Source organism: Ovis aries, chromosome 21 (genome assembly GCF_016772045.2).
Source record: "Ovis aries strain OAR_USU_Benz2616 breed Rambouillet chromosome 21, ARS-UI_Ramb_v3.0, whole genome shotgun sequence".
In the NCBI taxonomy this organism is placed as follows: Eukaryota; Metazoa; Chordata; class Mammalia; order Artiodactyla; family Bovidae; genus Ovis; species Ovis aries.
The window spans coordinates 41042039-41111038 of NC_056074.1; the positions used below are offsets into that span (position 1 = coordinate 41042039).

Below are 69000 nucleotides of genomic sequence, written 5' to 3' on the forward strand. Positions count from 1 at the left end.
TTCTTTTTAAAAATTTTTTTCTGTGTGTCTGTTAGTTGTTCAGTTGTGTCTGACTCTTTGTGACCCCACGGACTGTAGCTCGCCAGGCTCCTCTGCCCATGGGATCCTCCAGGCAAAAATACTGGAGTGGGCTGCCATTTCCTTCTCCAGGGGATCTTCCCGATCCAGGAATCGAACCCGGGTCTCCCTCACTGCACACAGATTCTTTACTGTCTGTGCCACCAGGAAAGCCCCTCAAATCATAATTTAAACAAGTTACATGAAGTAACCTGTGGGGTGTCTTCCACTTCCTCGATAGAGTCCATGGATGCACAAGTTCTAAACTTTTATCTATCACTTACTAACTATACTATTCAGTAGGACTCTGCTGATGAATACTACAGAATAAAGCCCACTCTGGACCTGGCCCTCCCTCCCCCTCCAACCTCACTCCCTTCCAGGCTTTTTAAAGGCTGGTTAATGCCAAAGTGCTGTAGTTCTCCCACATACACTAAGCTCCTCTCCCATACTTCTGCTCATGCTGGGCTTAGAAAGTTCTCCTCTTCTCCTCTGCCACCTCATGCCTGATGACTCCCACTCAACCTTCTAGACTTTAGACTGCTTGAGTGCGGCATCCTCCAGGAAGCTCTCCCTGATCACCCTCCCCCTGCTTCCTCCTTTCCTGGGCTCTGTGGAATATTCCTTTTGTGGGCTCCCACTGTACCCTTCACATGCCATATCATTGAAATTATCTTCCTTAGTAAACCTTAAATTCCTCAGCAACAGGGACTGGTTCTCTTTGGTTTCCTCCGGCTCTGCCCTCCCCACACCACCCCCCATCCCACCCCCTAAACTGTGTCTGGCTCTTGGGAGGAGTTCAGTGAAAGTACTCTGGGCCTGGAAGAAGAATATGTGGCCTCAGAGTCACTGCTGGGAATCAAGTGGGTTGTGCCCAAGGCCTGATTTCCCCCAGGTACAAATGACGATGAAAGCCGAGAATGTGATCATATTCAGCTTCTTCCCAAGGGCCTCAACTGGGCAGACTTGTTTTTGGTTATTTGTGATGAGAAACAGTAAAATGCTTAAGAGCATGTACTTGGTGTCAGACGTCTGGGTCAGAATCGAGACTCTGAAATGTTCCTAGTGGTGTGACTCGAGCAGGTTACATAATTACTTGTGCCTCAGTTTCCTCATCTGGACCTCATTCTATGAGGACTAAATGAATTACTGCGTGAAAAGTGTTTAGAATGGAGCCTGGCACTTAATGATCACTATATAGTATTAGCTCTGAGAAGGCAATGGCACCCCTACTCCAGTACTCTTGCCTGGAAAATCCCATAGACAGAGCAGCCTGGTAGGCTGCAGTCCATGGCGTCGCTACTAGTTGGACACGACTGAGCAACTTCACCTTCACTTTTCACTTTCATGTATTGGAGAAGGAAATGGCAACCTATTCCAGTGTTCTTGCCTGGAGAATCCCAGAGACGGGGGAGCCTGGTGGGCTGCCATCCATGGGGTCGCACAGAGTCGGACATGACTGAAGTGACTCAGCAGCAGCATATACTATTAGCTAGTGTGATTAAAATGGCCTTTTAAAATAAGTTTTGAACGTGAGTCACTTTCAGGACTTCGCTGGCGGTCCAGTGGTTAAGACTCCACACTGCTACTGCAGGGGGCTCAGGTACAATCTCTGATGGGGAATTAAGACCCACCTGCCAGTTGGCTCAGCCAGAAGGAAAGTGAGTCAATATACTCACATAAGACGTAGACAACAGATTGTGGTTGTCAAGGGTGAAGGAGGGCGGGGGAGAGGAGGATTGGAAGTTTGGAATGTGCAGCTGCAAACTAGTGTATATAGGATGGATAAACAACAAAGTACTTGCAGCACACGGAACTATATTCAATATCATGGTGAACTCTAAAGGGGAAGAATCTGAATGTATACATGTATAACTGAGTCACTTTGCTGTACAGCAGAACTTAACATAACATTGTATATCAAAAATACTTCAATAAAAAATTTTTTTTACAGTGAGTCAATATAAAGAAAATTGTTTGGGGCCTTTCCTGACAGTCCAATGGCTAAGACTCCTTGCTCTGAATGCAGGGAGCATGGTTTCAATCCCTTGTCAAAAAACTAAGATCCTGCATACCCACAGTGTGGCCAAAAAAAAAAAATCATTTGGCAGACAACAGTACAAGGAAGAGGTGGACCAAACACAGAAACCCCAAGACCAAGAGGGGTGGGACTGTAGGCTTAGTGGAATCAGAAGTACATGGGCCCAAATCCAGCTTCCATCAGCACCTGTGAACCATCGGAACTTGGCTCCGGCCTGTGGGTCTCAGCTTCCCAGAGTGACCGGGTCGCCCCAAGCCTGTCAGCTTGTCCGGCAGCTGGATGACCAATGTGCAGAGCTGCGGACTGTTTTTAAGTTGCAGTTTTGCCTCTGGCTTTGCCCTTGACATTTTATAAGCAAACAAGCTGGTCAACCAACCCTTCCCCCATATTTACTGCCCTTGCCCAGCCCCTGCCCACCCCCCGACTCAAGTCTCGCTGTCTCTGCCTCCATCCCCACTGCTGTCTTTGCCCTCCCCACGTCCCTTCATGAAAAAAATACAAATAGGGCCCCCAGACCCTTTCTGGGGTTTTCGTGATGTCCAAACCAATTTTGGTAGTACTGCCAACATGTTATCTGCCTTTTCTCCCCCGTCTCCTGAGTAGTGTGTTTTCCACAGGCTGTGTGAAGTCCGGCATTGCAACAGATGCAGCAGAAACATAAATGAAAATCTGGCTGTCTCCTCTTAAGCCAGACACTCAGAAGATTTGCAAGACAGTAAAATAGACACCCTTCACTACTTAAAGTCATTTTTCATAAAATATATTATCTCTGTAAACGTATAATGGGATTCCTGTTTATTTATTTTTTAAAAAGTTTATTAATTTATCTGGCTGTGTCGGGTCTCAGCTGCGGCGCGCAGGCTTCTCTAGTTCCTTCGTTACCTTGTGGCATGTGGGATCTTAGTTCCCCAAGCAGGGATCGACCTGTGCCCCCTGCATTGGAAGGTGGATTCTTACTGACTGGATCACCAGGGAAGTCCCAGTGTTAATTTAGATAACAAATATATATAATAAATATATTATAAAATATATTATATATATATATATATATATATATATATATATAAACGTGCAAATGAATGATCCATCCCTTTAATGTAATAACAAATACAGAACATATCGGACTTTTATGGGTTTGGACCCTGGCCCTGCCTTGACAACAAAAGGGCTGCAGCAAATGATCACAGCCCAGATTTTAAAGTATTTTTCTGATGGCCTCTGGGATTAGGGCAGGCCCAAAACTAAAACTTCCACAAAAATCCTCAGTAATTTAGAGAATTAATTTTGTCCAATTACCCTAGAGTCCAGTTTCCCCAGAGGGAGGTATCACTGCCCTCTCTTTCTTTGCAAGGTTGCCGTGAGGATTAAATGAAATAATATCCTTAAAGCACTTCAGCGTAACTCGTTCTCAACATAGTTGAGTTTGCTGGCGTGGGACCTGGAAACTCCAGCTGCATGGAGGCCTGGCGCTGAGCAGGAGCCCCCATTGGCAACCAGACCCTCCAGGCAAAGGACTTATTCCAGATCTGGGTTTAAGTCACAATTCTACCAGTTCAGAGGCAAGTTACATTGGACTGATTCTCAGTAGAATGACTGTAAACAGCACTTTGTAATCACTAGAACAAGGATGAATATGAATTGTTATCATTATTATTATTCTATATGTAATACTCACATATATGTAATAATGGTAATGACTGACCAAATCTATAAATAGGATCAGCAGGGAGGGATCACTAAGTCATGGGTTTAGGCCCAGAACTTTGGGAAAGTCAGTCCTAGGCCTTCAGATTCCCACATCCAGGGACTAGGATGAAAGGGCAGGATCCGAGAGGCAGTGTTTTGAGGCAGCTCCAAGAGTCTCCAGGTCTCCTGTGGCTCCTTCTCAAGCCTATCCTGGGCTTCATGCTGTCCTTTCATGTCCCCTGAGGCCCAGATATCCCAACTGTACCTGTGTGATTAGGACTATACTCTCCCCATCTTATCTCTGTGTACTATTCCCATCCAGACGATCAGCAGTGATTTCCAAGGACTTATTCATGTGAGCTAATGTTTCCCAAAATTAACTTCCCAATGACCATAATGGCCATGAAGGAACAAAAGCATTCTTTGTATTTTTTGTAAGACCCATCCCAGCTCCCAATACACTCCTATGTACTGTGAAACTCTGAGGAACTGCAGGAATGCAGTATGTAATGTTCCCCAAGATTATCTGACCGTGGAACCCTTTTCCCAGGACTGTCACTCAGGACTAGTTTACTTGGCACACACTTTGGGAAATGCTGCACTAAGCCTCTTGACTTCCTCCTCCTGCGTGTTTACTTCTTAAAGGGGCTGATGCTGTAGCGCTTCAATTAGCAAACTACACCGTGAGGCAGCTGCCTGTTTTTGTAAATAAAGTTTTAATGGAGCACAGCCTGCTCATTTACTTATATTTTGTTATAATTGTTTCACACAACAAAATCAAAGTTGAGCCTTGGAACAGAAACCATATCGCTCACCAAGCCTCAAACAGTTGGTACTATCTGGCCCTTTAAAAAGCTTGTTCACCCCTGCTCGAGTGTTGCTCACCTGGGTTCTATGTAACCTCTAGAGAACACACCAGCAGACCAGGAGGGAAACCATACTACAAAGGCTGAATATAGCGTATCTGCCTGGATGGCCAGTTTCATTCAAAGATAATGTTAAGTACCAACTTTATATTAAAAAGAAAAAAACATGGGCAGGGAATTCCCTGGTGGTCCAGTGGTTACGATTCAGTGCTTTCTCTGCTGGGGCCAAGATTCCTGGTAGGGGAACTAAGATCCTGCAAGCCATAAGGTGTGGCCAAAAAAAAAAAAGGTACATATTATACACTAGAATGCAAATCTTGCATAGATTTCAAAAATAAAAACTTTCAATTTCTCAGGCCTCTCAGGGTAGCACTGCTTTACCCTCTGCTCATAGCCTCTACCCCAATCCCTCATACCTGACCAAGATGCTTCCTTCTGTTCCTCAATTCTAAGGGTTACTTGGGTGGAAAAGTTTGAGAAGTGCTGCTTTGTTAGGAAAACAAAGTAGAAGTGCATGCATCCATATCAGCAAAGAATGAAGAGAACTTCTGGACCAGGGGCTTTTACCTTACTTGTGCAGGCAGGTGAGGCAGGCTGAGTGCAAGAGCTTTCTTACCATAACTCTCAGAATCAGTGCACCAAGACAGACCTGGGTCAGACAGACCTGGGCTTGGAGCCTGGCTCTCCCAGTAACTATCTTTATGATCTTGGGTTGGTCACGTTATCTGAGTCTTCATTTTCTCAGTGGTAAATAGTGATTAAAATACATGCTTCATGAGAAGTCTAAGAGATGGTGCAGAGAGAGGGTTCTGCTCACTGAACTCAGTAAGTGCTAATTCACTACTAACATGTCAGCTAAATTTCCTGAATATGTAAAGAGCTCAGAAAAATCAAGAAAGCAAAATAGTCAAAAACAATAGAAAAGTAGGGAAAGGGCTTGAGTATTTTACAAAACAAACAAACAAACCAGGGCTTCTCTGGTGGTTCAGTGGTAAAAAATCTGCCAGCCAATGCAGGAGACATGGATTCGGTCCCCGGTGCAGGAAGATCCCACATGCAAGGAACAACGAAGCCCGTGTGCCACAACTACTGAGCTTGTGCTCCAGAGCCCAAGTGGCCCAACTGCTGAAGCCGAAGCACCCTAAAGCCTGTGCTCCACAAGAAGCCCCCACAGTGAGAAGCCTGCACTCCACGATCAGATTAGCCCCTGCTTGCTGAAACTAGAGAAACCCAGCACAGCCAAAAAATAAGCAAATTACTTAAAAGAGAAAAAGCGCCTTTAAACTTAAAAAAGACGCAACTTCACTCAGAGAGAGGTGAGAACACAACTCAAATAAGATACTATTTTTTCACTCATTACATGACAAAGATGAAACTTTTTGATAATACTTCTAGTGAGAGTGGAGAATTATTATTACTATTGTCAGGCAGTGTGGCTGATAATGCAAATGCTTACAGCCTTTGTGTGCAGCCTCAGTAATACCTATCAAAACTACAAATGCTGGGACTTTCCCGGCAGTCCAGTGGTTAAGACGCTGCATTTACAAAGCAGGGGATGAGGTTGGCTCCCTGGTGGGGGAACTAAGATCCCACATGCCGCATGGCATGGCCAAATAGAAATATATATATATATATATATATATATATATATATATAAACTTTAAACCATAGAAACAGCTGCACATAGTAAATAAAAGAACAAGGATTTTTTTTTAGAGTGTTCTGTGTGTGTGTGTACGTGTGTGTGTGTGTAAGATCTTAGTTCTCTGATCAGGGATAAAACCTGCGCCCCTTGCATTGGAAGCTCAGTCTCAATCACTGGACCACCAAAGAAGCCCATGTCTTTGTTTGTAATAAGGGGCTGATCAAGCAAAATAAAAATACACACAGTAGGATACTATATAGCAACCAAAACAAATAAAGCAGCTGTATGTGTATCGATGTGGAATGAGCTTGGGGCAAGTTAGAAAAATAGAAAGGGGCAAAACAGGAGACAATGCTACTGCTGGTGCCGCTGCAGACGCAAGTATGAACAATATATTCACGCGTGTTCACACACACGTCCGGCTCTCTCTGAAATAATTTTCACATAATCCAACCTGCCCCCATTCCTTGTCATGACCCTTCTGACTCGTGTCTCTCTCCTCCTCACTCTGCTCCACCAACATTGGCCATTTTGCCTTTCTGGAACACCCCAAGCATCCGCCTGCCTTAGCTGGCAGGAACACTGTTGTCCCGGATGTCCACAGGGCTCACTTCTTCCCCTCCTTCAAGCCTCTGCTCAAATCTCCCCTTCCCGGCGAGGACTGCGGGGACTACACCAGTAAAATCACACCCTTCACGCTTTGTTTCCTCTTGCCCTCCTCTTTTTTGTTTCCAGAGCACCTATCATCCTCCATCCTATTACCCAACGTGCTTCTGTACTGTGTTTATGGTCTAGTCTGTTTTCCCTCAGGAGAATGTAAACTTTACAAAGGGTAAGGGTCTTGGTTTTGTTCAGTGATAAAGACCCAGCATGAATACCTAGCTGGTGCTCAATAAATATCTGCTTTTGAATAAAGGAATGGAAAGATACACAAGCAACTGGCAACAGTTGTCACCACAAGAAGAAGAGTTACTGGAGGGAAGGATGGGAAAAAGCACTTTCAGTGCACACCCTTGCGTACTTTGTACCAGGTGCTTGTATGAATTGGTAAATAAATTTAATGGATGATTTTAGCTCTGCTAACAGTGCGCTAGAACTGGAAGAAGTGACAGCCAACCCCTTTATCTGACATAGGAAGGTCCAGACGCACAGCAGTTAGGTACTCTGCCCAAGGTTACACAGGCAGGACTTAAAGCCACATCTACGAACTCCAGAGCATTAGCTCTTAGTCATCATGCCATTGAGCCTCTTGGCGTGGTGTTCTAATCAGTCAATCTAATGGTTCGTGATAGAAACGCTGAGCTGAGGTGTTCCACAGGGGATGGTTTCTGTCTGTCTGACATTTCCCATTACAATGAACTCCAAGGGATGGTCCCAGTTCTTTTGATACATGAGACTTTGGCTGTAATGTGCATGGCTTGACAGAAATGGGACTACTGGGCTTGGGGCTTCTTTTATGAGAACTTTGTGGTCAAAATACAGTGTTAATGTCAGTCCCTTGGTAGCTGGAATGCAGATTTCCTGAACCCTGCCCTCCCAGATATTTCTTTCAAAGCAGTCAAGAGGTCTGGATGAGCTGCTGTGTGTATGGGGGTGACAGAGAGATCTGAGGGCGCTTGGTCCGGTCAAAAAGTAATGGGAGTATTCCCTGGGGCTATTAAAGGATGGCCGCTGAGCTTGGTGGACAGGACCGACTGATGGGAGGCCCTTTTGGCCCGGGTTAGGTGGCGGACCCGCCGCCGCTGCTGCAGCCAGTAGAGCATCTCCACTTTGTCGTGCTTCATCTTGTCCAGGTAGCGCCGCCCCTTGAAGGTCACCGGCTCACCAAAGACTAACTCGATCTCCTCCAGGAGGGGAACCAAAGGAGCCTCCACCATACGGAGCTTCCTTTGGAAATGGCTGCGGATCTGATTCTCCTCCAGGAAGCGACTCAGGCCCACATCAGTCTTTTGGAAGAAGCGGTTAGGGTCAGAGGCTTGCCGCTCAAACCACTCCAGTCTCCCCAGCAGTATCTCCCGCAGCTGGATGGGCTGCAAGGTCCTTTCCCAGGCACTCACCAGTGCCGGCAGCTGCCTCAGGCGGGCATTGGAGCTGTATTTGATGGCCATGTCCAGCCGGTCCTTCTCTGGAACGTCAAGCATGGACCAAACCCGCTCCAGACGCTTCTGCAGGCTCAGGATTTTGTGAGACTCTTCCAGGAGGCTGCTCTTAGTTTCTAGCCTGTGTTCCAGCACCGTGTCCCAGTCCCACTCTCCTGGCACAAAATCTGGCTCATCGTCTTCTAGCAAGGGGGGTGGGTGTTGGATTTTTATGGATTCTTTGATAGGGGCCACGGTCTCCACAGGACCCTCCTCTTCATACATTTGGAAGATGACATGGAGGAAATCTGTCTCCTGGGTGGTGAGGTACTTAAAATAGTCACCCACAGACAAAGTGCTTTTCCACCAGTTCAGCCATCTGGCCTTGTTTGACCACCTTTCCCAGCTTTTACTTGGTTGGAGTGATGTGAAGGAGGACATCTTATCTGCATTGGACTGTAAAGCACTTGCTTTCTGGGGATAAAGTTCAGCCAGCTTGGTGTTGATGATACGATGCTGTTTTTCTTGACGTAGGAAGGCTGAGGACAGGAAGGCTGACCAGTCTTTACTGGCTGCAGGCTCAACCAGGGGCCCCTGGTCAAAAGTGAAGTGGTTGTTAGAGACACGGCTCATCAGCTCCTTGTAGACTTCCCTGATGCTACTGCCAAAAGTGCGATCCATATCCATTTGCTCGATAAGTTTGGGTTCCAGTTCACCAGCAAGGTGGTTGTATAGCACACCGGCCCCCTCAATGTGGAAGGAATCCAAAAAGTTTCTTCCTGAGACCTGTACAGCAGCTATCTGGACCATCTGATTTCTTAGCTTCAAAGTAACAGTCACTGGCTGTGGTTCAAGCTGAGGGGGTTTAGGGGACTGGAGGCCCCGATGTTCCGAGGCCTCTTGCTCCTCAAGGCTGTTCAACATTCTCTGCAGCTCTTCTAGGTGATGGCTAGCAGCTGGGCGGTAGGTCAGGGCCCCCAGGAGTGGGGGCAGCCCTGAGTCCAGCGGTGAGTACTGAGACCACCCCAGCTGCATATTCTTCATCATCTGCTTCAGGTCCTCAGCCACCGTGTCCACTGCCAGCTCTGGTTTGCTCTCTGCCACCAGGACCAATGGAGTTAAGGGGCGAGGACTGAGTGGAGGAAGGCCCAGCTCATCTGCTAGCCTCCAACCCTCACGCAGAGAGGGCATGGACTGGCCCCTCTGGAGCTGGGAGTAGAGGGGCAAGTGTGAGGTGGGGGGAGCCCGTCTGCGGGGAGCCACAAAGGTCCCAGGCGGTGATGCAATCTGTGAACTGAAGGTGCTTTCTCTCCTCTTTTGCATGGAGGACAGCCAGCGCAGAGGCTTCTTCTTCTTCAGCTGGGGAATGGACTTCAATTCCTTCATTGGATCCTTTTCAGGCTCACTGACAAGGTCTCGCGGGCGGCTGAGTTGGATGAGGTAGTTCAGGCTGAGGTTGAAATGCGGCACTTGGGTGACGCCAGTGATGTGATGCCATGGGACCTGGAAGAGCCTGTAAGCCCCAAGGCCAGCGGCGCGCAGTCTGGGCGTGGAGACTTGGGCCTGCTCTTCTTTGAGCAGGGCAAGGAAGTCAGAGAGCAGGCTACGGTAGACGTCGGGGCCGGTGAGGAAAACTGTGCAGTCCCTGGCGAGGCTGGCGGCCAAGCGGGTAAGCGTTGCTGATTCAGTGAAGACGACTGCGGAGGTCGACATGAGCTTCTGGAGGTGCAGGTAGCGTACGAAGAGCTGCTCGCAGCTGAGCAGCACGTAGATCAGGAGCCGCTTCCGTAGCCTCTGATTGTTCAGGTGACTCATGCCAAGTTCGGGGGGGGGCTCCTGCCAGCTGCACTTTATCTCGTCCAGGATGACCTCGGTGAAACGGAGCCGTACCTTGTGAGGCGCCCGCGCCTCCAGCCCGCTTTTGGTCAGCCGCTCGGCTACCTGGCGGCAGACCAACACCGCCGTCAGCCGTGGAACCGGTAAAGGCAGTAGCATCGGGACCTCCTGCGAGAGGTGCTCCTGAGACGCTGTGCGTGTCGTCCTGCTGGGGAAGAGCGACAACGGACGCAGCAACCGGTGGTAGATCCGCTGGAATTCGGGGTCCGGCTTATACGGCTCCATCTTAAGACGAGGCGGCTCTAGCGGTTACTAAGGCAACGAGGGCCGGAGGGCCCAAGTGCGCCTGCGCAATCCCTGCCCACCGTCGCGTGGACGCGGGAAGGAGCAGATCCTCGAGAGCGCTCGCACCGGAAGGCGGGGCAAGGAGTGGCTTCCGGGGCTCCGCCTCCCGTTCGCTGCGGCGCGGCTCTGGGCTGGCGCTTCAGTTCGGGCCCTGGGGCTATAGCTGGATCCAGGATGGCTTCGGACTCGGAGAACCGTGGGACTGCCTGCACGGTGAGGGTCGAGGCCTCGTGTGGGAGCCTCGCAGGGCAGAGAACTTCGGCCCCTGGAGAGCGATCATTAACTTGAGAATGAGGGAAGGAGCGGACACCTGGGCTGGGGCCTGGAGCCAGGGCTGGACGGTGAGAGTAGCAGGACGCTTGGCGTTAATGTTACGGGGTGTTGCTCCTGGAATGATCGATCGTGAGCGACAGTAAAGAAGGCGCTTTGGGAGGGGTCACATGGCGCGTTACTCTAGGCCTTTGAGGGTGGTCCTAGGGGAGGTAGTGAAAGAGGGTCACGCAAGAAGGTTCCCCAGCTCCTATCAGCCCGTCCCTGCCACCCTTGCAGCTGGAGTTCGCGGTGCAGATGACCTGTCAGAGCTGCGTGGACGCGGTGCGCACGTCCCTGCAAGGGATCGCAGGTAAGAGCCAGATGAACTTTTGTGAGAGCAAACCGGAGACCTCGGGGAGGGGCTGGCAAATTTCAGGGCTACCCCGCTCCCGTTTACAGAAACAGAAATGAAAACCCGGAGAGAGGAAAGAATGTTCTCAGAGTCACACTGAGACCCAGAAATGGAGTCTAGTGTGCAGGTCTCAGGCCTGCTCTGCCAGATTTTTCTACTGGCCCTAACTGCCTGCCTTTCTGGTGTCTTAACCTCAGGTACCTGGAAAGTAAGGAGGTAGGCAGAGAATAGTCCCCCTACAGGGTGTTCCCTGGAAAATAGACAGTTCTTGCTTGAGAAGCAACATAATTGGACAAAGCAAACAGCAGCCCTGGCCATGTTCTATCCAGGTAGCCCTGGATTTTTATTTTTCCCCACACTGCTGGGTATGTGGAACTTCCCCAATCAGGGATCAAACCTGTGTCACCAGCAGCGGAAGTACAGAGTCTCAACCACTGGACCACGAGGAAGGTCCTTGACCTGGCATGATCAGCAAGCTCTGAGAAGGCAAGGCCACCAACATGGCCTGGGGAACTGCCTGTCTTTGAGTCTGTTCATTGTTTATTCAGTGATTTAGCAGGTATAGACCATACACTGGGAGCTATTTAGGGAGAAGGGTTCACAAGAGTTTCAGGCACAGCCCCTGCCCTCAGGTAAAATGAGCACTTGAGCATTGTGCTGGGAAGAGCCGTTCTTGAAGGAACTGCTTCTGAAGCTGAGAGACTGATGGCACTTGGCTCTGTATCAGGGAGTTGTGTGTCGCTGGGGTTAGGGGTATGTGTTCTAGAGTCAGACTGTTCAGATTCAGATGCCCTCTTTGCCACTTAATGGCACTAAGGCCTCATGCATGTTACTTTTTTTTTTCTTTTTTTCCAAAATGGAAGTCTTAGAACTTTATCTTTTTTTTTTTTTTTTTTTAATATTTAGTTATCTGACTGCCTCAGATCTTTGTTGCAGCATGCAGGATTTTTCGCTGTGGCTCATTGGCTTAGTTGCTTTATGGCATGTGGAATCTTAGTTCCCCGACCAGGGATTGAACCCATGTCCCTTGCACTGGAAGGGGGATTCTTAACCACTGGACCCCCAGGGAAGTCCCGCATGTTACTTTTTATGCCTGTTTCTTCAGCATTTAAATGTGCAAGATAATGGAAGCTACCCCAGAAAATAATCAAGAAGAGTAAATTAGTTAATATGTGTAGAAGCACTTTAGAAAAGGATTTTGGCTTGTAGTGAGAGCCCACTGAATCTTAGGACCTGTGAGAGGAAGGGCTTATAGAGGGTAAGCTGGTTGGGCAGAGGCATGAGGGGACACGTCATTTGTTTAAAGTTGTTCAAACTGGTTTACTTTGGGGTCCATTTTCACTCCTCAATATAGATTTTGTGTATTTCTCATAGGCTTCTTCACTCATTAGTTCATCTAGTTCTGAAGGGTTACTGAATGTCATCTTGATCAGCCAACCATCTTCATAACAGCATCTGTTGACAAGTCCTGGATTTTCTGCAGGAGCTTCATTCATTTCAGTTACCTCTCCTGATGGAGGAGAACTAGCAGCTTTCACACTTTACACAGCACCAGACTCCTCATTTGTTCAATTTTGTCCCCAGTCCAGGCAAACTACAGGAAATGACGTCTCCCAAAGCTTCCTGTGCAAATATGCTGATTCTCACTGTTCCAGCACCGTTTCCTATTGTTAGTCATGCGTGTTTGCCTGGGAATTTACACGTGGAGAACAGAGTGCCTGGGCTCTGCCTGCCCTCAGCCCCCAGAGTGCTCCATTTCACCTGAGGGCAGGGACTGTGCCTGAAACTCTTGTGAACCCTTCTCCCTAAACAGCTCCCAGTGTATGGTCTATACCTGCTAAATCACTGAATAAACAATGAACAGACTCAAAGACAGGCAGTTCCCCAGGCCATGTTGGTGGCCTTGCCTTCTCAGAGCTTGCTGATCGTGCCAGGTCAAGGACCTTCCTCGTGGTCCAGTGGTTGAGACTCTGTACTTCCGCTGCTGGTGACACAGGTTTGATCCCTGACTGGGGAAGTTCCACATTCCGGGCAGTGTGGGGAAAAATAAAAATCCAGGGCTACCTGGATAGAACATGGCCAGGGCTGCTGTTTGCTTTGTCAAGATTATGTTGCTTCTCAAGCAAGAACTGTCTATTTTCCAGGGAACACCCTGTAGGGGGACTATTCTCTGCCTACCTCCTTACTTTCCAGGCACCTGAGGTTAAGACACCAGAAAGGCTCCCAGCGCCACTTTCACAGAGGGTAGAGATCCTAAAGCTGCATTTGCTTAGACTGTGTGTTTGAGGGTGGTGGGTGAGGGTCCAAGAAAACGGAGCCATTCCACTGTGAGTAGAGTGTTCTGACCACAGCTTTCCAAGGCTGTTAGCCTCTCTACCTGCTGTAAAACATTCTTGCTGAGAAAGCAGGCAGCTGGACTTCTGCTGAACGTAGGGCAGTTTCTAACCGTTAGCAGATTTCTCAGTGACCAGATAAAGACTTCTGGTGACTCTCTGTTTCCTAGCCTGGGTAACTGGCATCAGCTTGGGTTTCTCATGGGCTGGCTTCCCAGAATGCAGAGGAGAGAGAGAGATGAGTTGGTTGATTTGTTCTCTCCAGGAGGCCTGAGCTTTGGAGACAAAGGCTCTGCTTTCCTCCTAGGGGTAAGTGGGAGGCCCTCCCAGCCCAAGGCTCACTCCCTTGAATCCTTATCATCACTACCCTAGAGCCCTCATGGCCTTGTTTTTTCTCCCTCTCTGAGCTAAACAGATGGGGGCCTGGCCACACTCCACACCAGCCAGACTGAACTGCTACTCTGCTAGGGAGCCAGCCCTCCTGGTTCAGACCCAGGTCAAGAGTTCAGGAAATGTATAGTCACAGGGAGCTTCTCACCAGGGGCCTTCCCTTCCAGTGCAGAAAAGTACCTCTTAAGAGATGTTGTCACTGCTCTGCTTAAAATCCTCAAACAGTAATAACATTAAGAGCTTCCCATAGGCCAGGCACTTTTCTAAGTGCTCTATGTGAGATAACTCATTTAGGCCTTCAGTAGCCCTCTGAAGTAGGTTGTATTATCATCTCCATTTGCAGATACAGAAACTGAGAAGAAAACTCAAACAGAAAGGTTGAGTAAGTTGTCTAAGGCCACACAGCTAGTACATGGCAGACTCAGGATTTCAACTCCAGAGCCCACACCCTCAACCGCTATACTCCGTGGCCTCTCCCAGTGGCCTCTCCTGCATTAAAATTAAATCCAGATTCTTTCCTGTTGTCTGCAGGGCTTTGTTTGATTGGTCTCCTCTTGTACCTTCACATCTTAGTCTTCTCTTTACTCTAGCTGCAGCCACTCTGACCTTTCTCAGACACATAGATGTTGTTCCCGTCTCAGGGTCTTTGCCCAGACTGTGTCCTCTGCTGGAATGTTCTTCCCTGACTACATTCAGGCATTTGCTTCAAGGCTCAGAGAGACCTTCTGTCTCGCTGAATCTCACTGTGCGTGCTGTTCGCTGAACCCATGGTAGGCAAGGTGCGTGCGGGGAAGCTGGAAGAAAACTCAAGGAGCTGAAGGAACTGCAGACGCGTTTATTCTCTCCTGGCTGGTGCAGCGACTGTAGCTGCAGACATAACATAACATAGGCTAACATAACATAACCTCCCCACCAAAGACTTTCCAGGTGGAGCTTATGTATGCTTACAGAACAAAAGTAGCCCGTGGCCAAGCGAGTACCTTGTGACACGCATGCGCAGTGCTGTTAGTGAGCTCAGCTGTTACATAATCACTATTCACAAAATGTGCGGTGAGAGCGAGAGGGCATGGGGCAAGAGAGCCTGACCACGGCATCTTGGCTAGTTTGCTTTTTCCCTACACCTTCCTTGACCAGCCTGCCTAAGTGCTCATCCCGGAGTTGTTCCCTAAGACCTGCTTCATTGATCACACATTGCACTACCCGAATCTCCCTGAGTGTGTGTTTGATATGCAAGTTCCTGCCCTGGAATACATGCTGCTCTATGGGGCAGAGACATCACCTGACTTGTTCCCTGCTGCATCCCTGCCGCCCGGAACGGGGCACGTGATAGGTGCTTAGAGTATGTTTGTTAAATGACTTGAATAGGCATGTCAATCCCTTGCACTTCATGCTTCTTTGAGCCCTGGGAGCCTCAGACAGTCGGTCCTTTGGGGCCCAGTCCTACTTCCTGTGGGACGAAGGGACCAAACAATCAGCTTTAGGGTTGGACAGGCTGCCTTCTGAGCTTTGTGATCTCGAGCCAGCTGTGTAACCCCCCTGCCTCATTTCACTTGCCAGAGGAGGACAGTATCACCATCCTGATGAGTGTAAAGTGGAGCACACAGCTCGTGGCATTCCCCAGAGGCTCAGGCCCCAGGAGTTCCCTGCCATTCTCCCTACAGGCCCTTGGCACCCAGAAGCACCTCTGGGTGAACCCAGAGTGCCAAGGCTTCACACCAGGTGGCCCAGGATGAGATGTTGTGTGAAGTGATGGCAATTGGGTTCTTTGGAGAATTTTCTCCTGGCAGAATTGCCCTGTACTTGCTGGGGAGGATATAGGTGTGTCTGTTTACAAATTCGGCCCCTCCCCCAACCGATGCGGCTGGGACCTATGGATGCAAGCCCCTGGGACCTTTTGTCACACAGGCCAGATAGTCCTGCCTCTTGGATGCTGCCTCTTCCCAGTACCATTTCCGTGTTGCTTCGAGTTGGAAGGAATCTGAACGGCTGAGTTTCCTTGTCTGTGCCTCAGGGATGATTATACCCTCCCTGGTAGAGGGTGGGAGGAGGGAAACCAAAGATGGAGGGAACTTGGATGGCTTAGCCTTCAGTCCACAGAGTGCTGGCTCAGCAGAGGGAAGTGCCTCGTTTAACCTGCGTTTGCTGGGCTGCCCAGGGCTCCTGGCTCCGGTGGGCTTTACTCTCACCCAGAACAGCAAACACACTAAGATCAGAGTAGAATGTTTGTAAGCTCCACAGGTGAGATCAACTTTCAGAGTTCCCAACCATCACCTGTATTCTGGTTCAGAATTCAAATGTCCTCTTGAAAGGTTTGTGAGCCCTGAAGATCTGAATGGAAGAGAAGCCCTTTCTTGTCCTTCTCTTGGCCCGACAGCCCTCAAAGCCGAGTGTGTGTCAGAATCACCCTGCAGGCTGTGTGCACAGCAGGGTGACTCGGGGATTTGGAAGGCAGTTGAGAGCCACTGACTTTTGAACCTGATGCTGTGGACCACACAGAGGATTGCAGTCCACACAGCTTGAGTTATGTGGGGAAAGTGGGAGCTGCCGCAGGATGATGGGGGAGGGGGCCCCAAAGCTGGAGGCTGGAGCTGCTTCTCAGGGTGAGCAGTGTCCAGGCGAAGTGCTTGGAAGGTGGAGCTAGGCTTCCTGGGATGAGTTCGAGTCCCTCCATTTAGTACAGTGCAATGAGTTTGAGCAAGATCTGGGAGTTGGTGATGGACAGAGAAACCTGGTGTGCTGAAACATGGGGTCTCAAAGAGTTGGACACAACTGAGCGACTGAACTGAACTTGGAGCAAGTTCTTAACTTCTCTGTGGCTCAGTTTTCTCACCTGTAAAGTGGGGATAACAGTGCTCAACTCCTAAGGTTACTTGTGTTAATACAGGTACAGTATGAGAAAGCCCACAGTGCATGCTCAGTAAATGTTAGCTTTCATAATGATGGTGATAGCCCTGTCTTTTTTTTTATGTGTGCCCGCTTTATTGAGATATAATTCATGTATTATAAAATGCATCCATTAAAGTATACATTTCAGTGGTTTTTAGTATATTCACAGAGTTGTACAACCATTACTACTATCAATTTTTGTATTTCATCACCTCATGAAGAAATTGTACCCTTCAGGGGCTTTCCTGGTGGTCCAGTGGTTAAGAATCTGCCTGACAATGCAGGGGACACAGGTTCAGTCCCTGTGGGAAGATCTCACATGCCACATAGCAACTAAGCCCGTGAGCCACAACTATTGAGACCACATTCTGCAGTTACTAAAGCCCAGGTGCCTACAGCTCGCAGTTACCTGAAGCCCAGATACATAGAGCCTGCATTTCACAACAAGTGAAGCCACCACAATGCACCACGCCTGTGCGACACGACTAGAGAGTAGCCCTACTCACTACAACTAGAGAAAGCCCGAGCGCAGCACTGAAGACTCAGTACAGCCAAAAATAAAATAAAAATAAATCTTAAAAGAAATTATACCCTTGAACTATCACCCTCCTGTTCTCCTGCCCCCTCATCTCTTTCAGTCTATAGATTTAACCTATTCTGGATATTTCATCCACAGTGACATCATCCAATATGTAGTCTTGGTAACTGGCTTTCACTTAATGTTTTTAAGGTCCATCCACATCACAGCATGTATCGGTGCTTCATTCCTCTTTATGGCTGAATGTCTACCATCGTATGGCTGTACATTTTGTTTATTCACTCATCATTTGATGGGCTTTTGAGTTGTTTTCGCCTTTTGACTATCATGAATATTGTGACTATCGATAGCCCCCTTTTTTTTTAAGATGTATTTTTTGGCTGTGGTGGGTCTTTGTTGCTGCCTGCGGGCTTTCTCTAGTTGCAATGAGTGCAGGCTACTTTGTTGTGGTGCTTGGGCTTCTTATTGCAGAGGCTTCTCGTTGCAGAGCATAGGCTCTAGGTGCTCGGGCTTCAGCAGTTGGAGCATGTGGGCTCAATAGTCGTGGCACATAGGCTTTGTTGCTCTGCGGCATGTGGGATCCTCCCGGATCAGGGACCAGGCCAGTGTGCCTTGCATTGCAAGGCATATTCTTAACTGCTGGACCACCAGGGAAGCCTGATAGCCCACTTTTATGTAAACAGTTTTTCATCATTTATTTTTTCAAAATTGAAATATAGTTGATTTACGATATTGTGTTCAAATATTTTTTAAAGAACTATCTATGTTTCACAGGGCTACCCAGGTGGCTCAGTGGGTAAAGAATCCACCTGCAATGCAGGAGATAGAGAAGATGCCAGTGCGATCCCTTGGGTTGGGAAGATCTTCTAGAGGAGGGCATGGCAACCCACTCTGGTATTCTTGCCTGGAGAATCCCATGGACAGAGGAGCCCGATGGGCTACAGTCCATAGGGTTGCAAAGAGTTGGACACGAATGAAGTGACTGAGCATGCTCACATGCATCTATGCTTCAAACATAGATGAATAACTCTTGGCACAAAATAAGAACTCACAACAGTCCTGGGGGCAATGTGATGTTATCTTTACTTCCTAAAGAAACAAGCTCAGAGAGGTTAAGGGCCTGGACATCCCTGGGGGTCCAGTGGCTAAGATTTGAATCTTCCACTGCAGGAGCCAAGGGTTTGATCCCTGATTGGGCAGCTAAGACCCCACGTGCTGCTTGGCACAGCCGGAAAAAAAAAGAGAGAGGTTAAGTGCCTTACAGCTAGAAGGCGGCTTCGGAGCTTGCCTCTGGCCACAGAAAGGTGATGAAGCTGGGCGTGGTGAATCACCATCTTGTTTCTTTCTTCCCTGCTCCCAGCAGAGAGGTGCAAGCCCTCTGCTGCCCTCTGTCCCCTGTCTTCTAGGCATCCAAAGTGTGGAGGTGCAGTTGGAGAACCAGATGGTCCTGGTGCAGACTACCCTGCCCAGCCAGGAGGTACAGGCCCTTCTAGAAGGCACTGGGAGGCAGGCGGTCCTAAAGGGCATGGGCAGTGGCCTGTCGCGTGAGTAACCACTATGGCCTTGGACTCTCTGGGAGGGAGGTGGCCTGGGTGTGGTACAGCTCTAACCAGCCGTAAGATCTGGGGGCTTTGGGTTGGAGAGGCTTCGGGGAACATGTGAAGGTTACGTGGGGCTCTCTCCCTGCCCTTTCTAAGCTGATGAACGGGTGGGGCTGGGTGAGGTGGTGAGCCAGCCCTGGTGTCTGATACCTTACAGAGAATTTAGGGGCAGCCGTGGCCATTCTCGGGGGGCCTGGCCCTGTGCAGGGAGTGGTGCGCTTCCTGCAGCTGACCCCTGAGCACTGCCTAATCGAGGGGACCATTGATGGCCTGCAGCCTGGGCTGCATGGACTCCACGTCCATCAGTTCGGGGACCTCACGAGGAACTGCAACAGGTGAGTCCTCTGGAACTTCCCTGGAGCATCCTCATTGCCCTGGTTGTGCACCCACTGTGCGCAGGGGGCTGTACTCAGCTTTTTACACATACATTCACATATGGTCCTCACAAGTACCCTGGGAGGTGTATACACACAAGCCCAGTCTACAGATGAGAAAACTGAGGCTCAGAAAGGTTACATGACTTGTCAAAAGCCCTAGAGCATGTAAATGACAGAGTGGGAATTTGAACCAAAATCTGACCTTGACACTCCTGCTCCTGGCTCCCAGGTGGAAGGTGACTCCTGAACACGGGAGGGTCAGTTCTCTGTGAGTGTCATGGTGTTTATCATGCTGCAGTGTTTACTCATCCATGTTTACCCTGGAGGCCTGCTGAGGACAGGTCCCGTGACTGATTCTTCTTAGAGATCTCAACCCAGAGCTTGGTGCAGAGTGGGCCCGTTTGTTGAATGAGTGGATGAATGAAAGAGTGAGTGAATGAATGAAACAAAGGTAGTTAAAGTAAAAGGATGGATCACCTGGTCCGTGAGCTGTGGTTTCACTGCCTACCTGCTATCTTTTCTTCTTAGCTGTGGGGACCACTTTAACCCTGATGGAATGTCCCATGGGGGCCCCCAGGACTCTCAACGGGTAAGTGTTGGTCTTGGGCTGGGAGAGAACCCGAGATCTCAGAGGCAGGGCAGGCAGCTCTTGGAGCCTGAGAGTGTGATTCCATTTGGGGGGAGTCTTTCTCCCTCACTTTATTTTGTTCGGTTTAGAAACATTTACAGACACTTCCTGTGCTCAAGGCCTGACCCTGTCTCACAGCCTGGTGAGGGAGACACTCAGAACTCCGTGGTTGCAGCACAGCCAGAACATCTTTGCAGGAGCCTCCGGGAGGCCCTGGGAACCCAGAGCAAGCTCCAGATCCAGTCCGAAGGGCACAGGCAGTGGGAGAGAGCTTCCCAGAGAAGGTGATGGTGTGGAAGTTAAAGGTTTTACCTAAAGTAAGAAGGCTATTCCGGGACTTTCCTGGATGACCAAGGGCTAAGATTGAGAGCTCCCAATTCAGGGGGCTTGGGTTCAATCCCAGTCAGGGAACCAGATCTCACATGCTGCAACTAAAGATCCCCGTGCTGCAACTAAGACCTGGCACAGCCAAATAATAATTTTTTAAAAAGGCCGTTCCTGACTCTGCAGCTCCTGGCCCTGGACTTTCGTTTTACACCAGAGAATTGGCCCCCTCGGCTGTGAGCCACATGCCACCTTAATGATTTTTGCCTTATCTGAGTCCTACTTGTTCTGCTAGTTACTCAATGTTTTGATTTAAACTGGCTGATTTTTCCCCCCCTTAAGTAAATTTAATTTATTTTTAACATTTTAATCTATCACGGAACATGATTTCAAACATGTTCTGAAGTGGACAGACTAGGGTCCCAAACCCGCTAGGGAGCTGAGGAAGCCTTTCTATCGGGTCCGTTGCATAGCACCACGCTTGTGTTCCCTGCATCAGTTACCTATTGCTGAGAATCAAATTACTTTAAATGTAAGAGTTTTGTTTTTTTGTTAGTGGTGCGAGGCTTGCAGGATCTTAATTCCCCAACCAGGGATTAAACTGGGGCCCTTGGCAGTGAAAGCACCAAGTCCTAACCATTGGACCGCCAGGGAATTCCCAAACTTAGGGGTTTAAAGCAGCAAGCACTTGCCATCTCACAGTTTCTCTGAGGCAGGAATCTGGACACAGCTTAGTCGGAGCTTCTGGCTGAGTCTCTCAAGGCCTGATTTGGGGAAGACCCACTTCCACACTTGCGCGTGTTGCTATTGGCAGGCCTCGCTGGGTGTGGGCCAGAGACCTCAGTCCTGCGCCCCGTGAGCCTTTCCCTAGGGCAGCACTCAGCACTGCAGCTGCCTATCCTCAGAGCCAGAGGGAGAAGGCGTCCAAGACCCCGGCCACACTCCTTTTGAAACCTAAGCTTGGAGGTGATGCCTGGTCCAGCCCACACTCATCAGGTGTGAATTGGGGGCGCTCCCTCAAGGCCATCTTCCTCGTGAGCCTTGAAAGGTGCTGAGCAGGTGAAGCGGGGAGAGTGGGAGCGGAGGCTCAGCACGGGTGCCCCGCAGAGCGAGCCCTGGAGGCAGGAACCCTTGAGACTGGGTTCTGGGAGGAAATAGAGTTTCGAAGGGCAAGAGACTACCTTGCCTTGCTGCCTTGGCCTGGGCCTGCCAGGGGTGGGGCATCTGAAGGGTCTGGCACCAGCTGCTCCATTGTACCCAAGCCCTTGTGCAGATGGAGAAAAACTTGAGCAAGGGCTCCATGACCAAGCCACCTTTGGGATTTCAGCATCTGGTTTTGCCCAAACAGAAGTGAATTCAGTGAGGGGATTTATAGCCAAGCCTGGTTGTCCCTTTGCACATCTCCTAGCTGGTTTCCATGCTTCCTTCTGCCCTCCCCCTGCCCTGCTCCAGTCCCTCCCCTCCCCCTCCGCACGCTGCATTTGAGAAATTGCTCCAAAGCATGGGGTAACCATGTAACACCCCTCCTGAAACCCTTCTTGGCTCCCCAGTGCCTGCGGGTACAGATCCCACGTGGCTAAAATTCGGTGCCACCAAGCCCAGTTCCACCCACCCGTGTGCAGGGGAGAGACCTTCTGCTGCCCCATGACTCCTTTGAGCCACATACTGGGCGCTCACATCCTCCGCCCGGTCCTAGAAACTCCTCCCCATCCCTTACCTTCCCACCACAAAATGCCTCAACACCAGGTGCAACACAAAAGTGCCAGGTGTCAGCAACAGAGGTCCCCCAGGAAAACAAGATAAAGCAGAGGTGGCTCTTCTTGCTGCTTGCTCATCAGCCCCATCACGTGGCAACATCCTTTGTGGCCAGCCCAAGGCGAGGCCATGGGTACCAGTCCATGTTGGTAGGGATCCTTCTGCCCAAAGTGTCAGGTTGGGGACGGTTTATTTGCACAGATCCTATTGTGACTCGCCAGTAGGGTCTTGTCACAGGGAAACACACTCATTGTTGTAACCCTGTTTTGCAGCCACTAGTCTGTTCCATGTGTGCCCCACAGTGTTCCAAACCCCTTGAGGGCGATTGACCACGTACGCATCCCCAACCCCTAAACCCCACCTGGCAGAGGGTGTCTGACGTAGGAGGTGCTCAGTAGCTGTGTTGTTATTTTAGTCGCTAAGTCGAGACCAACTCTTTGTATGAACTGTAGCCCGCCAGGCTCCTCTGTCCATGGGATTTCCCAGGCAAGAATACTGGAATCAGTTGCCATTTCCTTCTCCAGGAGATCTTGCCAACCCAAGGATCGAACCCATTTCTCCTTCACTGGGAGGCGGATTCTTCACACTGAGCCACCAGGGAAGCCCCCAGTAGCTGTGTTAGCACATTTTTATACCTTCAAGAGGAAAGGTGGGCAGAAACAGTCTGGGGGGCAGGATATGCCCTCTGCTCCTGTGTTTCTTCTCTCTGTTCCTGGAGGCTGGACATCAGGGAAGGGATGCTGGCTGCCTCTGATGGTCAAGAAGCCAAGCTTGGCCAACTTAAGTGCAGGGGAACTGCAGGCTGCCAGGGGCTGACAGAATCATCGGGAGGCTGGAGAACTGGGCTTGCAAAGAAGCAGGAAGCGGGGTCAATTCTGAGGCTGGGATGCAAACTGGGCAGATACCTCTTAGGGGAAAGCAGTCTGGGGTAGTGGCGTGACTTCCTAGGAAGAGGGTCACTGTGGCCATGTCCAGTGTGCCATCATTCTACCCAGGATTTTAGTTCCAGGGAGAGAGAGTCCAGTTGCCTTCTGTGTGTCCTGGGCTGTCCCTTCATCCTACCAGACTGAACTTGTAGGAGGACACTGGTGCCCTGGGGACAGGAAATCAGACACTGGGAAGCCAGAAGTCAGCCGCCATGTCCCACGTGCCCTCTTCCCCCGGCTCTCACTGCAGCACCGCGGAGACCTGGGGAATGTCCGTGCCGATGAGAGTGGCCGAGCTATCTTCAGGATTGAGGATGAGCAGCTGAAGGTGAGGTGGAGGAGAAGGCAGGGACCTTTCCTAACAGATCCAATGCCTGAGGCTGTTGTCTCCCCTCAAAGGTGTGGGATGTGATTGGCCGAAGCCTGGTCGTTGATGAGGGAGAAGATGACCTGGGCCGGGGCGGGCATCCGTTGTCCAAGATCACAGGGAACTCGGGAGAGAGGTGAGCGCTCTGCCCACAGTGCACGCGGAGACCTGGAGGGGCCCAGCGGGTGCTCAGCTCGACCCCACCCTTTTCTGCAGGTTGGCCTGTGGCATCATCGCACGCTCCGCTGGCCTCTTCCAGAACCCCAAGCAGATCTGCTCCTGTGATGGCCTCACCATTTGGGAGGAACGGGGCCGGCCCATCGCTGGCCAGGGACGGAAGGAGCCCGCCCAGCCTCCTGCCCACCTCTGAGGGCGGCCTCTGCCTCCAGTCTGTCACCGTCCTCCCTGCTGAGCACCGTCCACTTCCAGAGGGAGGCCCTGCTCACCCAGTCCTGGGAGAACCAGTGTGCAGGCTATTTTTGATCTCAAAGGGTTGCTTGCTCTTCCCTTGGCAAATTAAAGTTTTATTTTCACATGGAACTTTGTGGTTTGTGTCCCCTCCTCCCTTAAGGGGCTTAAGGAAAAACAGCCCCTCTGCCTCTGTCCTCCCTGTCGAGGGCCACCTCTTGGCTTTGGAGGCAAAGAAAACTAGATTCAAATCCACACACTTCTGGGGCTACCCAGTGGTTAAGATTCCGTGCTTCCACTGCAGTGGGCATGGGTTTGATTCCTGGTCGGGGAAGTTTGCATGCCACATGGAATGGCCAAAAAGAAAAGAGAAAATCCACACAGTTCCTGAGGGCCACTTCCTTATCCTCAGGGTAACAGCGAAAGACCATAGCAGACATATTTCTGTTTGTGGCCTGACCCCCCTCCCTTCACTATGGCCAGTTGGAACCAAGTGGACACCTGACCCCTTCGGGGCCTTGCTTTCCTGAAGAAAGCAATGCAGATCCATCTTCAGTTTCTCCCTGAGCGTATGGGAGCTGTGGGTGGGCCTTTTCTCCCTGCCTTTGTCATTGTTCAGTCGCCAAGTCATGTCTGACTCTTTGCGACCCCATGGACTGTAGCATGCCAGGTCTCCCCTGTCCTTCACTGTCTCCTGGAGTTTGCTCAGATGTGTGTCCATTGAGTCGATGATGCTATCTAACCATCTCATGCTCTGCAGCCCTCTTCCCCTTTTGCTGTCAATCTCTCAGCATCAGGCTCTTTCCCAATGAATCGGCTCTTCGTATCAAGTGGCTAAAGTACTGGAGCTCAGTTCACTGATTTCCTAAGATGTTGATGTTCATGCTGGCCATCTGCTTGACCACATCCAATTCACCTTGATTCATGGACCTAACATTCCAGGTCCCTATGCAATATTGCTCTTTACAGCATTAGACTTTACTGTCACCACCAGTCACATCCACAACTGAGCATTGTTTCCGCTTTGGCCCAGTCGCTTCATTCTTTCTCCCTGCCTTAGGGACTGAATATCAGAAAACGCTGATTGATCTGCTGGGGAGGAGGAATAAAGCAGATTCACAGGAAGAACCTGAGTCACAGGAAAATGCCAGATGCTCCAGAGTCCCTAGTCTGGTCCTTCCCTGGGGCCAGCTACCTCCTGACCTAGAAGTCAAGAGATAGTTCTATATCCCTTCCAATGCATCACCACCCACTTTTTTTCTTTTTTAAATCTGGCTTGAGTTGATTTCTTTATTCACAATAAAAGACTCTTAATTGGTGGAATAAATAAAGTGCTTGGCATAGGGCGTAGCACACTGTAGGTTAAGGGAGCAGTGGTGGTGAATCAGGCTCCATGGGGTGCCTGGAGGCAGACTGAGCCAAGCTCCTGTCTCACATAGATGGCCAATATCCAAGGACCGGTGTATAAGGCCAGGAACTCGGGCTCCCCACTCATCTGTTCTGCCCCCCGTCCCCCTAGACTGTGTCTCTCTTGCTCATCCATGACAAAGCTGCTTTCATGCCCAGGTAGCTAGGCTGGCAAGGTGCAAACTTTGCCCCTTACACGGACTGCTTGGAGCTGCGTGGGTGGTTTCACAGTCTGTTGGCCTTGGCTTAGATGTGCCTGGCTCTGCTCCCATTCCCCGGGCCCTGCCTGTTTCCCCATCAAGGCTGCTGGCTCTGCCTCTGGCCCTGTTCTTTCTCACCAAATCTACATTGGTTGCTTTCCAGCTTTCCTTGGTTCCTGGGGAACCAAGTCCTTTTAAGCCTAGGGCCCAGGTTGTGTTTTTCCACCTCAGAATCATTGCAGAATCTCCTCCTGGACTCTGCCCATCGCCAACCTCCTCTGACCTTCATCTGGAATTCTAGCTAGTTTAACACATTTATGGCTAAGCTGCTCACCATCCCCTGCCACTCTCCTTCTACTCCTAAGGGATCAATATTCCCATTAGCTTTTCTCTCTTTGAAATTCTCAGCTGTGTGGTTTTCATTCGAACTTTGTTTTTAAATCACAGAATACTGTTCAAATACCTTGTAACCCCATCTGTAAAGCAGAAATGGAACTACAACCAAAGATGCTTAGCTGTGACTAAGCTCCCCCAAAGCCCTGGAGCTCTAGGGAGCACAGCTGGAAAGTGAAAGTGTTATTTGATAAGTCATGTCTGACTCTTTGCAACCCCATGGACTGGCCCTCCAGGCTCCTCTGTCCATGGGATTCTCCAGGCAAGAATACTGGAATGTGTTTCCATTTCCTTCTCCAGGGGATCTTCCCAAACCAGGGATTGAACCCAGGTCTCCTAGATTGCAGGCAGGTTCTTTACTGTCTGAGCCACCAGGGAGGCTTCCAACTTCCTGGTCCAGTTGGAAAATCTTTGCCAAGTTCAGGCATTTTTGTCTTATCTCCCAACTTCTGCTGTGTCCAGAAACCATCTGTTCTATCATTAACCAAATACTGTTCTTCAACTCACTTTTAAACTTATTTAAGAAGGAAAATTTACACCAGGTGAGTGATTCTAATTTTAAAAAGACTGTGGGGTTCAAGTTCAAGTGGGGTTAAAGTTTGACCTCTTACCTTCTGAGATGGCCTATACTCTGTGTGGAAAGTGTGTTTCTCTCTAAATAAATCCACTTCTTCCTCACAAAAAAGAAGAGAAAACTTAGTCATATTAGCTAATACCTATATAATGATGATGAAGTGCCAGGTTCTATTCTGAACATTTTACATGCAGTAATTCATTGAATCCTCATGACAAAGCTACAAGGTAGTTCTGTTATATATTTCTTTATTTTTCTTAGCCACAACTTGCAGCTTATGGGATCTTAGCAATGAAAGGGTGGAGTCCTAACCAGCGGACCGTCAGGGAATTCCCAGTAGGTTCTGTTATTATCCCAAATTACAGATGAGAAAAGAGAAACAAAGTGACTATACAACTTGCCCAAGATTACATCGCTAGTAACATGGCCAGATCCAGACTCAGACCCAGGTTCTCTGGCCCTAAGGCTGTATTGGTTCTCATTATAAAGTATGAAAAGCAAGAGTCACTTGTTATAAGTTTGCAGGGAATTCCTTGGAGGTCCGGTGGTTAGGTCTGCCTACCAATGCAGGAGAAGCAGGTTCAATCCCTGGGTCAGGAAGATCCCCTAGAGGAGGGAATGGCAACCCACTCCAGTGTTCTTGCCTGGAGAATCCCATGAACAGAGGAGCCTGGAGGGTTACAGTCCATGGGGTCGAAAAGAGTCAAACAGGACTGAGCACTTGAGCATGTACGCATCCGCACGTATAACGGGTTCACTTTGCTGCACAGCAGAAACTATTAATAACACAACATTATAAAGCAATTGAACTTCAATAAAAAAAATTTTTTAATGCCTTGTATGTGATTTTGAAGCACACTAAAGTTTGAGAACTACTAGTTGCAAGTCATAAAAACTGGTTAGCTCAGGATATTCCCTGGTGGTACAGTGATTAGGACTCGGCACTTTCACTGTCATGGCCCAGGTTCAATCCCTGGTTCAGGAACTAAGATCTTGCATGCCACAGGGCACACCCACCCCCCTAAAAAAAGAAAAAAGAAAAAAAAACTGGAATGATGTGCTGTAGTAGAGGTCAGAACCATCCTCTAGACCCCCAAATCTTCACCTTTAGTTTGTTTATTTATTGTAAAGAAATTTTCTAGTTACTGGAATTGCTACTGCTTTTAGCTTTTTATTTATTTATGTGGTTGCTGCACTGGATCTTAGCTGTGGCACTTGGGATCTTTAGCTGTGACATGTGGGATCTAGTTCCCTGACCAGGGATCAAACCCCAGCTCTTTGCCTTGTGAGCATGGTGTCTCAGCCACTGAACCATCAGGGAAGTCCCTTCCACTCTAATTTAAATACATATATGTCACCTATTTCCAAAAAGGACTTGAAGTGTCTTAGCCAGAGAGAAAGAGCAGATTATATCTAAAAACTCAGATGAGGGAAGCACCAATACCGAGAGAGGGCTCACCTTTAAGGCAAAGAAGAAAGTGCTCTGGGTTCCCTGGGTCTAACTGCTTAATAATACCACTAACAATTTCAGCAGGATAGAATCCTGTTACTGTGTCTATTATGCATTTTAGTGGCTTTAGTGGACATGAAGAGACTGTGATTATGCTTTTATTTTTGTCGAGTTACCGTGATTGGCTCATAATGGCCCTCCAGATTATCAGGTCTTAATCTCTGGATGCTATATTACCTTATTGGAGAAAAGGATCTTGGCAGATATGATTGAATTACAGATTTTGAGATGAGGTTATCCTGGATGACCTGGATAGGCCCTAAATGCAAGCACCTGCATTCTTACAAGAAGGCCAAGCAAGCTTTTTTTTTTTTTTTTTTGCCCCACTGCAAAGCATGTAGGATCTTAGTTACCTGAGAAGAGATCGAACTCTCACCCCCTGCATTGGAAGCATGGAGTCTTAACCATTAGACCACTAGGGAAGTCCTGAGAGAAATTTAATGATGTTGACTCTGGAGACTAAAGGGATTCCTAAGGATGCCAGCAGCCACCAGAAGCTACAACAGCTGGAAGAGGCAAGCAATGGTTTCTCTCTTAGTCTTAAAGGAACAAGGCCCTGCTGACACATTGATTTCAGCCCAGTGCTACTAATTTTGGACTTTCAGTTTGCAGAACTGTGAAAGAATAACTTTTTTTAACATGTAATTTATTTATTGGCTGCACTGGGTCTTCCTTGCCGACTAAACACTACAGTTTCAAAAGTTTTCCTATTTTTAAAATTTCATTTATTTTTAAATTTTGGCTGCACTGTGTCTTCCTTGCCGAGCCATGTGAAGGCTTTCTTTAGTTGTAGCCTTGGGGCTTAATAGTTTTGGCTGGAGCATGCTGGTTCTTAGCTCCCTAACCAGGAATTGAACCTGCACTCCCTGCATCAGAAGGTGAAGTCTTAATCACTGGACAACCAGGGAAATGCCACCACGATACCTTTTATTTATTTATTTTTAAATTTATTTATTTTAATTGGAGGCTAATTACTTTACAATATTGTGGTGGTTTTTGCCATACATTCACATGAATCAGCCATGGGTGTACATGTGTTCCCCATCCTGAACCTCCTTCCCACTTCCCTCCCCATCCCATTCCTCAGGGTCATCCCAGTCAGTGCACCAACCCTGAGCACCCTGTCTCATGCACATGATACCTTTTAAATGGCTATGTGCCCTGGGTGTCTAGAGGCCTGCTGATACCCTGCTCTGAGAATACTGCCAGCAGTTTGGATGTGTGAAGATATCAGAGTGGTATCAAAGTGATGCCCCTCTTTTCCTCCTTATAATGTACTTTTTTAAACTATAAAAGAATTAGATGCTCATTGCTGAAAGTCTAATGATATGGAAAAGTAAAAAAAAAACAAGCCTCATCTCATACCCTTAAGGTAATTCATATCATTTTTCTCTGCTGAAAAACATGTGTATTATATCAAGGTTTTTTTTTTTAACCTATAGCTTAGAAATAGGTAATATTATATAATCACATTTTTTTCCCTCTTAAATTATGGCCCTCCTTCCACATCATCCTTCCTCATCAATAAATTCTGACCTATTTTTATTTTTTAGAGTCTTAACCACTGGACTGACAGGGAAGTCCCTTGACCTATTTATTTAAATCGTTTATTTGCCTGCATCAGGTCTTAGCTGTGGCACGCAGGACTTTGTTGCATCATGTGGGATCTTTCATGCAACATATGGACTCTCTAATTGTGGTGAGCAGGTTCAATAGTTGCAACTCGCAGGGTTAGTTGCTCTGAGGCATGTGGGTCTTAGTTCCCACCAAAGGGTGCACGCAATCCCCTGCATTGCATGGAGACTTCTTCACTACTGGACCAGCAGGGAAGTACCCCCTGACATACTTTTAATAGCAACATGATATTCCATCCAATATTCCCTTATTTATGGACATTCAGGTTGCTTCCACTACTTTCTACTACAAACAATGCTACAATAAATAAATTTATATCAATATCCTTATTGATGAGTTTTCTGTAGGCTAGATTTCCAAAGCAGGATTACCACATTAAAGGCTCACTACATTTAAAGTTTTGATATTGCCAGAATACTTACCAGGAAGGATATAGAGATCACACTACATATGTAACTCATACATACAATCTGTAAGTGTAATTTCCTCACACCCATAAGACCAACAGATATAAATCTTTTTTTTTTTTTTTGCAAATATGAGGCATGAAAATGTTCTCATTTTCTCAAAAAATTGCATTGCCCTGACTAGCAATGACGTTTATTGTTTATTTATTATTTGTACTTCTTTTCCTATAAAATTACCAGTTAGCATCCTTGGCCTATTTATCTCGTCTTTTCCCCCTATCACTTTGTAGCAGTTCTTTGTACAGTACAGATATTCGCTCAGTCGTGTCTGATTCTTTGCGACCCGTGGACTATACAGTTCACGAAATTCTCCAGGCCAGATACTGGAGTGGGTAGCCTTTCCCTTCTCCAGTGGATCTTCCCAACTGACGGGCTGAGTCCAGGTCTCTCGCATGACAGGCAGATTCTTTACCAACTGAACTATCAGGGAAGTCCCACAGATATTAACTCTATAGATTCACAAATTTGCATCAATATCTTCAGTCCAGACTTCTCCCTGAACTCCAGACATATCTAATTGTCCATTGGTACCTCCATTTGATGACTTGCAGGCATCTCATACTTATCATGTCCAGGGAACTCCTTGGCAGTCCAGTGGTTAGGACTCTGTGCCCACTGCTGTGGGCCTGGGTTCCATCTATCCCTGATTGGGGAGGTAAGATCCTGCAAGTGGCAATGAACCGCCAAAAACAAACAAACAAGTAAACAAAACAAGCCCCCAAAGTTTTATGTCCAAAAATAAATTTCTGACCATCTACAATGTTCCCCTTGTCAATAAATGGCAACTTTGTGCTTCCCTTTTCCTGGTGTCATCTTTGACTTCTTTCTCTCACAGTTCACATCCTATCACATATTGTGTTGGCTCTACAGTCAAAGTACATCCAAATCTAAGCACTTCTGCTTAATTTTATTGCTGCTGCTGCTGCTAAGTCGCTTTAGTCGTGTCCAACTCTGTGCGACCCCATAGACGACAGCCCACCAGGCTCTCCCATCCCTGGGATTCTCCAGGCAAGAACACTGGAGTGGGTTGCCATTTCCTTCTCCAATGCATGAAAGTGAAAAGTGAAAGTGAAGTCGCTCAGTCATGTCCGACCCTCAGCAACCCCATGGACTGCAGCCTACGAGGCTCCTCCGTCCATGGGATTTTCCAGGCAAGAGTATTGGAGTAGGGTGCCATCACTACAGCCACCCTAATCCACTCTCACTTCTGGCTTGGATTTTTTTTTTTGACAGCGCCCTGCAGCAGAACAAAGATTAAACCCCTACCCTCTGCAGTGGAAGCACAGAATCCTAATCACTGGACTGCCAGGGAGGTCCCTTTCTCCTGGATTTTTGCTGCAGTGATAACTGTTCTGAGCAAATGTCTATCTTCTGTTTTTGCCCATTTCAATAGCCGCCAGAATGATACTTATAAAACTATGAAAGCTAAGTCCTATCAGGTGAACCCCTCTTCTCTCTCTAGACTTTCAGCCTCACTAAGAGTGAAAGCCAAAATTATTTAAATGGCCCACGAGGTGCTACATCTCCTCTCTGTCCTGATCTATTATTCACTCTGTTCCAATTCAGCCATACTAGCTCTTGTGATTCTTTGGACAGACACACTCCTGCCCCAGGACTTTCTGACACGTTCTTACAGGCTAAAATGATTCCCCCACAGCATGGCTCCCTCAGTTATTTCAAGTCTTTATCACTACCTAACAGGCTATTTGTTTACTATCTGTCTCTCTCCACAGTAATACAAGCTCCAAGGTAGGGACTTTTGTCATTTTGTTCACTGCTTTATTTTTGGTCTTGTCCCAACAGGGTGGGCGCTGAATAAAATCTGTAGAATGAACTTGCAAGTAAACATTTTCCTGAACTTGTCACATGTTCTTATATTTTTGACATCTTCTGCCATGCAAAATCTTTTTCTCTTTTTTAAAGGCTCAACTTTCATCCCCTCAAGGATTGTTCTTTTGACTCAATTTCCGATTTTGTTAAACTTTTTGTTGTGGAAAATTTCAAACATGTATCAAGATTGATATATCTCATTCCTTGTTTTTCAAGTCCATAAAGGCAGAGGTGGGGTCTGATTGGCTTTTCAGTGTCTCCAGCGTCTGCCTGGAACTCAGCAACCTCAAGGAATGTGTTTCCAAAGAAATTAATGGCACGAGGGTTTCTATGGGGCAGATGCCGCTCAGGGCCCCCTGACTGCCCAGCACAAGCGGCAGTCCTGGGAGCGAGTCCCGGGAGTCTTCTGCTGAAGGAAGGCGTTTGTCCTGGTTTCTCCCGCCAGGCCAGGACTTCCCGTGGACACTCTCGCTGCTACCCCTAGCTAGGCGCGGGTTTGGCCTAGGCGGCCAGAATGAGAGAGGCTCTGACTTACGACTCAACTAAGTTTTTCCTCGGGGCCTGCCGATCCCGCCCCACCCAGGCCAGAGGCCGCCTCGCTCACTAGGCCTCTCAGCTGCCCCGGCGCTCCCTGCGCGCGTAACCCCTTCCCCAGCCCTTCTTCCCCTCCCCCCGGCAGTGGCGGTTGGTCGCGCGCCGTCGTCCCTCTCCCACCCCCTCCGCTAACGAGCGGGCTCCAGACCCTCTGGGATTGGCTGCGTCTGAGTGCATTTTCTTTCAGGCCCTCTAATTGGCTGCATGACGCGCGGGATCCGGGCTCCGATTGGCTAGGTCAGGGCGCCTGCGCGGCGGGGTTCTCAGTCGCCAGCCATTCCTAGGGAGGACTGCCGGCGGTTCGGACGTCTCGCCTGTCGCTGGAGGAGAGGTCCCGGCTCTCCGGGAAGGCGGCTGCGGCGGCAAAATGAAGATATTTGTGGGAAACGTCGATGGGGCCGATACGACGCCGGAGGAGCTGGCAGCTCTCTTCGCGCCCTACGGCACGGTCATGAGCTGCGCCGTCATGAAACAGTTCGCCTTCGTGCACATGCGCGAGAACGCGGGCGCGGTGCGCGCCATCGAGGCCCTGCATGGCCACGAGCTGCGGCCGGGGCGCGCGCTCGTGGTGGAGATGTCGCGCCCACGGCCTCTTAACACTTGGAAGATATTCGTGGGCAATGTATCGGCAGCGTGCACGAGCCAGGAATTGCGCAGCCTCTTCGAGCGCCGCGGACGCGTCATCGAGTGTGACGTGGTAAAAGGTAACGTGCAGGCGGGGGCGCGCTCGGGGCACTCTGCTTGTTAGCCACGCCCCTTTCCCGGGGGCCGGTCACGGCGCGGTTGGTGGGGCGGGGGTGGGGCGAAGTCCGCGGGAGTGAGGCTGGAGGTGTTGGGGGCGCGTTGGGTAGAGCCACATTCCTCCCTTGCGGTCTAGGCACCGTTAACCCAATGGGAGGAACCGGCTCAGGGTGGGTGCGGCGGCCACTGTGAGCCGCGCTACGGGGCCGGGGACGCGCCTGAGAGATTTGGGAGTATACTGGGGGCGCGCCTTCTACTGGTCTCCTGGGCCTGGCACCGAGCGGAAATTGGGAAGTGACGGGCACAAGCCGGATCATGGAGCGGGGAAGATTTTGCCACTTCCCCACTTCCTCTCCAGACGTCTGTCAGAGCAAGGGAAAAGGTGGGGGCTGATCCCCCCGCCCCTCACCAAAAGCCACCCTCGTGTTCCCTCCGGGTGAATGCTCCCGAGCGGAAGGTAACGGGGCCCTTGGAAGTTTCGCGGGCTGGGATCTTTTAGTACTGTGTGGCGTGGGTCTACTCATGGGCATAGTTAACTCCTGGGTACGGGGTGGGAGGCGGGGGCTTCCGAACTACTTTGGCCTTTCAGTATTGTTAGGTGGGTTAGGCCTGGCAACTCTGCGCTTTCCAACTCCCTCAAACTTTTTTTCCCCCCACTTTGAGATCGATTTTATATCTGTAAACTGGAAGCCCCGACCTTTCACCTGTGGAAGAAGGCTTGTTTTATGAAAAGGCCTCTTCTGAGCCGCTAACTTTCAAGCCGGTGCCCCAGAGCAATGTCCTTGTTTTCTAAACATGGCGATTTTGCAAAGGGGCACACTCTGTGGCTGAGGGGGACATGGGGACTTAGTAGTCGTCTTTGCTTGAATAGTCTTCGTGATCAGGGTAGATCCTGAGAAGAATGTATCATCATAGTGTAGGCCTGACTTCCTTTTTTGGACCGCGGTGACTTCTTTTCATAGTCTGGGTTCTTACCCCTTAGGCTCTTTTAGTGTTTTGTTGACAAGATCTGGAATACAGTCCTTGCGTGTGTCCAGTCTGTGTTCCACTTGGAAACGGATCAGAGTTAACTTTGCCTTACTGTATTTTCAAGGATGCAACCTGGAAGTAAGTATCTGGTTCCTCCTGGCTGCTGGTTTTGGATTCATACCTGCTCATAACCTGTGTGAGAGTTGTGAGGATAGTAAATTAATTTGCGGGCAGGTGCTTTATTCATTTCCTCCAAGATACATCATTTGCTGTCCTTGAAAGGCACATCTTTGGGGTCATTCCTTATCCTTTCTGTAACTGGGGGAAGTGTAAAGGCTGGTAGTCACCATTAGGAGTAATTAGTTCTTCTGCATTAATACTGCATTCTATTTTCCTCAACTCAGGTTGTACAAGTTGATGACTATCCAAAATCAAGCTTTGCTACGGGGTGCTCTGATGAGGCAGGCTGTATGGTGCATGGATTTTTGCTTTTATTTAGAGTGAAAGAATGAAAAAGGCCTCAGGTTGGGCTCCTGGCCAGGAAATGGATAGGGGTATATGAGTTCTGTGTTTGACTTACTACATTTTTGTGTGTAGTTCTTTAAGCAGGCTGTCTACTAGATTGAGAGTTTTGAAACTTGCATCTGAGGGGACTGTCTATGGAACTCATTGGTCAAGGAGCCTTCTTTGGGGTGGTAGGGAAAACTGAAAATTTGTTTGAATTGCTTGGGACTGACACAGAGTGACAGAGGATGTGGGGATGGAGTATGGTGAACTGTGTAACTGGATCTGGTTCTTAGAAATTATGTTTCCTTGTGAAAGTTTTGTGCATTTTGTCCCTTTGTGAACATTTGATTTGCCAAGTGCTTTGACTTCTTCAGGGAGTGGTGGTTAGCTGTTATTTTTAGTTATGCTGATATGTAAGCTCATGATAATACTTTGGTACAAAGGGCTCTGAGAGAGGTTTGAGGATCGTATCCCCTCTGTGATGCCTTTCTATTTGGAGTGAAGGAAAATGAGGTTTTTAAGTTAGGAATGTAGTAGAGGAGACTGGCTTTGGCTCTATAAATAGCATACTTATTTCTTGGTCTGGGAAAGGACATTTGAGGTGTCTGAGGTTGATTGTCAGGTCTTTGAAAAGCACAAAAGCTTGGTATTGCACAGGACAGCCAGTTGTGTTTTATTTCACAGGGGGAAACTTAGTTGCTTGGTTCCAGGAGCTTAGATATGATTTGATGTGGAGAGAGTAAAAATCTCCATAGCAACAGCAGATTGTAACCACTCTCCACAGTTAAATTCTATTGGGTGTTAAAGGATGAAGTCTCAAGAGTTGCTGACAGCTTTAGGAACCAGTCAGATTTCAGAAGTCTGAAAGGCGGAAGAGGAAACTGTTTCCTATGTTGTGGGTGGCCATTCTTTTCCTTTTATGTATAACTCTGTAGTTTCACTTTAGAAGTTTTTACTCTTCTAAGAATACGAAAACTCCTGTTTCCACATTCTCTTAAGTTGGGTATTGGAGGAATTGTGATGCCAGATCATTAGGAGATCTCTGTAAATCATTGCCTGGTACTCCTTTTAAATGAGATGGAATTACCTCAGAGGTCAGTTTCCTTGAACTAATTCAATTCAGGCCAGTGAGTACCTGGAGTTTGCTAGTTCTTTGTTAGTTTTTTAAAATCATCCTAAGAATAGTTGGGTTCCTGGGTGTCTTTGACATGGCTAGGCCTGGTTTAGCTGCTTAGGGTTGGCTAGCCCCTCATGTGTTTGAGTCAGCCTGACAACCTGTTCACACTTCCCTCCAGTATCAGGCTTAGAAACTTTCTGATATAAATTGGTTATGATTGTATCTCATGGCTTTCTTTTTGTCAGTTATATAGTTCATCTGTGTGGTCAGTTGAGTTGTACCTATGAAATTTTTTCAAGTTTTACAAGTTGGTCTCTAAATAAAACCTAGCTAAGTAGGGAATAGACATTGTCTATTGCTCTTGTAAACCCATTGAAACATTTTTGTTGGGTGTTTTTTTCCCTAGCTTAATAAAGTCCTAGAAATTTGTGGATAGGTTAACCAAGAATATAGTATGAGTCTCTTGTAGTGCCTGGAGGCTTTTTTTTTTTTTGGTGGTTCCCTTTCATCTGCCTACAAACTTGCTTTCCCCTTACCCTTGCATTCCCCTTGTGGTAGGCTCAACTCAGTCTTGTCTTTTGAAGAGATCTGGGACCCACCAGCATTGATTTTTAGCTCACTCTACCCAGAGTGGAGGTGAGGGATCAGAGGACAGTTTTAGTGCCCTGTGGCTGGGTCTAAAAGAACACTTGCTTTTCACAATTGGTAGATGAATCAGGTTTGGGCCGTAAGAGAGTGAAGACAGTTGTGATAGTTCATTTTGTTTCTTTATTATATCTGGCAAGTTCCAAATTTGCGTTTACAGATGGCATTGTGTTTCTTGTGTTTTATTAGAAATGAAGGATCATATCCTGTAAGGAAATTAACCCTATGGTTATTCCTAGGCTTGAATAATTATTATGATTTTTACCATAGAGCTATTTATACTTTTAGCTGTTGTTGGTCAATCACTAAGTTGTGTCTGACTCTTTGCGACTCCTGTGGGTTGTGCCCCCAGGCTCTTCTGTCCGTGGGATTTCCCAGGAGAATACTGGAGTGGGTTGCCATTTCCTTCTCCATATTTATACTTTATAAGGCATTTTTATCATCTCATTTGAATAATTTGGGCTTGCCTGGTGGTTCAGATGGTAAAGAATCCACCTGTAATGCAAGAGACCTGGGTTTAATCCCTGGGTCAGGAAGATCCCCTGGAGAAGGAAATGGCAACCCACTCCAGTATTCTTGCCTGGAGAATTCCATGAACAGCGAGGATCCTGGCAGGCTACAGTCCATGGGGTTGCAGAGAGTTGGACATGAGTGAGTGCCTAAGCACATTTGTTGAATCTTGTAACTCTGAGGTGGGCAGGACAGATTGTCAGGAGGAGAAGTAAATTTTAAGTTCTGTAAGAACTTAATAAAGCAAGTCAGTGATCTGAATCTTCAACTGAGGCTAAATTTTAGCATCTAGTTCCAAAATTCTTTTGCCATACTACACTTCTGACTTCTACCTGTTGATTATATCTTTATTCTCATTTGTGTAAGACTCACTTCGGTTGCATTGCTTTACATCCAGGAAAATGACTCGCTTTATAGAAGTAGCTAGAGAGCCAGTCCCAGTGTGAAAGTTTCTGAAAATTAGGACCCTTGTTTAGAGGACATTTAAAAAGGATTTTTTAAAATCAAGAACGGAACCTTAGTAATTTCATGTAGGCAATTTTTCATTTCCTAAAGTGATATGAGAAAGATGGGGTTCTGATACTTTAACTTTAAAAGTAGCCTCAGGTTCAAGTGGTGGTAAGTACATAACCCGTGTTACCACGGGCATGATCTCATTGTTCTTCAGATTCTGCTTGCACTATTGTGATGTGTGAGATTGGATTTGGACAAGAATTTCTTCCTATTCCTTTCTTGAAGGTTTCCTCTTCTGTGTAGTAGATGAGTAGGACTTTGAGATCAACATCCTGACTTAGAGCCTGTCTTCCCACAGCTCATTCAGATCCTGATTGAGGGCCTGCGGGATAACCTCTTAGCAGAGCCTGGTAGTTGCAGGAATTGCAGCTTCTTGCCATGAAGCTGAGAAACTAAATCTTTTCTCTGAACAGAAGCCCAAGGGGTAAGGGATGTCTCTTGATACGAGTATCAGTGGAGAAGGTAATGTGGCCTAGGAGTTGGGGGTGGCTTGTGCCTGAATTGAGTAAGGCCTGGCTTAGACTGGGCGGCTCAGTTCCATTCCCATATTTCATTGGCTTACATGGGGTCCAGCGTCTCCCCTTCTCAGCTTAAGTGTCTAGTCTAAATACAATCCTGCCTTAAACATTGACTTCTTAGGGATAGACTGGTGTTGTGAGGAGGCATGGAGAGCTGGGATTCTGTTTCTGGATCTCACAAGTGGATTTGGGGCAAGCCATATAAATTCTCTTGAGTGTGTTTGCCCACCTGTAAAATGGGGATAGCGATCCTTTGCTCTGCCTGCCTTCAGGGATTGTTGTGAGGCCCAGATGGGATCTTGTGCCTGGGAATGCTTTGAGAATTGGGAATTACTGAGGGAAAGGGGGAGATCATATTGGAGGACTGTCGCAGGCTGTGTATTGCTGTGTAGCTCTTCTGCTTTAATTGGACCCTGGCCTGAGACATGGGTCATGTCCAGACATAAATGGTCATTTCCAGTGTTTGAGAGTTAAGCCTCAAAGGTGAACAGAATTGTTTGGTGGTCTTGGGTTAGAGAATATTGAATAATTGAGTGATCCAAGAATGCTTTCTGCATTTTTGTCGGTGGATTTGTACTTAATAGGAGATGAAGATTAGTGAAGATTTTTATTCTCTGTTGCAGTTCATCTTTGCTCTTTCTTTTCTGAGCAGGCAGTTGGGTGAGGTGGCAGGGGAAATGGGGAGAACAGGAAGAAAGCCATAGGCAAAGCTGACTATTTGGGACAGTCAGAAGCTTTGTTATATGGGAATCACGTTTCATGACCTACTCCTGGAGAGGAGGGTTTGGAGGCCTGGAGGTACTGGCAACAGCTGGGTGCTGTTGGTGTGTCCAGTTTGGGACCCATCAGGTAGCATGCCCTGCCCCCCTAATTGCTAACCCTCTGTCTGCTGCTTTATCAGACTACGCGTTTGTTCACATGGAGAAGGAAGCAGATGCCAAAGCCGCCATCGCGCAGCTCAACGGCAAAGAAGTGAAGGGCAAGCGCATCAACGTGGAACTCTCAACCAAGGGTCAGAAGAAGGGGCCTGGCCTGGCTATCCAGTCTGGGGACAAGACCAAGAAACCAGGGGCTGGGGATACAGCATTCCCTGGAACTGGTGGCTTCTCTGCCACCTTCGACTACCAGCAGGCTTTTGGCAACAGCACTGGTGGCTTTGATGGGCAAGCCCGTCAGCCCACACCACCCTTCTTTGGTCGCGACCGCAGCCCCCTGCGCCGTTCACCTCCCCGAGCCTCGTATGTGGCTCCTCTGACGGCCCAGCCAGCCACCTACCGGGCCCAGCCCTCAGTGTCACTGGGTGCTGCCTACAGGGCCCAGCCTTCTGCCTCTTTGGGTGTCGGCTATCGGACTCAGCCCATGACAGCCCAGGCAGCCTCTTACCGCGCTCAGCCCTCTGTTTCCCTTGGGGCCCCATACAGGGGCCAGCTGGCTAGCCCTAGCTCCCAGTCGGCTGCAGCTTCCTCGCTTGGCCCGTACGGTGGAGCCCAGCCCTCGGCCTCGGCCCTCTCCTCTTATGGGGGTCAGCCAGCTGCGGCTTCTTCGCTCAACTCCTATGGGGCTCAGGGCTCCTCCCTTGCCTCCTATGGTAACCAACCATCCTCTTATGGGGCACAGGCTGCTTCTTCCTATGGGGTTCGTGCAGCTGCCTCCTCCTACAATACCCAGGGAGCAGCTAACTCCCTAGGCTCCTACGGGGCCCAGGCAGCCTCCTATGGGGCCCAGTCTGCAGCCTCATCACTAGCTTATGGGGCCCAGGCAGCTTCTTACAATGCCCAGCCTTCAGCCTCTTATAATGCCCAGTCTGCCCCATATGCTGCACAGCAGGCTGCTTCCTATTCTTCCCAACCTGCTGCCTATGTGGCACAACCAGCTACAGCTGCTGCTTACGCCAGCCAGCCAGCTGCCTATGCCGCACAAGCCACCACCCCGATGGCTGGCTCCTATGGGGCCCAGCCAGTTGTTCAGACCCAGCTGAATAGTTATGGAGCCCAAGCATCGATGGGCCTGTCAGGCTCCTATGGGGCTCAGTCAGCTGCTGCGGCCACCGGCTCCTATGGCGCTGCAGCTGCCTATGGGGCCCAACCTTCTGCCACCCTGGCAGCTCCTTACCGCACTCAGTCGTCAGCCTCATTGGCTGCTTCCTATGCTGCACAGCAGCATCCTCAGGCTGCTGCCTCCTACCGTGGCCAGCCGGGCAATGCCTACGACGGGACAGGTCAGCCGTCTGCAGCCTACCTGTCCATGTCCCAGGGGGCCGTTGCCAACGCCAACAGCACCCCGCCGCCCTATGAGCGTACCCGCCTCTCCCCACCCCGGGCCAGCTACGACGATCCGTACAAAAAGGCTGTCGCCATGTCGAAAAGGTACTGTATGCCCCCCCGCCTCTGCCCCCAGCTGGGGCTCAGGGCAAGGGGCTGAGGTTGGCATGGGAGGGAAACTGGAGCCATCGGCCCCTCCCTTGGCCTTCTCCTGTGGGATGTCCAGAGGCCGAAGTGGGTGATGTCTGTGAACTTCTGGTCACCAGGGTTCAGGTGGAGCTTTGTGCTCAGCCTGGGGTGGTACCAGCTAGTCAGGCTGGGAGGTGTCACCTGTCTAGGCTAGCCCAAGTGCTATTGGAGCTATTGCCTGCAAGATCGTGGCCCATAGCCTCTCCCACTGTCTCAAGAATCCTTAAGCTTGTTACGTGGTTGTCCTGGCCTTTGGTGGGGGTGGGTTTGAAAGAGTAGTCCCTTTGGCACTCACTGGCTGAAGGCAGGGTGTATGTGGTGCGTCCACTCTTTGGGAAATTGGGGACCTTGCTTTCGTCCGCCGTTCTGTTGGTAAACAACCAAGGTCTTTTCTCTGCAGGGCCCAGGGGTGGGGATAATTTGTCTCTGGTTTGGGAATGTAGGCCAGCGTCCACCTTGGCCAGTTCAGAAGGGAGGGCTTCAGTGGTGGGCTTGGTTTCCCACAGTTGGACCAGGCTTGATTTCTTGCCCTGGATAAGGTGATGAGCCTTCTGAAAAATCTTGTTTGTTGGAGACCAGTCTGATTACGCCCTCCCTGCCCCCATTGGCATTTCCCCAGTGCCCACCTGGAGCCCTCCCCTCGATTGTCTCATTCACCAACTGTCTTCTTCTCTCGACTAGGTATGGTTCCGACCGGCGTTTAGCCGAGCTCTCTGATTACCGCCGTTTATCAGAGTCGCAGCTTTCGTTCCGCCGCTCGCCGACAAAGTCCTCGCTGGATTACCGTCGCCTGCCCGATGCCCATTCCGATTACGCACGCTATTCGGGCTCCTATAATGATTACCTGCGGGCAGCTCAGATGCACTCTGGCTACCAGCGCCGCATGTAGGGCCATCCTGGGATGGGGCACCACAGAGAGGGAAGGAGAGGAGAGATGGGGTGGTATGGCGCAGACCCAGGTTATAACCGCTGGCCCATACCTCTCCTGTTGGTGGTTTTTCATCCCCTCTGCCATGTGGGCCTTCCCCAGGAGACGATCCTTTGAGTGTTCGGCAGTAACCTACTTTGTTCCTTCGCCTCAGCAGCAAATCTTGCCACTGGCTCTAGATCTGCGGTTCCCCTCTCCCCTGCCCCATCTCCCTAGGATGGGAATCTCTTTTATGTTTTGATTTTTTTTCCTGGCTCCCTTTTATTTTTGTGCGCGATATTTAAGGTCGTCTGGATGGGGAAGCAACCTGCAGCTGAGGTCGGCGGCGCCTTTTTCTTTTTAGATGTGAGGGAGGCCAGGAAAGGGTTAGCTTAACCATTTCCTGTGCGCCAAGCTGTGCCAGGTGTCCAGGGGGCCCTGACTCTGTCCCTCTGTAGACTGTGTTGAGACTGAGCTCCTGCTGGGACAGTCGGTTGGAACATGTCCAGTCCCTACTGACTCCTGATGTTCTAGCTGATGCTGTGCGGCACAGTGCACTTCCCCATCTCCCCAAGTAGGTGGTGTTAGAAAACCTTAATTTTTTTTCCCTTTTGTATGGACTACAAATAAAACTTGGGGCGATTTGCAGTTTGGAAACCTGGTTGTCATTGTCTTGATTGCACTGTTTCAGAGAAGCCAGTTTGACATCCAGGAATACATGACAGCTAAAGGGAAGGTGGCCAGAGGACCCAGGGCAGATGAGGAAAGGGGTCTGAACCTGGGAATTAGAATGATTTCTCTGCTGCTGGAGGGATTTAACTCCTCCTTTCTCTGCTAGTCTGCCATCTTAAGGACTGGAGAGTCTGGACAAAGTTGCTTCAACTTGAGTTAATCACACCAAAATGCAGTAAATTTATTGCCCATTTTCCTCGCCCATGCTTGGCTGTTTTCCTTGACTTGTCTCCAGCTCAGAAACAACCTGGACTCCAGCAGGGTGGTTCTGAGGTTTGACTTCTCAAGTGAGAAGTGGGGAATGGGCTGCTTTGGTGCTTAGAAGACTAGCAGGGCCTTCAGGCAGTGGGCTCCACTGAGTACTGGGGCTGGGACCTGGAAAGGGGTCAGTTGGGTTTGGGGGGTCATGTTAACTGTGTGGCAGTGTCTTTGTGGCTGGGACCTTTGGAAGCCAGTATGGGGGGATTCTGGCCATAGACCTGGTATTTTGCCTGTTGAACATCATCCTGGAGCGTCCTGCCTGCGTCCTGCCAACCCCTGCCATCATAGTCACCGGCGACTGCAAATTCCTTCTCTACATCTGTTAGGGTTTCCAGATGTTTTCTGGCTGGGTTTATATTTGAAGGTGTTATGGTAGACCATGGGAAGGGGGCAAGGTGCAAGCATAACTAAGAAGGGTGCTGGGATAATAAGGAATTGATTCTTTCCATACTTTTACTCTGGGACTAGGGGCTCAGAGGACCTGGGCACAAAATAAGATGATTCTAGCCATGACAAGATGGAAGCTTGGGCTTCCTGATGGGTGAATGGGAGACTGGTTGGGTAGGGTGGTAACAGGAACCCTAACATTCCTTTGGGAAGAGGGCTTTAGAGATTTGATTTGGGAGTCTTTTTGGGCAGGGTGATTTGGGGGAGGTGTATTGTCAAGTGGAGTTCAGGTTGGTTCTCTTCTGCCTCCACTGGCTTCTTGTGAACTTGCTTGTGACCCAACAGTTTGCCCCAGGTGTTCTCTTCCCTCTGCCCAGTGGGCCAGAAGCACATGCTCTGTATTAAGTATGAACTACTTGTGGATGCAAACTGGAGTAATCTCAGGGGTGCTGAGGCCATGGCTCTCTTTTCTTTCTGCTCACTGCTTTGCTGCTGCTTTTCATTTCTTTTAAGGACTGGGAGGAGGGGGAATCTAATAGGTTTCTTGTCACTTTTCTGCAGTGAGAGTGGGGTTATGACAGGGCAACCTAACAGACTTAGCTCTGGTTATTTCCATGGAAAATCAAGGGTTGTTTAATTGTAGTGCTGTGATTGTGGCCTGTGTATTTGTAATTACTTCTTTGTCAGCGTGACTTTCTGCCATCTTTCTCTCCAGTGAGCGTTCAGCCACTGTCCCAGTCCCACAGTTCCTGTGAAAATAGCCTATTGTGCTCTCAGGGCCAGTGCTGATATTTCTTTATTACAGCTTAAATTCTTCAGAGCAACCTGGCCGAGATGATCACTCAACTTGTCATCTCTAGGTACTGATGCTCTTACTGCCTCTGCTGCCAGGCTTCTGGTTTGGCTCTAAAGCCAAATCACTTGTCATTTTCCTCTTCCTTGCAGATTGTTTTAAAATTCTCTTCCCCTTTTTATTTAAATTATGCTACCTGTGTTAATCCTATAGCCCGCTTCTCCTACTTTGCTTTTTGTGGATTTCTGATTTCCAGGGTCCTGTAACTTGAAGATGGTTGTGTTGAGTGAATGGGAGGATAGACATTTAATGTGTGTTTTGGGAAAAGGGGGTGGGAATATGGGCTCACAATATCCTTCAGGTCCTTGCACTTCTGATCTATCAGCTCTAACTTGACCTTCATTGGAGAAGTTTTAAATGATTTATTCCTGGAACAAGACTAAAGTCTTCTCACTTCATCAGTCTGTTCTCTGAGGTTTGGACCTTGTTTCAGATTGTCTGGGGTGGGCTTGGGGCTGCTACCCTTATACTGGCGGTAATGGGACTCACTGAGTGGTCAGCCTCTATAGTAGGGTGCCTTTCTAGTCACTGTCCATTAGTTAAGCTCTGCCAAAGTCTGTGCCCAGACAGTTGGTTCCAGTCATTTTGTCTTATTAAGCCAAGTAAGTTGACTATAATGTCATACTGAAAATAAATTTCCTAGATTTATGGACCAGTATGTAGTGTGTTTAATAGGAGGTTTGGGTAATAAAGATAAGATGGATAGGACAGGTGGAAGATACTTACCTTTCTTTCTTTAGGTGCCTTTAAAAGATCATTAAGGGTAGAATCTAGTTTTCCAGGAAAAAAAGTTCTTAAAATGATTTCAAGTCTGTAAATCATTAGAAATACGGTATGTCTGTAGTGCTGGAAATAGTGTTGAGGCAGCTGAGGTGAAATACAGTGATCACCCTTGGGCTGATCTTGGGGAATGTGTAGCCCAGGGAAGGTAGGACCTACCTTGATGAATTAGTTACATACAGTTAATAAGCAGTGCCCAGGCCTTCCCTGGCAGTCCAGTGGTTTTCACTGTGCTTCCGCTGCAGACCGGTGTGGGTTTGATCCCTAGTTGGGGAACTAAGATACCCGTATGTCCTGGGAGGCAAAAAAAAAAAAAAAAACCAAACTAATGCTAGGGAGGTTGTAGGTAAAGGAGGAGCAAAGATGGTGCAGTCCCGCTAGAGAAAACTGGAGCTAGAATTTGTTTGCTTTGAAACTGACTTGGCAGAGAGAATTACTGAGGGTGCTGGCTCTCAAATCAGACTTCCTGGGACTTCACTGGTGGTCCAGTAGTTAAGAGTCTGCCTTGAAAAGCAGGGGACCTGGGTTTGAATGATAGTTGGGAAAGTAAAATCCCACATGCTGTGGGACAACTCAGCCTGTGTGCCCCAACTAGAGAGCCCATGCAACTCGACACAGCCAAATAAATAAATACTAAAAAAAAAACAGACTTTCTGAGTTTGGATCTTGGTTCTGCCAGGTATCCATGTGGTCTTGGACATGTCGGGAATTCTACCTCAGTATTTTCATCTATAAAATGGGAATAGCTTACATCTACTGAACATAACTATTGCAACTCAAATAAATGTATTAGGTACTTACAAACCTTTGATTAATTGGGAAATTGAGGGTGTAGGTTAAGTAACTTCACAAGGCTGAAAAGTGGATGAAGGAGTTGAATCAGCCATTTTGAGCCATCCGGGATTTTGCTTGTAATACTACTGTTGGAAGGAGCAAATAGCATGTATCAGGTATAGGGCCTCATATATAGTCACTGTTAGCCATCTCAGAAATAAGGAGTTAAAACATTCTGGGGAGGTTGGGATGGCCTACTGGAAGCACACAGCTGAGGAAAGAACTTTGGATATGGGTGAGTGCAGTGTGTGAGTAACAGTGAAGGAAGGAAACTTCTGTAGTAAGTGGTACCTAAGTGTGATGTAGGCCACTGAACCGTACCAGTTTTGGTCACCTCTAGTTTCAGACAACACTGTTGTATCCTGGGGATCAGGTATGGAGAAGAAAGGTATGGGTTAGGGCAGAGGCTGCCAACCTCCAGGATCTAATGTCTGATGATCTGAAGTGGAGCTGATGTAATAATGATAGAAAAAAAAGTGCACAATGAGTGCACTTGAATCATCCTGAATCCAAATCCACCCTCAAGCCGTGGTCTGTGGAAAAACTGTCTTCCACGAAACTGGTCCCTGGTGCCAAAAAGGTTGGGAACCACGAAGATAGAGGACCTCCCCAGACATTAATGGGAGGCTAAGAGGGCATCACCGACTGAATGGACATGAGTTTGAGTGAACTCCAGGAGTTGGTGATGAACTGGGAGGTCTGGCGTGCTGCAGTTCATGGGGTCGCAAAGAGTCGGACGCGACTGAACTGAAACTAGAGGGTGTAGCTGGCAGTGGTGTGGCTCCCTCTGAACACCCCCAGAGAATAAGTTTCCCCCTTTTGAGCATCTGCTTGTTTTTAGTACTAAGTGTCCATGTTTTCAAGCTGGTGTTGACTAAAAATCCAAAGTTATTTCTTTCCTCTTGGTTATCAAGAATTTAACTCATGCATTCATTTATCCATTTGTTAACAAATACTTGAGTGCTTGCCATGTACCAGGTGCAGTGTTAACACAGGATAAATATATTAGGAAGGAGAAATAACCTGCATACCCATTCTCTTAAAATGCCTAGTGCAGAAGGGCACACATTGTTTATAAAATGCATTTTCCTTTGATGAGATTTAGGCTCAGATGGTAAAGAATCTGCCTGCAAAGCAGGAGACCTGGGTTCAATCCCTGGGTCAGGAAGATCCCCTGGAGAAGGGAATGACAGCCTTCTTAAGTAATCTTGCCTGGAAAATCCTATGGCTAGAGGAGCCTGGCAGGCTACCATGAGGTTGCAAAAGAGTCAGACATGACTTAGCAACTAAACAATAGTAGGCAATAAGAAAATGTCCTTGCCTTTGTAGAACAAGTATTTGCTGGGGGCAGGGGGTAGGTAGGAGGAAGTGAGAAAATGAATGAACAAATAGGATTTCAAGTGGTGGTAAGTATTTGGAAAAGTACCGTGGAGTTCATGGGGTAGAATTCCAAGGTGTATGTAGGGTTGGAGTGGGGAGATGTCTAGATGGGGTGACCAGCTTAGGACCTGGAGAGAAAGAACATTTCATTCAGCCTGAATGAGCCTGGGACATAGGCTACTGTACAGGAGTCTAGTTGGGGTGGGGTGTGGGGTATGTGTGGGGGTGGTAGGAGCACTGTTAAAAGAGATTGGAACAACCAGACTGGGTACTGTGAATTGAAGCTTTTCCAATTGCCATGGGTTTAAAACCCATGATGTAATGTATTTGATTAAGTGACTTAATGTGGTTTGCTCAGTTGGAGCAAAATCAAATACAACTCAATCTAGAGGGCTTTCAAAAGGTAAATCAGATTAGGGAGTGGGTGTGGTTGGTGGTCTGCAGCCTGGCCTGAACTGTGATCCTGAGATTTATATGCCCAGTTTTTCACCTTTGGACTTCGCAGAGAGATTGCTGGTAGAGTAAGCTGACCTCATATGCTTTGGTATTTTGAAAGGTTTATCTCCAAGGCCACTCGGCAAAAATTTTGGAAGATCGAACAAAGGAGCTTAAAGGATTTCTAGCCCGGGTGTGTTTCCCTGCCCAAATGGAGTTGTGACTGCCTCCAACTTGCAGCAGACTAACATGCAGTTGGTTTTTTTCCATCATTGATCCTTTACCCTTTACTCACAGCTGGAGTGTCAGCATCAGGATGCACAATGAAAATGGACCAAGATTAGTGATCACATTTGTAAATACAACATTTTCCCATTTTTCAGATTATCTTTTACCATCCTAGAGTAAGCCTGGTGTGCTGCAGTCCATATGGGGTCGCAAAGAGTAGGACATGACCGAACTGAACCCTAGCATAAATTCTTGACCACTATTTATTTCTGAGTCGTCAGGTTTTAAAAACGTTTCTACTTTGACTTCACTTTTCTCGCTATGATCCCCACCCCTTTTGGCCGGGGGTGGGGGTGGTGGGGTGGGGGTGGTGAGCTCCTTTGAACCGGTGCTGTGTTCTGTTTGTATTATCATCCCTTTCCTCAAACCACTGCTTTTATCATGTTTTTAAGTTCTTCCATTCTCCCCTTTAAACTTCCTCTTCAAGAACTGCCTTGCAAAAGGGTCATATTCATAATATGGGATTAATATGAAGAAACCAAAGGATGATTTTTAAAAAAGCCGAATGGACGCCCTGGAGGACGCTGTTGTGGATTGTATTTTTGCTTATTTAGCTGGTTGTGATTTATTAGCTTCTTTATTCCCTCTGAGGTCGGTTCTAGTTTAAACCTAACATCTCTGACTGATGGCGCCCAATAAAATAAAACAAAAAACTTCGCTGCTCTAGTTTTTTTCTCAGGGCAGGGTGGGGGTGTTTTCTCAACCTCCACAGAGAAACCTTTTCCTCATCTTGAATCCCAGGAGGCTGGTTTCTTGAGAGAACCCTCAACCGAGTCGACTTCGGGGACCTTTATAGCCTAATTGAAGCTGAGCCCATTAACCGTTTTGAGAGTCCTTTCACCACCTATGAAAGCAGTTTCAATTGGAGGGTAGCTCTGGGACTCCCAGGGCGCCACTGTGGACTCCGCCGAAGGAGAGGTTGGTTTCTTCAGATGGGACGCTTCGCTGTTTTTCTTACCTGGCTTCTGGGTCTGCGTAAGCGTCCGTCCGCAGCATCCGAGCTGCGAAGGGGTGGCGTTTGGGAATTTAGAGGGAGAAATTCGGAGTAGAAGGCAAAATGGAACGCACGTGGATTGGCGAGAAGTGGAAACTTAACGAAAGTTGGCGCCATGACGCTAAACACCGACCGCCACACCGGAGTCCTAACTCGCTCCGCCTAATGGCGGGCGGAACCCCGCCTGCGAAGCTTACGTTGGTAGGTCCGCCCTCATGCCGACCTCCTACCCAATCAATGACCTCGGTTTCTTGAGGGTGGTGTTCATTGGCTTTCGCATAAACGCTCCGGGGTTACTGACGTTTCCACCTCTTCCCGGCCTCAGGTAATTGGCGTTCGTGGTAACCAATCAGGAAGAGCATCTACAGGAACGCCTGCCTTTTATTTTGTTGAACGGCCAATCCAGTGGTAGGTTCACCTCCCCCTCTCTACCCAGAGTCACTACTGCGGCCGTCGCCATTTTAGCGTTTTGTCAGAAGCGTCCGCGCCGCGAGGAAGAGCATCTGCTGCTTTTCGTGCGGGTGAGAGACTCCGAGCCTTTTCACTGTTTCTTTTACCTTGTTAAATCTTGTTCCTTGGGCTTCAAGGGTATCCTTGTGGGGTAGTGGCCTCCACACCCGTCACTGAAAGCCGACCTCTGTGCTCGGCGTTGCGCGGTAAGCTTGAAGCAGCCCTTCCCCCACAACCTCCCCTGAGAATATCATACTTTCTCCCCACCCTGCCCTCTGCCCGACTAGGTTCGGCCTACAGCCTCGAGGTTTCCATCGAGTAACCGCGCTTCCGTTAGATTTAGGAATTAACCACGTTTTAAGGATCTCTCAGGTCCCGACACTTGGTTCTTAGGCCGATGAGGTTCAAGCCCCCTTTTCCAACCATGCATTTCTCCAATTCTCCAGGAATTCGTAGGACGGCACCCCAAGAGAGGCGTTCCCAGCTCTAACACTTACGTGCTCTTGGAACGCCTGGCTCTCCGGCCTAAGTCAGCGGTTCACTGCTTCTAAAGGAAATCCTAAAACCTAGTTTTAAGGTCCACCTTTCCGGAAATGGTGGCTGATTCTTCGGTTACTAAAGGAAGAGACAGTGCGTAGTTGCAGACAATCAATCCGGTTAGACTTTTGTTTTCTTAAAAAAATCATTTATATTTTGTCGGCTCTACCGCACGTCTTGCGAATCTTAGTTCCCGACCAGGGATTGAACCCGAGCTCTCTGCAGTTCAAGCGTGGAGTCCTAACCACTGGGCAGCCAAGGAAGTCTCCCTGACTGTCTTTATAGAAGTTAGAAAGTCTACTATCCTCTAGGCTACAATTTATGCTCTCACTTTCATTTCCATTACCGTTTAAAACTATTAAAGTCTTACCAAACTGTGTCTACCAAGGATTTTTATTACAGATGCTTTCTTGTATCTGTTGGTCCTCTAGCGGGCCTTCTTATTCCCGGTTCCCTTTGATTGTGTGGAAGTTTGCGTGTGGAACGTGAGAGAAAACTGGAAATATTTGCCAGACAGAAAGGAGATGGCGGTATTGGGTTTTTTTAAGCTGTTGTGAGCCTGAGATCCTTTGTTAGAAATTTTGTTTCTTTTCGCCCAGGCTGTGTCCGAGATGGTGAAGCTGTTCATCGGAAACCTGCCCCGGGAGGCCACAGAGCAGGAGATCCGCTCGCTCTTCGAGCAGTATGGGAAGGTGCTGGAATGTGACATCATTAAGAACTACGGCTTTGTGCACATAGAGGACAAGACGGCGGCCGAGGATGCCATCCGCAACCTGCACCACTACAAGCTGCACGGGGTGAACATCAACGTGGAAGCCAGCAAGAATAAGAGCAAAACCTCTACAAAGTTACATGTAGGCAATATCAGCCCTACTTGTACCAACAAAGAGCTCCGGGCCAAGTTTGAGGAGTACGGTCCAGTCATCGAATGTGACATCGTGAAAGATTATGCCTTTGTACACATGGAGCGGGCTGAGGATGCAGTGGAGGCCATCAGGGGCCTTGACAACACAGAGTTTCAAGGTGAACCATCCTCTTTGGGAAAGAGGGCTGAACACAAGGCTTTGTGTAGAGAATAGATTGGATAAGTAGAAGGGAGGGGTCATGGGTAGAGACAGCTGTTGGTTGGCTGATGGATGGTGAGGATTAAGAGTGGATGATGAACTTAAATGGAGAATGCATGGGATTTAGAGGCTTTACCTCAGGCAAATCAAGTCTGGGAGAAAAATCACTTGGCTTTAGATTGGAACCCCTAGGCGTTTTTGTCTATTAGTGCAGAAATCTTTCCACTGAAGATTTGTTTTTTGTTTTGTTTTTGGCAGTAGTAGCAGTAGTAATGGTAGTAGTAAAGCAGAGAATGGTATTTCACTCTGAAATTCATTGCCTCAGCACACCATGTTGCATATGAAGGACCTGGCAAAAGCTGGCTTAAGCCACCCGTTCAGGAGCAAAATACCAGTTAAGCTTCCCAACTTCATCCCAACTCATAGCTTCTTAGTAAATATAGTTCATTGTTAAGGCTTTAGAGAGCTAGTGTGTTTAAAGGGCTTTAGCTCTTACTGCTTTTTTATTATGCATGCACCAGAGGTTCTGTTTGGAGGATGAGGGCACTGTAGAATTAAAGGATAGGTTCAGGAGTGTCTGAGGAGGAGAAGGTATGGGGATTTGCAGGGGAGGGGGAGTCATCAGGTAGAGGGCGATAAAGTTGACGCCTTTTGCTGGTTTGAGGAGTGGGCTCTCACATCTTTGGTGAAAAGACCACTTAGATAGGTGATATCTTGGAGCCTTGATTAGAGTAATAGTGTGCTTGGAAGGCAGCATGCTATATGGATGACAGTTTATTTGGAATATATTTTGTTGGTTTATGATCTGAGCTTCTGTGGCAAGAGTGGCAGTCATGAAAGGGATGGTAACCATGGTGAGTTGCTAACCTTAGTCTTCTCCCATCTGCTTTGGGTTCCCAGTATGGAAGTGAGTAATGAGCCTTTCCCCTTTGGTGTAGCTACTTCTGAATTATAGGTTATTCCCATTACTCCTTGCTGTATTTTTAACCTGCATTCCAACTTTTTCAGCCAAACAAGGTAGTGGCTGAGCACTCCTCTTAATCATTTGGCTATCTTTGAGGTGTACATAAATTAAACTTTCTTAGACCTAGAAGTCTGATCATCATTCCCCCTAAGTTAATGGGTCCCTTGTGTCATGGGTATTGCTGTGCATTATTAAAGACAAATGTCACAGGTCTCTCAGGTCTCATTTTCCTTTTTTAATTGGTAAGTTGAGAATTACCTTGTGTCAACAGTGTAATTGGGCGCAAAGGCTGCTCTTGTGGAGGGTTTATGGTATCTAATTTTTTAATACTCTTCTACACTTTAACCAGGTTACAGAAGAGGTGGTGGTGTCTCCTTGCCACCACATGTAAGGGAAGGACAGTGTGAGCTAATACAGGATAAATCCTTGGACCGTGACTCTTGGCTTCTGAACTGTAGGCTTTTTGATGCTTAGTTACTTTTGCGGAATATTTTTTTTCCCCCTGGCACATCTTTAGATCAGGACATTTATTGGTGACATTCATGTCTTGAAGGTACATGATTGATTCCTTTATTGCCCTTGTTTTCTCTGGTTTTGTTAGGTGCCAAAGTGGCCACTTGGGCAAATGCAAAGAACGTGGGTTAGCACTTAAAAGTACTTAATTGCATATCCTATCTCTTAACTGGCAGCTTGTACCTACCAGAAAGTTTGTTTGAGCCAGAACTTTTTTTTCATAGTTTGATCCTTCCATCCCCTATCCCTTTTATAGTCTTTCAGAATTTACCTTGAATTTTATATCCCCCTTCTGTAATGTTAGGTGCATAGATGACCTGACCTCTCTGTTTATCCCCCTGATTAAGCATGGGGCCACTGTTCTTTGCCATCTGCATGTTTAGGGGCATGACAACCAATTGTATTGGAAAGGTGTTGCTGGAATTTTGCTTACTGTTAAAATGGTAGATCATGTTAGGTAGAAACTGCTTCTGTGAGAAGGTTTAAAACTTAAACTTGAAGAAATGTTTCTTTTGTTAGGTTTTCAAAAGTAATATTTTCCCATTTCCAGAATACAAATTCTAATTTTCAGCAAAAAAAAAAGTGTTAAGTACATGTTGTTAGAATCTTGGGTTTCTTGAGAAAAAGTACTTTAATCTTGCTGAAATGAACAGTTTGATCCACTAACATGAGTAGTCATTCTCCACTCTTTTCACCCTCCCCCCCTTTTTCCCACATTTTTCGTGATGCCCTTTTTGAAATTCAGCCATCCTGTGAACTGCCTGCCCTGTTTTCTTTGATCCCCTCCTCTAAGAGGTCACTGAAGATTTTAAAGAATTCTTGTTATAATGAATATCAGAAGTAGCAATTTAAAAGACCCAGTTAAGGATATAGCAGCCCTTCAACTTGTATTTTGCCCCTCTTCACGCATTTGTGAGTCCCCCACCCCAAAAAAAAAAAAAAAAAATCTTGAAACTTCCCTACAGCACTCAGCCATGGATCAAGTCTGGATCACTATCAGTGGTAACTTCAATGTCTTGCTCTATTCTCTTTGATTTTGGGGTGATGTGGAGGACTGACCTTTGCATTTTCCTGCTTAATGAATTCAAGAGTCTTAATAGTGAAGGTTGGAGGTGTCTGAATGTTGTAGAGCACTCTTAATTGTGTCTTCTGACATTGGGTCACTGTTCAGAGCAGTTTGTGTCCATAGTTACTTGGCAAAGAATGAAATGCCTGTTTTTGAATGAGAGTAGTTTTTCTTAAGTGTTAGACTGATGTTTGAGCGGAAACATTTCTTCATTTATCTTTGCCTGAAGTCAGGTCATCATACTGAATTTATATTGGACCTTTAAAAAAACATTTTAAAATGGCAGTGAGTCCTGCATTAGAGTTGTCTAGGTAAAGCCAGCTATGACCAGTGTCTGGGGTAGGGGCTGGGGCTTTGACCAAGAGTGATAGCAACCCTTCTTGCGTCTGTTTCTTCAAGGCAAAAGAATGCACGTGCAGTTGTCCACCAGCCGGCTTAGGACTGCGCCCGGGATGGGAGACCAGAGCGGCTGCTATCGGTGCGGGAAAGAGGGGCACTGGTCCAAAGAGTGTCCAGTAGATCGTTCGGGCCGCGTGGCAGACTTTACCGAGCAGTATAATGAGCAATACGGAGCAGTGCGTACACCTTACACCATGGGCTACGGGGATTCATTGTATTACAACAACGCGTACGGAGCGCTCGATGCCTACTACAAGCGCTGCCGTGCTGCCCGGTCCTATGAGGCGGTGGCTGCTGCAGCTGCCTCTGCGTATAATTACGCAGAGCAGACCTTGTCCCAGCTGCCACAAGTCCAGAACACAGCCATGGCCAGTCACCTCACCTCCACCTCTCTCGATCCCTACGATAGACACCTGTTGCCGACCTCGGGAGCTGCTGCTGCTGCTGCTGCAGCAGCTGCTGCTGCTGTTACTGCAGCTTCCTCTTCATATTACGGGCGGGATCGGAGCCCCCTGCGTCGCGCTACAGGCCCAGTCCCTACTGTTGGAGAGGGCTACGGTTACGGGCATGAGAGTGAGTTGTCCCAAGGTTCGTCGGCTGCGCGGAATTCCCTGTACGACATGGCCCGGTATGAGCGGGAGCAGTATGCGGATCGGGCGCGGTATTCAGCCTTTTAAAGCTTGAGGTGAGAGCGGTGGGGTGTCCCTGGTTCTGGTTTTGCTGTCCCTCCTGCAGCCTAAAGGCTCCAATTAGGCTGCCCTGCTTGCTTGCTTTTGCAGGGTTAGGGTAAGGTTGCTAATGGTTCAGGGGATAGGGAGAAGTCCTAATTATTTAATTTTTCTGAAATAGACAAACATCTTTAGCCGCCATGGCTGTTTTTCCAGGACTCCTAGTCCCAGGAGTCAACCTGATTCCATTTGTGTCTGGAAAAGCAAACAGTGTGACGTGATGAATCTCGGGTCACACCTGTGTGCTGTAATTGAACTGAACCTGGAACCCGGACATCAGACCCAGGTGTGTCGTTTCTCAGAGCCTTTGTTGGAATTCCTAGGTGTGTGACATTATTAATGTTTGCAGGGTTACTCTTCTGCTTCATGCTATGAGAAAGGTCTGCTAGGACCCGCACAGTTAAAATCTGTAATTGTAGTTAATTGGTCATCACTGCTCAAGTTCCAGTTACTATGAAGACTACCCCAATGGTATCATCTTAATCTTGAAGCAGTGTGTTTCTGACATTTCTGAAGTTACCCCTGTGAGCTTTAGAGAAAAAACTGACTTGATGGTAAGTTGGGGTAGAGAGGAGTAGAAAAAGATCTTTCAATTTATGAAGTTAATTTCAACACAGAGTCTGGGGCATAGACTCAAATTCAGCTTCTCTGCTCAGTGCACATTCATTCTCTGAGCTGAATAGGATGCCCACTCCATTGCTTTATCTTTGAATCTGTTCTGTGAGAGCCTGTTTCCTTTGTCTAGTTTTTTAAGTTTTTTTCCCCCCCACTGTCCCCACAGTGTTAGATTTGACATCCTCTCCACCTCTTTAAGGTGCATAATAATGTAAATAATGTATGCACCCCTGCCAGTTCTACTCTTCAGTGATATTGAAATCCAAGGTTGGGAGCTTTGCCTTAAGCGGATCTCTCCCTTCATCTTCCCACCAGGTTTGGGCAATTAACACTCTTGAACCACCGGCTGTACCTCGAGTCCTCTGGCTTTTTCCTATACAGTTTGAGCCTCATGATCCATTTGGCTCTACTTGACTGTATTCTCTTCTGGCGCTTGCCAGCTTTGGGCTCTAGGTGTATGAGATTGCTGTTGCATTTAGGGGTGTTTCACAACACCCTTTGTTTTGAGTAGCTCTCATTGTGGCCCAGACTTTACCATTGATCATGATCCTGAGGTAACAGGATGGCAGGTACTGCCACCTTTTTCCATTCGGGCAGAAGATATGTGACTCGCCCAGGGTTGGGGGATAGGAAATAACTAGTGGAAAAGAAACTTGAGAGACTTGATGTTCAGCTTACACATGCTCTCCAGTACATTCTTTTATTCCCTAGGCAGAGTTGGATGCCCTCAGGTTTTACAACTTATTCAGTTGATGTTACTTTTGCCTAGACTTTAAATGGTTTTTAACTTGTAGCCCAAGATTCAAACATTTTTTTTTTCCAGAGATCTAACTGGAACCTTTTCCTTTTTCCTGCCCTCCAGTGACAGTTTGTAAATGTGGAAATTACCTTCTTTGAGGAATGCTGGTATACTAACATCAAGAGAAATGCAGTGTCTTATCTACTGTCATGAAAGAAAATTTGCCAATTAATTGAGAGAAAAGAGCACAATCTGGGGTTACTTGACCTTCCCAGTTACTCTGGCCTTCAGGCTCTTTTTCACTTTGAGAGATGATTGTGATACTGTGGATGGATACAAGTAAATTTAAAAAGAGTGTCAAGTTACCATATAGATGTTCTTTGAAGGGTTAAGTGGAAACGCCCTTGTGAGCTTTGCTGTAAAGCCCCTGTATTTTGCTCTCTTTCAGGTGGGATGTGTGTGGGCTGAAATTCCGAGCTGCGGTTGTGCATGAGAATACACCCTTCGTGGTACCCATCTCCGGGACGGCTCTGTGCGTTCAGTCCCTCAGGAAACGTGGACCTTAAAATTTATCTTGCAAAGTTCAGACCCCCCTCTTCCTCTCTCCTGCCCGTCCCCATTTCTTTTCTGTCCTTCAGTACTCCTTAGCTCCCAGGATGCTCTCCTCCCAGCAGCCTCATTGTGTGCAGAAGCGGGTGGGGGGTGCTGTCGCCCACCTCCTGCTTCCCGTGGGTCTTGTGAGAGTGTCACCGCTCCTGAGTCTGTTTGACCCAAAGGCTTGTAGCAGGTGGACACATACAGAGTTGAATCACTTTTTTCTTTCCAGTGAAATAAATGGTTTTTCAACTTAGGAAATGTGTGCTTTGAGAGAATTCTTACTTAGACTTGTGTCTGGGTTCTTTATTTGTCCCTAGAAGAAAAGGGGAGTGGGTAGAGTCTGACATTCAGTTCTGGGTGAACATCACTGCCCTTACTTTCTTTATTATAGAGAGAATTTATAGGTGCGAAAGGAGAGAGGGGTTATGCGGAAGAACCCAGGCAGGCAGCCTTACTCCATTAAAGACTTCCTTCACTTGATCACACCTTTGTTATAAAACCACGTACCAACTAGCAGTTTTGAAGTGTGGGACTTCTCCATGCGTGGAAAACAATCCTCATCCACCCCTTAGTACTATCATTCAAACCGCCCAGTCACTACATCTAGCTTGACTTATTTTCCAAGGGATAGGTATAGGAAAAGGAAGGGTTTGAGGGACCAGGAGGTCAGCTTTCATTTCACGCCATGTGGAAAATTAAGTTGTGGCTCCAAAACCATTCTGCTTATTTTGTAGGTCAGCAAGTAAAGCTTTTTGATGCCTTTCACCATCTGTATGTGTGTGCTTAGTCACTCAGTTGCGTCTCTTTGTGACCCCATGGGCTGCTGTCCACCAGACTTCCCTGTCCATGAAATTCTCCAGGCAGGAATACCTAAGTGGGTAGCCATTCCCTTCTTCAGGGGATCTTCCCAATCCAGTAATTGAACCCAAATCGTCCTGCCTTGTGGATGGATTATTTATCATTTGAGTTTCCAGAGAAGCCCCAAAATGTATAGTTCTGCTGGAATCCAAATACCTCAGTGGTCCCACTAGTACCTCATTGTCTTTAGGATGATAGGCACAGAAGGACCCGGAAGTGAGCTTTAGATCACTTAACAAGGATAGGTAGAGGGGGCAGGGTACAAGGAAGAGCCACTGCCTCCCAGTTCTGTGCATCTATCAAAATAGACTCTCTTGAAGATGCTTTTTGTCTGTACCTTCTCGCTCCAGTTTCAGCATAAATACAGTGGGGGTAGAGTCTGCTTAGGGCATTTCCTAGCATCATTTGAAGGAGCGTGAGCACCTAACTGCCAAGCATTATGGGCTTCCCTGGTGGTTTAGTTGGTTAAGAATCTGCAATGTTGGAGACCCCAGTCAATCCCTAGATGGGGAAGATCCCCTGGAGAAGGGAATGGCTACCCATTCCAGTATAATTGCCCAGATCATTTCATGGACAGAGAAGCCTGGCAGGCTACAGTCCATGGGGGTCTCAGAGCTGGGCATGACTAAGTGACTAAATACTTCACTCTATGCCAATCATTATGGTTTTAGGAAAGGAATTGTGGTACTGGGAGGTAAGAAAAATTAGCTAATTTTTGGTAATCTCAGATTTTCCTACTAGTTTCTAATTCATAGAAGCCTGAGATGGAAATAACTATCAGTACAACTTGTAATTTATTGGAGATTTGCTCACTGAAATCCTGTGAGAGGTGTTCTATGTGTTTATCTCCCAGCCACCATTTTACTGAATATGGAAGTTGTCTCTGGTGAGAAAAAAAGACAGCAGTTCCAGGGAAACTTGATGGAGTTGAGATTAAAACTTAGCTCCTACAGATAAGTGATCAACAAAGAGGATTATTACATCTAGGCTAGGTCCTTTCCTGGCATCTGTCTTTATCTTCCCTGGCTGGGTTGGATTTCTGCCACTTGGAGGGTTTGCCTGCTTTGGTCTGTTTTTATCAAACATACCCCTTGGTTTGATGGGTGGGGTTGGCAAACTTCAAAAGATGGAAGCTAATTTTCTTGATTCAACAAATAAAACATTTTGAGTGATACTCTGAAAGGTACTTAGGTGTAGTTCTAGAGCTTGTGTTCTTCGAGTGTCAAGTTGAGAATTTTTATTTATGTGGGAATAGTCAGTGAAAATGGTGATGTCATACTGGAGTATGGGGGGTAGTATAGTTTTGCATTATAAAGCATGCTGTCTAGTTAAACTTGAAAAGGGAGTCTTTCTCCATTTGAGAGTACGGTCTCCCTACAACAAAGTAGTTTTTTGTGACTGAATCTGTGCTGGTTTACTGCCGTATTCCTACAGTGGGAAAAGACCCAAGTTCTGAAACCTCAAGTCTTTTGAAATGATTGAGTTTAACTTGCTGCTATTTCAGCCTTATATTGTTTGAAATTATTTTTGTGTAAACTTCCAATCAGGTGTATCTGAGTTGAGGCCACATAGTTTCTCTGTTCTGTGTAATTAAAGTTACACTGTCATCACTTAGCCTCAGTAGTTGTACAATAGTTTTTTTTTAAGTGAAGCTTTAATACACTGGCTTTCTGTAGCCTTTCACCTTTTTTTGTTTTTTGTTTTTTTGGCTGTGCCTTGTATCTTCTGGGATTTTTATTTCCTGCCCAGGGATTGAACCTGGGCTCTCAGGGGTGAGAGCACCAAGTCCTAACCACTGGACCCCTGGGGAGCTCCCATATAGCCTTCCACTTTTTATCCTGTTCAGTAAACTAGTTAGCATTCACCCGAGAGTTTGCTTTGTACTTCGTGATGAACTCACTGGTTGCCTACTATGTGTAAGTGCCATGTGGAGAATACAAAGATGAATGGGTGCCTGTCCTAATTGCCTTCACAGGCAACTTTCTGCCTTGGCAGTTTGGGTGTGCATATAGTGAAGTGAAGTTGCTCAGTCGTGTCTGACTCTTAGTGACCCCATGGACTGCAGCCTACCAGGCTCCTCCATCCATGGGATTTTCCAGGCAAAAGTACTGGAGTGGGTTGCCTTTCCCTTCTCCAGGAGATCTTCCTGACCCAGGGATTGAACCCAGGTCTCCCGCATTGTAGGCAGACGCTTTACCATCTCCACACATCTGACCCAGCCCTATTCTGGAGGTCAGAAGACTTAGGAATGCAGTTTTCAGGATATTGATTTGGTGTCAGACTTCTTAACTTTGACTTAAAAGTCTTCCAGACACCCTCAAAATTGGGGTTGAATTGGGTGAATGCTTGATTAAACTGGGTTCCTCATTCCAGAGTGATGTCAGCAATAAGTTAGATTCTAGGGGGATGGAATCATGAGAGGTAGGCCATTTGGACTGTGGTATTACATTCTGGTGCAAATTCCTAAAAGTTACTTAGTACTAGAATTCTCCATGTGGTCTTGTGCTAGGAATTCCCAGAAACAACGGCAATGGGAATTCCCAGCACTGCTTTTCTACTTGGGTTTGGAGAACAGTACTCTTGGTTGAAACAGGAGAAGGTTGAGTTCTAGAATGAAATGACTCAGACTGAGTTTAAAGCTTACTATATGAGGGACTTCCCTGGTGGTCCAGTGGCCCAGAATATGTAAGTTCTCTGGCTACAGGACATACCTTATACTTACCAAGTTATGGGGTCACTATGTTGGCCTCAGCAGAGATCTTCCCCCATGTTTTCTACTGGGAGGAAGACTTGCTAAACCCTTACCCAACTGGTTTTCTGTGATGGTTGTGTAGGTCAGCTATAGGTTTTCTTGTTTTTTGTTTTTTTTTTTAAACCCCTGATTTCACTATTTGACTTGGTATATGTAGACAGGCATTTCTACTGTTTGGTCCAGTTTTTCATCAGAGATTAACTCTTAGGTAGTTACTATAACTTCGGATTTTGAGTCTTGTTTAGAACTATACTGATTGGCTTTACCAAAGTAAAGCAAATAGTAATAATTAAATATAAATTGAACATAAAATATTAAATATTAGATATAAATTGAATATAAATAGTACCTGGGCATCCTCAAAAGCCAGTCATAGATCAGTCATAAAACAATTTCTTTAAGCAAATTTCTTTAGGTTTTAGTGTTGAATGTCTCTTAAGACAACATGGATAAGAAATCTGACTGGTACTGTTTTCACCAAGGGGGAATGGGTACCTCCATGGTGTACTAAAACACCAGTTGAAATGGAAGTGTTGGGGAGGGGGTTGGTTTTGGTTTGGCGACAGCCCTTCAAAAATGCCATCCTTTCCATCTTATGTAATTAATTTATTTCTTATTGTCAACTCGGCCATCGTCTGTCTTTCCAGATCGCTTTCTTTAGTATGCCAACCCTTTGACTTATTGGAACTTAACAATCTGTTGATTTTACTTCTCAGTGTCCTTCACTCTACTGTTTCACCTCCTTATCCAACTTGAAAACCATGCCAGTCACTCACTTCTTTGCTGCACCATTTTTCTTACAAGCCCCAAGGCTTTATTATACTTGGCAAAACTTCCCAGATTAAATACAATTCATCTATTCATTTATCTGACTGATGAGGCTGAAGGTTACTGGAGAAAAACAATCTCAGTGACTCATTTTAAATAAGTTATTACAAACCTTATCTTGTGTAGACCCATAATTCCAATTCTTGGAAAATAGGTCCTTGGTCCATTTGCCTTCCCATTCAGTTCCTCTCCTGTCTTGCTTATTCATCTAATGAATGACCTGCTTCATACCTTGCAGAAGAAACTGAAGCAGTCTGAAGAGAATTAATCAGCACACCTACCCACCTTCCAGCATCCCAGTTACCTGCATTTATCTAAGGTTGGTTGGTCTACGTATGCATGAGGGCCCATCCTCGTGCTTTTGCAGTTCTTTTCCTCTTAAGTCATCCATTTTTCCTTATTAAGTCAGTCCTATTTGCATTACAAACATTCTGTTATTCCTATTTTTAACATGTCTTCAATCCTCAGCACCTCTACAAAAAAAAAAAAATAAATACCTTTGTTTTCCCTGCTGGTTATCACCACTTTATTTCTTCACTTCCTTTTGTACAGAACTCAAAATGTTTTATATGGTTTCTGTCCCTATGTAATGATTGCTTTTCATTTCCTCTTAAACTTTTAATCAGGCATTCACCCCTACCATTCCATAGGAATGTTTCTATTGATTTCATGCTGAATCACAAAAGGATCTTTTTTTTTTTGACTGAATAAATTTATTTGCTACTTGTCCATTGTGGTTGTGTGCTGGTTTCTCCTCTGTTAATCTCATCTCATCACCCAAGCTAATGGAGGCTCCACCTTCTGGAACTTCCACTCCAGCCTGAGACAGTAAACATAGTAAATAAGCAAATAGTACATTAGGAAATAAGAGCTTTGCATTAAAAAGGGTAGGGTTGACTTAAGGATTGGGAGAGCTAGAGGACTGTGTATGTGTGCAGAATACTGACATTGAGATTTAAACAGTCTTGAATGAGGCGGAAGTTGGCCAGACAGTCCTCTAGTATTCAAGTAAAGAGAACAGCTTGAGCAAGGGCCTCAAGGTCAGATTGTAACAGTAAGGAGGCCAGAGTGGTGGGGGAGGGTGGGGGAGGTAGAAGAGGTGAGACAGTTAAATGATCACCTGAGGGGTCCTTTTGGCCTTTATTCTGAAAGATGTGGTCTTGCGTTGTCCTTAAGCAGAGGAATATCATGATGTGGTGCGCCTGGCGGAAATGGTGGGTGTCGTGTTGGTTCTGCCTGCATTCAGCCTATCAGTCTTGGGTCTACTCAGAACTCCCAGGAGTGCTAGAGTCAGAGCCAGCATCAATCGTCTCTCACCTGGATTTCCTAAGTTCTTTACTAAATAATGTGCCTGCTTCTACCATCTAGTTAATAGAACAGCCAGATTGAGCCTTTTAAAATAGAAAGCAGACACCATCACAACTCAGCTCAACGCGCTCCCTATCTCAGGCTCTTTCCCCTCATCCACATTTTTCTAATCACATGGGCCCTTCTTTCAGATCCTGTTCACTTTCCTGCCTCTCGGCCTTTCTACCTGGAGGGACCTTCCCCTTGACCACTTTAAGGCTAATTTCTTAACTTCAGGTCTTAGGTTTAGGATCAAGCATTAGAGGGCCCTCCCCGACAGCCTCTAAGAACTGCCCCCCGACCCCGTTCTTCCCTGCCATTGTGCCCAGATTGTATATTTTGTGGTACTTATCTCTGTTTTTTGCTTACTCATTTATTGAATATTTGCCTCACAGACTGGTAAGTTAGGAGGATAGGAAACTGCCCCAGTGCCTAGCAACAGTGCCTGACATGTACACAGGCATTTAATAATAAATGTGTGTATGTGTGGGTTTCCTAGATGGCTCAGTGACAAAGAATCTGCCTGCCCATGCAGAAGACAGAGGAGATGCAGGTTTGATTCCTGGGTTGAGATGATCCCCTGGAGGAGGAAATGGCAACCCACTCCAGTATTCTTAGCTGGAAAATTCTATGAACAGCGGAGCCTGGTGGGCTGCAGTCCATGGGGTCGAAAAGAGTTGGATGTGACTGAGCACACACTCAGACCTGTATATGTGTAAGCTTGCATTTGAATGGTGTGCTCCTCTCGGGAACATACTGCCCTCTGCCCTTGTCCCCATTCATTCATTGCCTTAGCAGTCACCAGTCGTTCAAGGAACAGTGCCGGCATAGGACCAGAGTATTCCTAGATGGCCCCTGTTAGGGTTGGTGTTATGCCCCATCCCGTAAGTCAGCAAAGGCAGAAACTGATAACTTAGGAAAGCCCTTTAGCTCTCAGAGCTGATGAGCCCCCAGGGCAGAGCTTGAGCAGGTTTTTGTCCGGTTCCACGTCTGGGTGCCACAGCTGGGCAAGAAAGGGGGAGCTGGACTCCCTAGAGGAAGTGATGAGTGCTCTCCCTCTAGCTTCCTTCATGAATAGGGTGGAACGTCTCTTTTGCTTGCACACATCACAGTTGTCTGTGATAATAACCAATTAAGTGCTTTGCATTTATTCCAAACAACTCTTAAGAGGAAGCTCATTATGAAGCAACAGTCTCAGAGAGGTTAAGTAGCAAGTCTAGGACTATAGAAAGAGCTTGGATTTAAGTTCTGGCAATCCAGCTCTGGAGCCTGAATTTCCACCATTAGTCTGGTCAGCGTGTCCTGAGACCTGTGGCGTTGTGAGCGCCTTTCTCAGTTGCACTCAAGGTTCTGTCTTCCCTGCAGTGTCAGACCTGTGAGCCTCTTCCAGCCAGCCCTGCACCTGTCCATCTTAAACTTGGTTCACCTTGTCCAGTCTGGTGTGGTTCCAGGTGAGGAGTGGGAGGGGGCCTGTGGCAGTGGTGGCCTGATCTCTGGATTGTTGGCCAGTTGCTCTGCTTTAGGATGTTGGTGCAAATGCCTCATTGTGTCCCGATGGAGAGGTGCAAACGTGGACACATGGTTCACAAACACAGCCACTGAAGTGTACTGGCTGTCCCCCAACTTGGAGGAAATATAATGGCACTTAGGGTGGGGAGGGTCTTTTTCCCTAACCACTCATTTTCCTAATTCTCATAGCCACTGTCCTTCCTCTAGGACGCCAGAGCCAAGGGTGGGCAGGGCCACAGTCACTGGAAGTTCACCTCGCCCAGTGCAGAGGGAACGTACCCCCTCACTACACTCCCTCCATGCAGGGTGGATCTCGTGTCTAGCCTTGGGGCTGCTGGTGCCTTTGCCCTCTGTTCCTCTTCGTTTCAGTAGCTGCTTTCTTTGGCTTTCTCCCGTGGTGAACAAGCAGTAGGAATTGGGGGTCTTTTTTCCTCACTGTTGTGTATCTGTGGGGTGGGTGTTTTTATTCTATTGATTTGGTTGCACTAGGTCTTTGCTGCTGTGTGAGGGCTTTCTCTAGTTGCAGCGAGTGGCGGCTGCTGTCTTATGGTGCCCAGGCTTCCTCACCGTGGTGGCTTCTCTTGCTGGGGAACACAGGCTCTGGGGCACCTGGGCTTTGGTAGTCGTGGTGCCCAGGCTGGTTGCCCCTCAGCATGTGGGATCTTCCCCGACCAGGGATCAAACCCATGTCTCCTACATTGGCAGATGGACTGTTATCCACTGGACCACCAGGGAAGTCCTACTTAACCTTTTTAAACCGTGCATACATGGTGTGTGTGCTAAGTCGCTTCAGTTCTTTGCAACACTATGGACCATGACCCGCCAATCTCCACTGTCCATAGGATTCTCCAGGCAGGAATATTGGAGTGGGTTGCCATGCCCTCCTCCAGAGGATCTGACCCAGGGATCGAACCCAAGTTCCTGTGGCTCTTGCCTTACAGGCAGTTCTTTACCACTGAGCCACCGAAGAAGCCCCTTTTTAAACCGTACTTGCTTTAATTACTACCTCATTGAGTTCTTGTGGATTAGCACAGATGATGGATGAGTAATTAAACCTGGGCCACTGTGCAGTTTAAATTTGGCCTGGATCCTCAAAGGATCTGCAAATCTGAGATACTACTATCTGAAATCATCCTGCCGGACCTTTCCCTCTTCCTTTGTGGGTTCCTGGGACTGAACTGTCATTTCTTGCTCTTCAGTTCTCTTGACAATAGAAACAGCCCTGATCTTAAGAAAGCCTTGAGATGGATTCTTCTGACAAAACGGACAACTCTTCCTAGGAATGTATTTTTATCTTCCTCCCAAATGTCCCAGAGACACTTCATCCCTGAGGCCCAGATTTGTGAGCCAAAAGCCATGAGGCCAATCTTAGGCTAGTTCCTTCCCTTTTCTGGGCTACTTTGCAGCCAGGAAACCTTTTCCTGCCCTTGGACAATCTCAGCAGTGCGTTGAGTCCCCAGAGGGCCTTATATCTTTTATGCCACACTTCATTGTGTGGCTGGAAATTAGAGGAAAGGGTAGATCTGAGTCTGCCCCAGGCCTGAAAGGCAGGGCTTGGGCTGCAGTAGTCTAAGCTGTTGCCAAGTTGGAGCTGTGGCCCAATAGTTTATTTCCCCCACCACCCTAGGAATAAAACCCAAGGGGTTCTGAGACACCATCTGAGGGGAATCTGTAGGCTTTTCTCCGGCTGTAGTATTTCAGTTAGGCTGGTGTTCTTTTGCCTTGTACTTGAAGTACCTTAAGGTGCTGCTGTTATGGCTGGACCTTGCTTGAGTGGTGCCCAGAAACTCCACCTCAGATAGCTGACTGCTTAGGAAGAAATTTATGGAAATGGAAGGCCTTGGGTATTATCCTTCCTTTTTCTTTTCTCCAAACTGGGTTAGGGACGTATTCTCGGCCTTCCTCCCTCACAAACATTTCACTCGCTTTGTGGACTCCTGATGAGTATGTTTTCATTTCAAAGCAAAGAAATATTCTTAAAGTCTTAATCTTAAAGCACAAATAATAAGCTATAGAGTTTTGGTCAGTCAGTTCAGTCGCTCAGTTATGTCCAACTCTTTGCAACTCCACGGACTGCAGCATGCCAGGCTTCCCTGTCCATCACCAACTCCTGGAGCTTGCTCAAACTCTTGTTCATTGAGTCAGTGATGTCATCCAGCTGTCTCATCCTCTGTCGGTCCTCTTCTCCTTCTGCCTTCAATCTTTCCCAGCATCAGGGTCTTTTTCAGAGTCAGTTCTTCAAATTAGGTGGCCAAAGTATTGGAGCTTCAGCTTCAGCATCAGTCCTTCCAATAAATATTCAGGACTGATTTCCTTTAGGACTGACTGGTTTGATCTCCTTGTAGTCCAAGGGATTCTCTAGAATCTTTAACACCACAGTTCAAAAGATTCAATTCTTCGGTGCTCAGCTTTCTTTATGGTCCAACTCTCACATACATACGTTACCACTGGAAAAACCATAGCTTTGACTAGATGGCATTTGTCAGCAAAGTAATGTCTCTGCTTTTGAATATGCTGTCTAGGTTGGTCATAGCTTTTCTTCCAAGGAGCAAGCGTCTTTTAATTTCATGGCTGCAGTCACCATCTTCAGTGATTTTGGAGCCCAAGAAAATAGTCTGTCACTCTTTCTATTGTTTCCCCATCTATTTGCCATGAAGTGATGGGACTGGATGCCATGATCTTTGTTTTTTGAATGTTGAGCTTTAAGCCAGCTTTTTCACTCTCCTTTCACTTTCATCACGACACTCTTTAGTCCTCTTCGCTTTCTGCCATAAGGTGGTGTCATCTGTGTATCAGATGTCATCTGTGTATCAGGTAATTGATATTTCTCCTGGCAATCTTGATTCCAGCTTGTGCTTCATCCAGCCCAGCATTTTGCATGATGTACTCTGCATATAGGTTAAATAAGCAGGGTGACAGTATTCAACCTTGATGTATTCCTTTCCCAATTTGGAACCAGTCCGTTGTTCCATGTCTGGTTTGTTGCTTGACCTGCGTACAGATTTCTCAGGAGGCAGGCAAGGTAGTCTGGTACTCCCATCTCTTGAAGAATTTTCCAGTTTGTTGTGATCCACCCAGTCAAAGGCTTTGGCATAGTCAATAAAGCAGATGTTTTTCTGGAACTCTGTTGCTTTTTCAATGATCCAATGGATGCTGGCAATTTGACCTCTGGTTCCTCTGCCTTTTCTAAACCCAGTTTGAACATCTGGAAGTTCTTGGTTCACGTTCTGTTGAAGTCTCACTTGGAGAATTTTGAGCATTACTTTGCTAGCGTATGAGATGAGTCCGTTTTGTTGGTAGAATTGCACAAATTCTTCTCTGAACTCTTACAGTGCTGTTGCATTTCTTATAGCAATTACCATTCTAGTCATACTTTTTTCTCTCTTAAGACCTCTCATCTCCCTTGCCCCTCAGCACTCAGTGGTGCCTGGTGTAAAGCCTGTATGTAGGGCCTGGGCTGGAGCAGGTGCTTGGTGGTGGTAGAGTGGAGAGGCACAGCCCATCCACGGCAAAGGCTTGACCAGTCACCCTCAGGGAGTTAAACCCTGTGCCCTGGAATTGTGTGTGTGTGGTTTTCTGTCAAGTATTTTTTCTTCCTTTAAAACAAAACATGAACTCTGTTGGCTTGATTAGGTGAGATACCTCTATCATGTACCAGGCAAATCTCACTATTCTCTTTTAAACTTTGAAAAAATATTCAAAAATTTGGATGATTCTTTAAATTCTGTAGTGCTATAGTTTTCAAGTCACACAATTTCATATAATCCTCTTTTTCCCCCTACCCCTGTGCTGCCCCTCCTGCTTCTGTCTCCCCGCTGGTAACCACCAGTTGGCTTCTCAGTGTTAATCATTTAGTTGTAGTGTTAAACATGTAAGTGGTATCATACAGTATTTGTTTTCTGACTTATTTCACTTAGCATGACAGTGACGTGAAAGTGTTAGTCACTGTTGTCTGACTCTGCAACCCCATGGACTATAGCCCAACAGACTCCTCTGTCCATGGAATTCTCCAGGCAAGAATACTGGAGTGGGTAGCCATTCCTTTCTCCAGGGGATCTTCCTCCTGAACCAGGGACTGAACCTGGGTTCCCTGCATTGCAGGCGGATTCATTTTCTGAGCCACTAGGGAAGGCCTCACTTAGCGGAAAGTTCATCTATGGTGCTGCAAATGGCAAAATCCGTTTTTTTTATGGCTGAGTAGTGTTATAGGAATACCACCATCTACACACACCCATACTCTACACATCATCTTTGTCCATTCATCTGTTGATGGATACAGGTTGATTCCATACCTTGCTATAGTAACTGTAGATAATGCTGTTGTGAACACTGAAGTATAATGCTATTCCCTTTTATTCCTGTCCAATGATAGTGATCTTTCATGAAAAATGAATCTTGATCCTGTTATCCTCAAACTTAAAGCCCTTTTATAGCTTCCAGTTATTTTCCTCCCCTTAGCCAGACTTATTATTTGAATGTTTGCAACTATGACTATACACAATTTTTTTTCCACATCTAAGCTTTATTGAGATGTAATTCACATGCTGTACAATTTACCCATTTAAAAAATATTTACTTGGCTTCATCAGGTCTTAGTTGGAGCATGCCAGATCTTCATTGCATTATGCAGAGGCTTTCATTGTGATGCATACTTTCTAGTAGTGGTGAGTGGGCTCAGCAGTTGCAGCACCATGGGCTTAGTTGCTTTAGGACTTCAAGTCTTAGTTCCCTGACCCAGGGATCAAACCCATATCCTCTGAATTGCATATGCTCTGAAGTCCGCAATTCACCCATTTAATAATTCAGTGGCTCTTAGGATATTCGCAAAGCTGCACATCCATCATCATTTATTCTAGAGCACATGCACATTACTCCAAAAAGAAATCTTGGCTCCTTTTGGTTGTCTAGCCCCAACCCCCTGCCCCCCCGCCACCCCCAAAACACACCCTTCTCTAGGCCTAGGCAACCACTCATCTACTTACTATCCCTGTGATAGTAAGTAGATGAGTGGGCTTCCCTGATAGCTCAGTTGGTAAAGAATCTGCCTGCAGTGCAGGAGACCCCAGTTCAATTCCTGGGTCAGGAAGAGCCCCTGAAGGGAAAGGCTACCCACTCCCGTATTCTTGGGTTTCCCTTGTGGCTCAGCTGGTAAAGAATGTGCCCACAACGTAGGAGACCTGGGTTCGATCCCTGGGTTGGGAAGATCTCCTAGAGAAGGGAAAGGCTACCCATTCCAGTAATCTGGCCTGGATAATTCCATGGACCATATAGTCCATGGGGCACAGAAAGTCAGACATGACTGAGCGACCTTCACTATCCCTGTAGATTTACATATTCTGGGCCTCTCACGTGCATAGTATCATACAGCATGGGGCCTTTTTGTGTCTGGTGTCTTTCAATTAGGTTTTCAGCATCATCCATGTTGCAGCATGTATTAGTACTTCGTTCTGTTAGATAATATAATGGGTTATATGGATGTTATCACATTGTACTTATTCATTCATCAGTTGACAAACATTTGGGTGGTTTTCACAACTCATTTTTTAAAAATATGCAGACTTGAACCAGACACTTCATTGAAAAAATATACAAATGGTCCGTAAGTATCAAGAAAAGGTGCTCAATATTCATTAGTCGTTGTTCTTTAGTCACTACGTCTCTTTTGTGGCCCTCTGGACTGTAGCCCACCAGGCTCCTCTGTCCTTGGATTTCCCAGGCAAGAATAGTGGATTGGGTTGCTATTTCCTTCTCCAGTTTCCAGTTAAAGATGAAATCCCTTAACATAGCCCACAAGGCTCTCGTAACTGTGCTGAACTTACCTCTTTCAGATTTCTGTTATGCACTTTGCTTCC

The 69000-nt window shown here is 47.3% G+C and overlaps 4 protein-coding genes across 14 annotated transcripts; 3 read left to right on the forward strand and 1 right to left on the reverse strand.

Annotated features, from left to right (window-relative positions):
- Window positions 1-7335: 7335 nt before the first annotated feature.
- Window positions 7336-10523, reverse strand: CCDC87 (coiled-coil domain containing 87). Its single transcript, XM_004019915.6, has one exon. It carries the CDS (start codon window positions 10492-10494, stop codon window positions 7921-7923), a length of 2574 nt encoding a protein of 857 aa, XP_004019964.3. The 5' UTR covers window positions 10495-10523; the 3' UTR covers window positions 7336-7920.
- A 139-nt stretch (window positions 10524-10662) lies between these two features.
- CCS (copper chaperone for superoxide dismutase) lies at window positions 10663-23883 on the forward strand. Of its 3 annotated transcripts, XM_027959345.2 has the most exons (9): window positions 10663-10767; window positions 11104-11176; window positions 18772-18909; window positions 19124-19301; window positions 19872-19932; window positions 20110-20255; window positions 22575-22699; window positions 23227-23304; window positions 23376-23479. In XM_027959345.2, the coding sequence occupies exons 1-8, from the start codon at window positions 10729-10731 to the stop codon at window positions 23259-23261; spliced, it is 795 nt and encodes a 264-aa protein (XP_027815146.1). In that variant the 5' UTR covers window positions 10663-10728; the 3' UTR covers window positions 23262-23304; window positions 23376-23479. The 3 variants fall into 3 exon arrangements, with proteins under 3 accessions (XP_027815146.1, XP_004019755.2, XP_042093595.1); XM_004019706.5 differs by lacking the exons at window positions 20110-20255; window positions 22575-22699 and adding an exon at window positions 23560-23883; XM_042237661.1 differs by lacking the exon at window positions 22575-22699 and having other exon boundaries at window positions 23376-23485.
- Window positions 23884-32633: 8750 nt separating this feature from the next.
- Window positions 32634-48621, forward strand: RBM14 (RNA binding motif protein 14). 4 transcript variants are annotated; one of them, XM_027959711.2, is made up of 3 exons: window positions 32634-33065; window positions 38783-40247; window positions 41013-41895. In XM_027959711.2, exons 1-3 carry the CDS (start codon window positions 32729-32731, stop codon window positions 41218-41220), a joined length of 2010 nt encoding a protein of 669 aa, XP_027815512.1. In that variant the 5' UTR covers window positions 32634-32728; the 3' UTR covers window positions 41221-41895. The 4 variants fall into 4 exon arrangements, with proteins under 4 accessions (XP_027815512.1, XP_027815513.1, XP_027815515.1 ...); XM_027959712.2 differs by having other exon boundaries at window positions 38783-38893; XM_042237662.2 differs by lacking the exon at window positions 32634-33065 and adding an exon at window positions 33166-33559.
- Window positions 48622-48653: 32 nt separating this feature from the next.
- RBM4 (RNA binding motif protein 4) lies at window positions 48654-56107 on the forward strand. Of its 6 annotated transcripts, none has more exons than XM_042237665.1 (4): window positions 48654-48703; window positions 49769-50192; window positions 53176-53254; window positions 55706-56107. In XM_042237665.1, the coding sequence occupies exons 2-4, from the start codon at window positions 49781-49783 to the stop codon at window positions 55821-55823; spliced, it is 609 nt and encodes a 202-aa protein (XP_042093599.1). In that variant the 5' UTR covers window positions 48654-48703; window positions 49769-49780; the 3' UTR covers window positions 55824-56107. The 6 variants fall into 6 exon arrangements, with proteins under 6 accessions (XP_042093599.1, XP_004019756.2, XP_060260086.1 ...); XM_004019707.6 differs by having other exon boundaries at window positions 53176-53860; window positions 55706-55818; XM_060404103.1 differs by lacking the exon at window positions 55706-56107 and adding an exon at window positions 54025-54189.
- Window positions 56108-69000: the final 12893 nt, after the last annotated feature.

Excerpts from the sequence above, each read along its gene's own strand:
- CCDC87 (XM_004019915.6), bottom strand. The coding sequence starts at position 10,494 with ATGGAGCCGTATAAGCCGGACCCCGAATTCCAGCGGATCTACCACCGG.
- CCS (XM_004019706.5), top strand. The coding sequence starts at position 10,729 with ATGGCTTCGGACTCGGAGAACCGTGGGACTGCCTGCACG. Across the intron at positions 11,177-18,771 it reads GTCCCTGCAAGGGATCGCAG|GCATCCAAAGTGTGGAGGTG; the intron begins GTAAGAGCCAGA and ends CCTGTCTTCTAG. Across the intron at positions 19,933-23,226 it reads GCCCCCAGGACTCTCAACGG|CACCGCGGAGACCTGGGGAA; the intron begins GTAAGTGTTGGT and ends CTCTCACTGCAG.
- RBM14 (XM_027959711.2), top strand. The coding sequence starts at position 32,729 with ATGAAGATATTTGTGGGAAACGTCGATGGGGCCGATACGACGCCGGAG. Across the intron at positions 33,066-38,782 it reads CGAGTGTGACGTGGTAAAAG|ACTACGCGTTTGTTCACATG; the intron begins GTAACGTGCAGG and ends CTGCTTTATCAG. Across the intron at positions 40,248-41,012 it reads GCTGTCGCCATGTCGAAAAG|GTATGGTTCCGACCGGCGTT; the intron begins GTACTGTATGCC and ends TCTCTCGACTAG.
- RBM4 (XM_060404102.1), top strand. The coding sequence starts at position 49,781 with ATGGTGAAGCTGTTCATCGGAAACCTGCCCCGGGAGGCCACAGAGCAG. Across the intron at positions 50,193-53,175 it reads TGACAACACAGAGTTTCAAG|GCAAAAGAATGCACGTGCAG; the intron begins GTGAACCATCCT and ends TGTTTCTTCAAG.